We start from the raw sequence: 70244 nt of genomic DNA on the forward strand, positions 1-70244 counted from the left end.
AGATGCCTACCGGAGCAATGTAAAAACTACCAGGAGAACTCCTGCCTGGCACCTTCCCCGGTGGAGTTGTGCATGGGGTGTCTTTGGAACATTTTGTCACCGGCCGAGTCCAAAATTCAGCGATTCCCCATCTCAGCCCAGAAAGCAGGTAGAACAACTTTTGTGGTGTCTTTTAGATGCCTACCAAGGTAGTGTAAAAACTACTAAGAGAACTCCTGCCTGGCACCTTCCCCGGTGGAGTTGTGCATGGGGTGTGTTTGGAACATTTTGTCACCGGCCGACTCCAAAATTCAGCGGTTCCCCATCTCAGCCCAGAAAGCAGGTAGAACAACTTTTGTGGTGCCTTTCAGATGCCTACCAAGGTAGTGTAAAAACTACCAGGAGAACTCCTGTCTGCACCTTCCCCGGTGGAGTTGTGCAGGGGGGGTGTTTGGAACATTTTGTCACCAGCCGAGTCCAAAATTCAGCGTTTCCCCATCTCAGCCCAGAAAGCAGGTAGAACAACTTTTGTGGTGTCTTTCAGATGCCTACCAAGGTAGTGTAAAAACTACTAAGAGAACTCCTGTCTGGCACCTTCCCCGGTGGAGTTGTGCATGGGGTGTGTTTGGAACATTTTGTCCACCGGCCGAGTCCAAAATTCAGCGGTTCCCCATCTCAGCCCAGAAAGCAGGTAGAACAACTTTTGTGGTGTCTTTCAGAAGCCTATCAAGGTAGTGTAAAAACTCTCAAGAGAACTCCTGTCTCGCACCTTCCCCGGTGGAGTTGTGCATGGGGTGTGTTTGGAACATTTTGTCACCGGCCGACTCCAAAATTCAGCTGTTCCCCATCTCAGCCCAGAAAGCAGGTAGAACAACTTTTGTGGTGTCTTTCAGATGCCTACCGGAGCAATGTAAAAACTACCAGGAGAACTCCTGTCTGGCACCTTCCCTAGTGGAGTTGTGCATGGGGTCTGTTTGGAACATTTTGTCACCAGCAGAGTCCAAAATTCAGCGGTTCCCCATCTCAGCCCAGAAAGCAGGTAGAACAACTTTTGTGGTGCCTTTCAGCTGCCTACCAAGGTAGTGTAAAAACTATTAAGAGAACTCCTGTCTGGCACCTTCCCCGGTGGAGTTGTGCATGGGGTGTGTTTGGAACATTTTGTCACCGCCCGACTCCAAAATTCAGCGGTTCCCCATCTCAGCCCAGAAAGCAGGTAGAACAACTTTTGTGGTGTCTTTCAGATGCCTACCGGAGCAATGTAAAAAACTACCAGGAGAACTCCTGTCTGGCACCTTCCCCGGTGGAGTTGTGCATGGGGTGTGTTCGGAACATTTTGTCACCAGCCGAGTCCAAAAATTCAGCGGTTTCCCCATCTCAGCCCAGAAAGCAGGTAGAACAACTTTTGTGGTGCCTTTCAAATGCCTACCAAGGTAGTGTAAAAACTACCAGGAGAACTCCTGCCTGGCACCTTCCCCGGTGGAGTTGTGCATGGGGGTGTCTTTGGAACATTTTGTCACTGGCCGAGTCCAAAATTCAGCGATTCCCCATCTCAGCCCAGAAAGCAGGTAGAACAACTTTTGTGGTGTCTTTCAGATGCCTACCGGAGGAATGCAAAAACTACCAGGAGAACTCCTGTCTGGCACCTTCCCCGGTGGAGTTGTGCAGGGGGTGTGTTTGGAACATTTTGTCACCAGCCGAGTCCAAAATTCAGCGGTTCCCCATCTCAGCCCAGAAAGCAGGTAGAACAACTTTTGTGGTGTCTTTCAGATGCCTACCGGAGCAATGTAAAAAACTACCAGGAGAACTCCTGTCTGGCACCTTCCCCGGTGGAGTTGTGCAGGGGGTGTGTTTGGAACATTTTGTCACCAGCCGAGTCCAAAATTCAGCGTTTCCCCCATCTCAGCCCAGAAAGCAGGTAGAACAACAATACCCTTTTGTGGTGTCCTTTTAGATGCCTACCAAGGTAGTGTAAAAAACTACTAAGAGAACTCCTGTCTGGCACCTTCCCCGGTGGAGTTGTGCATGGGGTCTGTTTGGAACATTTTGTCACCGGCCGAGTCCAAAATTCAGCGGTTCCCCATCTCAGCCCAGAAAGCAGATAGAACAACTTTTGTGGTGTCTTTCAGATGCCTACCGGAGCAATGTAAAAACTACCAGGAGAACTCCTGTCTGGCACCTTCCCCGGTGGAGTTGTGCATGGGGTGTGTTTGGAACATTTTGTCACCGGCCGAGTCCAAAATTCAGCGGTTCCCCATCTCAGCCCAGAAAGCAGGTAGAACAACTTTTGTGGTGCCTTTCAGGTGCCTACCAAGGTAGTGTAAAAACTACCAGGAGAACTCCTGTCTGGCACCTTCCCCGGTGGAGTTGTGCAGGGGGTGTGTTTGGAACATTTTGTCACCGGCCGACTCCAAAATTCAGCGGTTCCCCATCTCAGCCCAGAAAGCAGGTAGAACAACTTTTGTGGTGCCTTTCAGCTGCCTACCAAGGTAGTGTAAAAACTACTAAGAAGAACTCCTGTCTGGCACCTTCCCGGTGGAGTTGTGCAGGGGGTGTGTTTGGAACATTTTGTCACCGGCCGACTCCAAAATTCAGCGGTTCCCCATCTCAGCCCAGAAAGCAGATAGAACAACTTTTGTGGTGTCTTTCAGATGCCTACCGGAGCAATGTAAAAACTACCAGGAGAACTCCTGCCTGGCACCTTCCCCGGTGGAGTTGTGCATGGGGTGTCTTTGGAACATTTTGTCACCGGCCGACTCCAAAATTCAGCGGTTCCCCATCTCAGCCCAGAAAGCAGGTAGAACAACTTTTGTGGTGTCTTTCAGATGCCTACCGGAGCAATGTAAAAACTACCAGGAGAACTCCTGTCTGGCACCTTCCCCGGTGGAGTTGTGCAGGGGGTGTGTTTGGAACATTTTGTCACCGGCCGACTCCAAAATTCAGCGGTTCCCCATCTCAGCCCAGAAAGCAGGTAGAACAACTTTTGTGGTGTCTTTCAGGTGCCTACCAAGGTAGTGTAAAAACTACTAAAAGAACTCCTGTCTGGCACCTTCCCCGGTGGAGTTGTGCATGGGGTGTGTTTGGAACATTTTGTCACCGGCCGAGTCCAAAATTCAGCGGTTCCCCATCTCAGCCCAGAAAGCAGGTAGAACAACTTTTGTGGTGTCTTTCAGAAGCCTACCAAGGTAGTGTAAAAACTCTCAAGAGAACTCTTGTCTGGCACCTTCCCCGGTGGAGTTGTGCATGGGGTGTGTTTGGAACATTTTGTCACCGGCCGACTCCAAAATTCAGCTGTTCCCCATCTCAGCCCAGAAAGCAGGTAGAACAACTTTTGTGGTGTCTTTCAGATGCCTACCGGAGCAATGTAAAAACTACCAGGAGAACTCCTGTCTGGCACCTTCCCTAGTGGAGTTGTGCATGGGGTCTGTTTGGAACATTTTGTCACCAGCCGAGTCCAAAATTCAGCGGTTCCCCATCTCAGCCCAGAAAGCAGGTAGAACAACTTTTGTGGTGCCTTTCAGCTGCCTACCAAGGTAGTGTAAAAACTATTAAGAGAACTCCTGTCTGGCACCTTCCCCGGTGGAGTTGTGCATGGGGTGTGTTTGGAACATTTTTTCACCGGCCGAGTCCAAAATTCAGCGGTTCCCCATCTCAGCCCAGAAAGCAGGTAGAACAACTTTTGTGGTGTCTTTCAGATGCCTACCGGAGCAATGTAAAAACTACCAGGAGAACTCCTGTCTGGCACCTTCCCCGGTGGAGTTGTGCATGGGGTGTGTTTGGAACATTTTGTCACCGCCCGACTCCAAAATTCAGCGGTTCCCCATCTCAGCCCAGAAAGCAGGTAGAACAACTTTTGTGGTGTCTTTCAGATGCCTACCGGAGCAATGTAAAAACTACCAGGAGAACTCCTGTCTGGCACCTTCCCCGGTGGAGTTGTGCATGGGGTGTGTTCGGAACATTTTGTCACCAGCCGAGTCCAAAAATTCAGCGGTTCCCCATCTCAGCCCAGAAAGCAGGTAGAACAACTTTTGTGGTGCCTTTCAAATGCCTACCAAGGTAGTGTAAAAACTACCAGGAGAACTCCTGCCTGGCACCTTCCCCGGTGGAGTTGTGCATGGGGTGTGTTTGGAACATTTTGTCACTGGCCGAGTCCAAAATTCAGCGGTTCCCCATCTCAGCCCAGAAAGCAGGTAGAACAACTTTTGTGCTGCCTTTCAGGTGCCTACCAAGGTAGTGTAAAAACTACCAGGAGAACTCCTGTCTGGCACCTTCCCCGGTGGAGTTGTGCATGGGGTGTGTTTGGAACATTTTGTCACCGGCCGAGTCCAAAATTCAGCGGTTCCCCATCTCAGCCCAGAAAGCAGGTAGAACAACTTTTGTGGTGCCTTTCAGCTGCCTACCAAGGTAGTGTAAAAACTACTAAGAGAACTCCTGTCTGGCACCTTCCCCGGTGGAGTTGTGCAGGGGGTGTGTTTGGAACATTTTGTCACCGGCCGACTCCAAAATTCAGCGGTTCCCCATCTCAGCCCAGAAAGCAGGTAGAACAACTTTTGTGGTGTCTTTCAGATGCCTACCGGAGCAATGTAAAAACTACCAGGAGAACTCCTGTCTGGCACCTTCCCCGGTGGAGTTGTGCAGGGGGTGTGTTTGGAACATTTTGTCACCGGCCGACTCCAAAATTCAGCGGTTCCCCATCTCAGCCCAGAAAGCAGGTAGAACAACTTTTGTGGTGCCTTTCAGATGCCTACCGGAGCAATGTAAAAACTACCAGGAGAACTCCTGTCTGGCACCTTCCCCGGTGGAGTTGTGCAGGGGGTGTGTTTGGAACATTTTGTCACCGCCCGACTCCAAAATTCAGCGGTTCCCCATCTCAGCCCAGAAAGCAGATAGAACAACTTTTGTGGTGTCTTTCAGATGCCTACCGGAGCAATGTAAAAACTACCAGGAGAACTCCTGTCTGGCACCTTCCCCGGTGGAGTTGTGCAGGGGGTGTGTTTGGAACATTTTGTCACCAGCCGACTCCAAAATTCAGCGGTTCCCCATCTCAGCCCAGAAAGCAGGTAGAACAACTTTTGTGGTGCCTTTCAAATGCCTACCAAGGTAGTGTAAAAACTACCAAGAGAACTCCTGTCTGGCACCTTCCCCGGTGGAGTTGTGCATGGGGTGTGTTTGGAACATTTTGTCACCGGCCGACTCCAAAATTCAGCGGTTCCCCATCTCAGCCCAGAAAGCAGGTAGAACAACTTTTGTGGTGTCTTTCAGATGCCTACCGGAGCAATGTAAAATCTACCAGGAGAACTCCTGTCTGGCACCTTCCCCGGTGGAGTTGTGCATGGGGTGTGTTTGGAACATTTTGTCACCGGCCGACTCCAAAATTCAGCTGTTCCCCATCTCAGCCCAGAAAGCAGGTAGAACAACTTTTGTGGTGCCTTTCAGCTGCCTACCAAGGTAGTGTAAAAACTATTAAGAGAACTCCTGTCTGGCACCTTCCCCGGTGGAGTTGTGCATGGGGTGTCTTTGGAACATTTTGTCACCAGCCGAGTCCAAAATTCAGCGGTTTCCCATCTCAGCCCAGAAAGCAGGTAGAACAACTTTTGTGGTGTCTTTTAGATGCCTACCAAGGTAGTGTAAAAACTATTAAGAGAACTCCTGTCTGGCACCTTCCCCGGTGGAGTTGTGCATGGGGTGTGTTTGGAACATTTTGTCACCGGCCGAGTCCAAAATTCAGCGATTCCCCATCTCAGCCCAGAAAGCAGGTAGAACAACTTTTGTGGTGTCTTTCAGATGCCTACCAAGGTAGTGTAAAAACTCTCAAGAGAACTCTTGTCTGGCACCTTCCCCGGTGGAGTTGTGCATGGGGTGTGTTTGGAACATTTTGTCACCAGCCGACTCCAAAATTCAGCGGTTCCCCATCTCAGCCCAGAAAGCAGGTAGAACAACTTTTGTGGTGCCTTTCAAATGGCTACCAAGGTAGTGTAAAAACTACCAAGAGAACTCCTGTCTGGCACCTTCCCCGGTGGAGTTGTGCATGGGGTGTCTTTGGAACATTTCGTCAGGAGCCGACTCCAAAATTCAGCGGTTCCCCATCTCAGCCCAGAAAGCAGGTAGAACAACTTTTGTGGTGTCCTTTTGATGCCTACCGGAGCAATGTAAAAACTACCAACAGAGCTCGTCCCTGGCACCTTCGCTAGTGGAGTTGTGCATGGGGTGTGTTTGGAACATTTTGTCACCGCCCGACTCCAAAATTCAGCGGTTCCCCATCTCAGCCCAGAAAGCAGGTAGAACAACTTTTGTGGTGCCTTTCAGCTGCCTACCAAGGTAGTGTAAAAACTACTAAGAGAACTCCTGTCTGGCACCTTCCCCGGTGGAGTTGTGCATGGGGTGTGTTTGGAACATTTTGTCACCGGCCGACTCCAAAATTCAGCGGTTCCCCATCTCAGCCCAGAAAGCAGGTAGAACAACTTTTGTGGTGTCTTTCAGATGCCTACCGGAGCAATGTAAAAACTACCAGGAGAACTCCTGTCTGGCACCTTCCCCGGTGGAGTTGTGCATGGGGTGTGTTTGGAACATTTTGTCACCGGCCGACTCCAAAATTCAGCTGTTCCCCATCTCAGCCCAGAAAGCAGGTAGAACAACTTTTGTGGTGTCTTTCAGATGCCTACCGGAGCAATGTAAAAACTACCAGGAGAACTCCTGTCTGGCACCTTCCCCGGTGGAGTTGTGCATGGGGTGTGTTTGGAACATTTTGTCACCGCCCGACTCCAAAATTCAGCGGTTCCCCATCTCAGCCCAGAAAGCAGGTAGAACAACTTTTGTGGTGTCTTTCAGATGCCTACCGGAGCAATGTAAAAACTACCAGGAGAACTCCTGTCTGGCACCTTCCCCGGTGGAGTTGTGCATGGGGTGTGTTCGGAACATTTTGTCACCAGCCGAGTCCAAAAATTCAGCGGTTCCCCATCTCAGCCCAGAAAGCAGGTAGAACAACTTTTGTGGTGCCTTTCAAATGCCTACCAAGGTAGTGTAAAAACTTCCAGGAGAACTCCTGCCTGGCACCTTCCCCGGTGGAGTTGTGCATGGGGTGTGTTTGGAACATTTTGTCACCGGCCGAGTCCAAAATTCAGCGGTTCCCCATCTCAGCCCAGAAAGCAGGTAGAACAACTTTTGTGGTGCCTTTCAGGTGCCTACCAAGGTAGTGTAAAAACTACCAGGAGAACTCCTGTCTGGCACCTTCCCCGGTGGAGTTGTGCAGGGGGTGTGTTTGGAACATTTTGTCACCGGCCGACTCCAAAATTCAGCGTTTCCCCATCTCAGCCCAGAAAGCAGGTAGAACAACTTTTGTGGTGTCTTTCAGATGCCTACCGGAGCAATGTAAAAACTACAGGAGAACTCCTGTCTGGCACCTTCCCCGGTGGAGTTGTGCATGGGGTGTGTTCGTAATATTTTGTCACCAGCCGAGTCCAAAAATTCAGCGGTTCCCCATCTCAGCCCAGAAAGCAGGTAGAACAACTTTTGTGGTGCCTTTCAAATGCCTACCAAGGTAGTGTAAAAACTACCAAGAGAACTCCTGCCTGGCACCTTCCCCGGTGGAGTTGTGCATGGGGTGTGTTTGGAACATTTTGTCACCGGCCGACTCCAAAATTCAGCGGTTCCCCATCTCAGCCCAGAAAGCAGGTAGAACAACTTTTGTGGTGTCTTTCAGATGCCTACCAGAGCAATGTAAAATCTACCAGGAGAACTCCTGTCTGGCACCTTCCCCGGTGGAGTTGTGCATGGGGTGTGTTTGGAACATTTTGTCACCGGCCGACTCCAAAATTCAGCTGTTCCCCATCTCAGCCCAGAAAGCAGGTAGAACAACTTTTGTGGTGCCTTTCAGCTGCCTACCAAGGTAGTGTAAAAACTATTAAGAGAACTCCTGTCTGGCACCTTCCCCGGTGGAGTTGTGCATGGGGTGTCTTTGGAACATTTTGTCACCAGCCGAGTCCAAAATTCAGCGGTTTCCCATCTCAGCCCAGAAAGCAGGTAGAACAACTTTTGTGCTGCCTTTCAGCTGCCTACCAAGGTAGTGTAAAAACTATTAAGACAACTCCTGTCTGGCACCTTCCCCGGTGGAGTTGTGCATGGGGTGTGTTTGGAACATTTTGTCACCGGCCGACTCCAAAATTCAGCGGTTCCCCATCTCAGCCCAGAAAGCAGGTAGAACAACTTTTGTGGTGTCTTTCAGATGCCTACCGGAGCAATGTAAAAACTACCAGGAGAACTCCTGTCTGGCACCTTCCCCGGTGGAGTTGTGCAGGGGGTGTGTTTGGAACATTTTGTCGCCGGCCGACTCCAAAATTCAGCGGTTCCCCATCTCAGCCCAGAAAGCAGGTAGAACAACTTTTGTGGTGTCCTTTTGATGCCTACCGGAGCAATGTAAAAACTACCAAAAGAGCTCGTCCCTGGCACCTTCGCTAGTGGAGTTGTGCATGGGGTGTGTTTGGAACATTTTGTCACCGGCCGACTCCAAAATTCAGCTGTTCCCCATCTCAGCCCAGAAAGCAGGTAGAACAACTTTTGTGGTGTCTTTCAGATGCCTACCGGAGCAATGTAAAAACTACCAGGAGAACTCCTGTCTGGCACCTTCCCCGGTGGAGTTGTGCATGGGGTGTGTTTGGAACATTTTGTCACCAGCCGACTCCAAAATTCAGCGGTTCCCCATCTCAGCCCAGAAAGCAGGTAGAACAACTTTTGTGGTGCCTTTCAGGTGCCTACCAAGGTAGTGTAAAAACTATTAAGAGAACTCCTGTCTGGCACCTTCCCCGGTGGAGTTGTGCATGGGGTGTCTTTGGAACATTTTGTCACCAGCCGAGTCCAAAATTCAGCGGTTTCCCATCTCAGCCCAGAAAGCAGGTAGAACAACTTTTGTGGTGCCTTTCAGCTGCCTACCAAGGTAGTGTAAAAACTATTAAGAGAACTCCTGTCTGGCACCTTCCCCGGTGGAGTTGTGCATGGGGTGTGTTTGGAACATTTTGTCACCGCCCGACTCCAAAATTCAGCGGTTCCCCATCTCAGCCCAGAAAGCAGGTAGAACAACTTTTGTGGTGTCTTTCAGATGCCTACCAAGGTAGTGTAAAAACTCTCAAGAGAACTCTTGTCTGGCACCTTCCCCGGTGGAGTTGTGCATGGGGTGTGTTTGGAACATTTTGTCACCAGCCGAGTCCAAAATTCAGCGGTTCCCCATCTCAGCCCAGAAAGCAGGTAGAACAACTTTTGTGGTGCCTTTCAAATGGCTACCAAGGTAGTGTAAAAACTACCAAGAGAACTCCTGCCTGGCACCTTCCCCGGTGGAGTTGTGCATGGGGTGTCTTTGGAACATTTCGTCAGGAGCCGACTCCAAAATTCAGCGGTTCCCCATCTCAGCCCAGAAAGCAGGTAGAACAACTTTTGTGGTGTCCTTTTGATGCCTACCGGAGCAATGTAAAAACTACCAACAGAGCTCGTCCCTGGCACCTTCGCTAGTGGAGTTGTGCATGGGGTGTGTTTGGAACATTTTGTCACCGCCCGACTCCAAAATTCAGCGGTTCCCCATCTCAGCCCAGAAAGCAGGTAGAACAACTTTTGTGGTGCCTTTCAGCTGCCTACCAAGGTAGTGTAAAAACTACTAAGAGAACTCCTGTCTGGCACCTTCCCCGGTGGAGTTGTGCATGGGGTGTGTTTGGAACATTTTGTCACCGGCCGACTCCAAAATTCAGCGGTTCCCCATCTCAGCCCAGAAAGCAGGTAGAACAACTTTTGTGGTGTCTTTCAGATGCCTACCGGAGCAATGTAAAAACTACCAGGAGAACTCCTGTCTGGCACCTTCCCCGGTGGAGTTGTGCATGGGGTGTCTTTGGAACATTTTGTCACCGGCCGACTCCAAAATTCAGCTGTTCCCCATCTCAGCCCAGAAAGCAGGTAGAACAACTTTTGTGGTGTCTTTCAGATGCCTACCGGAGCAATGTAAAAACTACCAGGAGAACTCCTGTCTGGCACCTTCCCCGGTGGAGTTGTGCATGGGGTGTGTTTGGAACATTTTGTCACCGCCCGACTCCAAAATTCAGCGGTTCCCCATCTCAGCCCAGAAAGCAGGTAGAACAACTTTTGTGGTGTCTTTCAGATGCCTACCGGAGCAATGTAAAAACTACCAGGAGAACTCCTGTCTGGCACCTTCCCCGGTGGAGTTGTGCATGGGGTGTGTTCGGAACATTTTGTCACCAGCCGAGTCCAAAAATTCAGCGGTTCCCCATCTCAGCCCAGAAAGCAGGTAGAACAACTTTTGTGGTGCCTTTCAAATGCCTACCAAGGTAGTGTAAAAAATATCAGGAGAACTCCTGCCTGGCACCTTCCCCGGTGGAGTTGTGCATGGGGTGTGTTTGGAACATTTTGTCACCGCCCGACTCCAAAATTCAGCGGTTCCCCATCTCAGCCCAGAAAGCAGGTAGAACAACTTTTGTGGTGCCTTTCAGGTGCCTACCAAGGTAGTGTAAAAACTACCAGGAGAACTCCTGTCTGGCACCTTCCCCGGTGGAGTTGTGCAGGGGGTGTGTTTGGAACATTTTGTCACCGGCCGACTCCAAAATTCAGCGGTTCCCCATCTCAGCCCAGAAAGCAGGTAGAACAACTTTTGTGGTGCCTTTCAGCTGCCTACCAAGGTAGTGTAAAAACTACTAAGAGAACTCCTGTCTGGCACCTTCCCCGGTGGAGTTGTGCAGGGGGTGTGTTTGGAACATTTTGTCACCGGCCGACTCCAAAATTCAGCTGTTCCCCATCTCAGCCCAGAAAGCAGGTAGAACAACTTTTGTGGTGTCTTTCAGATGCCTACCGGAGCAATGTAAAAACTACCAGGAGAACTCCTGTCTGGCACCTTCCCCGGTGGAGTTGTGCAGGGTGTGTGTTCGGAACATTTTGTCACCGGCCGACTCCAAAATTCAGCGGTTCCCCATCTCAGCCCAGAAAGCAGGTAGAACAACTTTTGTGGTGCCTTTCAGATGCCTACCGGAGCAATGTAAAAACTACCAGGAGAACTCCTGTCTGGCACCTTCCCCGGTGGAGTTGTGCAGGGGGTGTGTTTGGAACATTTTGTCACCGCCCGACTCCAAAATTCAGCGGTTCCCCATCTCAGCCCAGAAAGCAGATAGAACAACTTTTGTGGTGTCTTTCAGATGCCTACCGGAGCAATGTAAAAACTACCAGGAGAACTCCTGTCTGGCACCTTCCCCGGTGGAGTTGTGCAGGGGGTGTGTTTGGAACATTTTGTCACCAGCCGACTCCAAAATTCAGCGGTTCCCCATCTCAGCCCAGAAAGCAGGTAGAACAACTTTTGTGGTGCCTTTCAAATGCCTACCAAGGTAGTGTAAAAACTACCAAGAGAACTCCTGTCTGGCACCTTCCCCGGTGGAGTTGTGCATGGGGTGTGTTTGGAACATTTTGTCACCGGCCGACTCCAAAATTCAGCGGTTCCCCATCTCAGCCCAGAAAGCAGGTAGAACAACTTTTGTGGTGTCTTTCAGATGCCTACCAGAGCAATGTAAAAACTACCAGGAGAACTCCTGTCTGGCACCTTCCCCGGTGGAGTTGTGCAGGGGGTGTGTTTGGAACATTTTGTCACCGGCCGACTCCAAAATTCAGCTGTTCCCCATCTCAGCCCAGAAAGCAGGTAGAACAACTTTTGTGGTGCCTTTCAGATGCCTACCGGAGCAATGTAAAAACTACCAGGAGAACTCCTGTCTGGCACCTTCCCCGGTGGAGTTGTGCAGGGGGTGTGTTTGGAACATTTTGTCACCGCCCGACTCCAAAATTCAGCGGTTCCCCATCTCAGCCCAGAAAGCAGATAGAACAACTTTTGTGGTGTCTTTCAGATGCCTACCGGAGCAATGTAAAAACTACCAGGAGAACTCCTGTCTGGCACCTTCCCCGGTGGAGTTGTGCAGGGGGTGTGTTTGGAACATTTTGTCACCAGCCGACTCCAAAATTCAGCGGTTCCCCATCTCAGCCCAGAAAGCAGGTAGAACAACTTTTGTGGTGTCCTTTTGATGCCTACCGGAGCAATGTAAAAACTACCAAAAGAGCTCGTCCCTGGCACCTTCGCTAGTGGAGTTGTGCATGGGGTGTGTTTGGAACATTTTGTCACCGGCCGACTCCAAAATTCAGCTGTTCCCCATCTCAGCCCAGAAAGCAGGTAGAACAACTTTTGTGGTGTCTTTCAGATGCCTACCAGAGCAATGTAAAATCTACCAGGAGAACTCCTGTCTGGCACCTTCCCCGGTGGAGTTGTGCATGGGGTGTGTTTGGAACATTTTGTCACCGCCCGACTCCAAAATTCAGCGGTTCCCCATCTCAGCCCAGAAAGCAGGTAGAACAACTTTTGTGGTGCCTTTCAGCTGCCTACCAAGGTAGTGTAAAAACTACCAAGAGAACTCCTGCCTGGCACCTTCCCCGGTGGAGTTGTGCATGGGGTGTCTTTGGAACATTTTGTCACCGGGCGACTCCAAAATTCAGCGGTTCCCCATCTCAGCCCAGAAAGCAGGTAGAACAACTTTTGTGGTGTCTTTCAGATGCCTACCGGAGCAATGTAAAAACTACCAGGAGAACTCCTGCCTGGCACCTTCCCCGGTGGAGTTGTGCATGGGGTGTCTTTGGAACATTTTGTCACCGGCCGAGTCCAAAATTCAGCGGTTCCCCATCTCAGCCCAGAAAGCAGGTAGAACAACTTTTGTGGTGTCCTTTTGATGCCTACCGGAGCAATGTAAAAACTACCAACAGAGCTCGTCCCTGGCACCTTCGCTAGTAGAGTTGTGCATGGGGTGTGTTTGGAACATTTTGTCACCAGCAGAGTCCAAAATTCAGCGGTTCCCCATCTCAGCCCAGAAAGCAGGTAGAACAACTTTTGTGGTGCCTTTCAGCTGCCTACCAAGGTAGTGTAAAAACTACCAGGAGAACTCCTGTCTGGCACCTTCCCCGGTGGAGTTGTGCATGGGGTGTGTTTGGAACATTTTGTCACCGGCCGACTCCAAAATTCAGCGGTTCCCCATCTCAGCCCAGAAAGCAGGTAGAACAACTTTTGTGGTGCCTTTCAGCTGCCTGCCAAGGTAGTGTAAAAACTACTAAGAGAACTCCTGTCTGGCACCTTCGCCGGTGGAGTTGTGCAGGGGGTGTGTTTGGAACATTTTGTCACCGGCCGAGTCCAAAATTCAGCGGTTCCCCATCTCAGCCCAGAAAGCAGGTAGAACAACTTTTGTGGTGTCTTTCAGATGCCTACCAGAGCAATGTAAAAACTACCAGGAGAACTCCTGTCTGGCACCTTCCCCGGTGGAGTTGTGCATGGGGTGTGTTTGGAACATTTTGTCACCAGCCGACTCCAAAATTCAGCGTTTCCCCATCTCAGCCCAGAAAGCAGGTAGAACAACTTTTGTGGTGCCTTTCAAATGCCTACCAAGGTAGTGTAAAAACTACTAAGAGAACGCTTGTCTGGCACCTTCCCCGGTGGAGTTGTGCAGGGGGTGTGTTTGGAACATTTTGTCACCGGCCGAGTCCAAAATTCAGCGATTCCCCATCTCAGCCCAGAAAGCAGGTAGAACAACTTTTGTGGTGTCCTTTTGATGCCTACCGGAGCAATGTAAAAACTACCAACAGAGCTCGTCCCTGGCACCTTCGCTAGTGGAGTTGTGCATGGGGTGTGTTTGGAACATTTTGTCACCGGCCGACTCCAAAATTCAGCTGTTCCCCATCTCAGCCCAGAAAGCAGGTAGAACAACTTTTGTGGTGCCTTTCAGCTGCCTACCAAGGTAGTGTAAAAACTATTATTGAACTCCTGTCTGGCACCTTCCCCGGTGGAGTTGTGCATGGGGTGTGTTCGGAATATTTTGTCACCAGCCGAGTCCAAAAATTCAGCGGTTCCCCATCTCAGCCCAGAAAGCAGGTAGAACAACTTTTGTGGTGCCTTTCAAATGCCTACCAAGGTAGTGTAAAAACTACCAGGAGAACTCCTGCCTGGCACCTTCCCCGGTGGAGTTGTGCATGGGGTGTGTTTGGAACATTTTGTCACCGGCCGACTCCAAAATTCAGCGGTTCCCCATCTCAGCCCAGAAAGCAGGTAGAACAACTTTTGTGGTGTCTTTCAGGTGCCTACCAAGGTAGTGTAAAATCTACCAGGAGAACTCCTGTCTGGCACCTTCCCCGGTGGAGTTGTGCAGGGGGTGTGTTTGGAACATTTTGTCACCAGCCGAGTCCAAAATTCAGCGGTTCCCCATCTCAGCCCAGAAAGCAGGTAGAACAACTTTTGTGGTGTCTTTCAGATGCCTACCGGAGCAATGTAAAAACTACCAGGAGAACTCCTGTCTGGCACCTTCCCCGGTGGAGTTGTGCATGGGGTGTGTTTGGAACATTTTGTCACCAGCCGAGTCCAAAATTCAGCGTTTCCCCATCTCAGCCCAGAAAGCAGGTAGAACAACTTTTGTGGTGCCTTTCAAATGCCTACCAAGGTAGTGTAAAAACTACCAGGAGAACTCCTGCCTGGCACCTTCCCCGGTGGAGTTGTGCATGGGGTGTCTTTGGAACATTTTGTCACCGGCCGAGTCCAAAATTCAGCGGTTCCCCATCTCAGCCCAGAAAGCAGGTAGAACATCTTTTGTGGTGTCTTTTAGATGCCTACCAGAGCAATGTAAAAACTACCAGGAGAACTCCTGTCTGGCACCTTCCCCGGTATAGTTGTGCAGGGGGTGTCTTTGGAACATTTTGTCACCAGCCGAGTCCAAAATTCAGCTGTTCCCCATCACAGCCCAGAAAGCAGGTAGAACAACTTTTGTGGTGTCTTTTAGATGCCTACCAAGGTAGTGTAAAAACTACCAGGAGAACTCCTGTCTGGCACCTTCGCTAGTGGAGTTGTGCAGGGGGTGTGTTTGGAACATTTTGTCACCGGCCGAGTCCAAAATTCAGCGGTTCCCCATCTCAGGCCAGAAAGCAGGTAGAACAACTTTTGTGGTGTCTTTCAGATGCCTACCGGAGCAATGTAAAAACTACCAGGAGAACTCCTGTCTGGCACCTTCCCCGGTGGAGTTGTGCAGGGGGTGTGTTTGGAACATTTTGTCACCGCCCGACTCCAAAATTCAGCGGTTCCCCATCTCAGCCCAGAAAGCAGGTAGAACAACTTTTGTGGTGCCTTTCAGGTGCCTACCAAGGTACTGTAAAAACTACCAGGAAAACTCCTGTCTGGCACCTTCCCCGGTGGAGTTGTGCATGGGGTGTGTTTGGAACATTTTGTCACCGGCCGAGTCCAAAATTCAGCGGTTCCCCATCTCAGCCCAGAAAGCAGGTAGAACAACTTTTGTGCTGCCTTTCAGCTCCCTACCAAGGTAGTGTAAAATCTACCAAGAGAACTCCTGCCTGGCACCTTCCCCGGTGGAGTTGTGCATGGGGTGTGTTTGGAACATTTTGTCACCGGCCGACTCCAAAATTCAGCGATTCCCCATCTCAGCCCAGAAAGCAGATAGAACAACTTTTGTGGTGTCTTTCAGATGCCTACCGGAGCAATGTAAAAACTACCAGGAGAACTCCCGTCTGGCACCTTCCCCGGTGGAGTTGTGCAGGGGGTGTGTTTGGAACATATTGTCACCAGCCGACTCCAAAATTCAGCGTTTCCCCATCTCAGCCCAGAAAGCAGGTAGAACAACTTTTGTGGTGCCTTTCAGCTGCCTACCAAGGTAGTGTAAAAACTATTAAGAGAACTCCTGTCTGGCACCTTCCCCGGTGGAGTTGTGCATGGGGTGTGTTTGGAACATTTTGTCACCGCCCGACTCCAAAATTCAGCGGTTCCCCATCTCAGCCCAGAAAGCAGGTAGAACAACTTTTGTGGTGCCTTTCAGCTGCCTGCCAAGGTAGTGTAAAAACTACTAAGAGAACTCCTGTCTGGCACCTTCGCCGGTGGAGTTGTGCAGGGGGTGTGTTTGGAACATTTTGTCACCAGCCGAGTCCAAAATTCAGCGGTTCCCCATCTCAGCCCAGAAAGCAGGTAGAACAACTTTTGTGGTGTCTTTCAGATGCCTACCAGAGCAATGTAAAAACTACCAGGAGAACTCCTGTCTGGCACCTTCCCCGGTGGAGTTGTGCATGGGGTGTGTTTGGAACATTTTGTCACCAGCCGAGTCCAAAATTCAGCGGTTCCCCATCTCAGCCCAGAAAGCAGGTAGAACAACTTTTGTGCTGCCTTTCAGCTGCCTACCAAGGTAGTGTAAAAACTACTAAGAGAACGCTTGTCTGGCACCTTCCCCGGTGGAGTTGTGCAGGGGGTGTGTTTGGAACATTTTGTCACCGGCCGAGTCCAAAATTCAGCGATTCCCCATCTCAGCCCAGAAAGCAGGTAGAACAACTTTTGTGGTGTCCTTTTGATGCCTACCGGAGCAATGTAAAAACTACCAACAGAGCTCGTCCCTGGCGCCTTCGCTAGTGGAGTTGTGCATGGGGTGTGTTTGGAACATTTTGTCACCGGCCGACTCCAAAATTCAGCTGTTCCCCATCTCAGCCCAGAAAGCAGGTAGAACAACTTTTGTGGTGTCTTTCAGATGCCTACCGGAGCAATGTAAAAACTACCAGGAGAACTCCTGTCTGGCACCTTCCCCGGTGGAGTTGTGCAGGGGGTGTGTTTGGAACATTTTGTCGCCGGCCGACTCCAAAATTCAGCGGTTCCCCATCTCAGCCCAGAAAGCAGGTAGAACAACTTTTGTGGTGTCCTTTTGATGCCTACCGGAGCAATGTAAAAACTACCAAAAGAGCTCGTCCCTGGCACCTTCGCTAGTGGAGTTGTGCATGGGGTGTGTTTGGAACATTTTGTCACCGGCCGACTCCAAAATTCAGCTGTTCCCCATCTCAGCCCAGAAAGCAGGTAGAACAACTTTTGTGGTGTCTTTCAGATGCCTACCGGAGCAATGTAAAAACTACCAGGAGAACTCCTGTCTGGCACCTTCCCCGGTGGAGTTGTGCATGGGGTGTGTTTGGAACATTTTGTCACCGCCCGACTCCAAAATTCAGCGGTTCCCCATCTCAGCCCAGAAAGCAGGTAGAACAACTTTTGTGGTGCCTTTCAGCTGCCTACCAAGGTAGTGTAAAAACTATTAAGAGAACTCCTGTCTGGCACCTTCCCCGGTGGAGTTGTGCATGGGGTGTCTTTGGAACATTTTGTCACCAGCCGAGTCCAAAATTCAGCGGTTTCCCATCTCAGCCCAGAAAGCAGGTAGAACAACTTTTGTGGTGCCTTTCAGCTGCCTACCAAGGTAGTGTAAAAACTATTAAGAGAACTCCTGTCTGGCACCTTCCCCGGTGGAGTTGTGCATGGGGTGTGTTTGGAACATTTTGTCACCGCCCGACTCCAAAATTCAGCGGTTCCCCATCTCAGCCCAGAAAGCAGGTAGAACAACTTTTGTGGTGTCTTTCAGATGCCTACCAAGGTAGTGTAAAAACTCTCAAGAGAACTCTTGTCTGGCACCTTCCCCGGTGGAGTTGTGCATGGGGTGTGTTTGGAACATTTTGTCACCAGCCGAGTCCAAAATTCAGCGGTTCCCCATCTCAGCCCAGAAAGCAGGTAGAACAACTTTTGTGGTGCCTTTCAAATGGCTACCAAGGTAGTGTAAAAACTACCATGAGAACTCCTGCCTGGCACCTTCCCCGGTGGAGTTGTGCATGGGGTGTCTTTGGAACATTTCGTCAGGAGCCGACTCCAAAATTCAGCGGTTCCCCATCTCAGCCCAGAAAGCAGGTAGAACAACTTTTGTGGTGTCCTTTTGATGCCTACCGGAGCAATGTAAAAACTACCAACAGAGCTCGTCCCTGGCACCTTCGCTAGTGGAGTTGTGCATGGGGTGTGTTTGGAACATTTTGTCACCGCCCGACTCCAAAATTCAGCGGTTCCCCATCTCAGCCCAGAAAGCAGGTAGAACAACTTTTGTGGTGCCTTTCAGCTGCCTACCAAGGTAGTGTAAAAACTACTAAGAGAACTCCTGTCTGGCACCTTCCCCGGTGGAGTTGTGCATGGGGTGTGTTTGGAACATTTTGTCACCGGCCGACTCCAAAATTCAGCGGTTCCCCATCTCAGCCCAGAAAGCAGGTAGAACAACTTTTGTGGTGTCTTTCAGATGCCTACCGGAGCAATGTAAAAACTACCAGGAGAACTCCTGTCTGGCACCTTCCCCGGTGGAGTTGTGCATGGGGTGTCTTTGGAACATTTTGTCACCGGCCGACTCCAAAATTCAGCTGTTCCCCATCTCAGCCCAGAAAGCAGGTAGAACAACTTTTGTGGTGTCTTTCAGATGCCTACCGGAGCAATGTAAAAACTACCAGGAGAACTCCTGTCTGGCACCTTCCCCGGTGGAGTTGTGCATGGGGTGTGTTTGGAACATTTTGTCACCGCCCGACTCCAAAATTCAGCGGTTCCCCATCTCAGCCCAGAAAGCAGGTAGAACAACTTTTGTGGTGTCTTTCAGATGCCTACCGGAGCAATGTAAAAACTACCAGGAGAACTCCTGTCTGGCACCTTCCCCGGTGGAGTTGTGCATGGGGTGTGTTCGGAACATTTTGTCACCAGCCGAGTCCAAAAATTCAGCGGTTCCCCATCTCAGCCCAGAAAGCAGGTAGAACAACTTTTGTGGTGCCTTTCAAATGCCTACCAAGGTAGTGTAAAAACTATCAGGAGAACTCCTGCCTGGCACCTTCCCCGGTGGAGTTGTGCATGGGGTGTGTTTGGAACATTTTGTCACCGGCCGAGTCCAAAATTCAGCGGTTCCCCATCTCAGCCCAGAAAGCAGGTAGAACAACTTTTGTGGTGCCTTTCAGGTGCCTACCAAGGTAGTGTAAAAACTACCAGGAGAACTCCTGTCTGGCACCTTCCCCGGTGGAGTTGTGCAGGGGGTGTGTTTGGAACATTTTGTCACCGGCCGACTCCAAAATTCAGCGGTTCCCCATCTCAGCCCAGAAAGCAGGTAGAACAACTTTTGTGGTGCCTTTCAGCTGCCTACCAAGGTAGTGTAAAAACTACTAAGAGAACTCCTGTCTGGCACCTTCCCCGGTGGAGTTGTGCAGGGGGTGTGTTTGGAACATTTTGTCACCGGCCGACTCCAAAATTCAGCTGTTCCCCATCTCAGCCCAGAAAGCAGGTAGAACAACTTTTGTGGTGTCTTTCAGATGCCTACCAGAGCAATGTAAAATCTACCAGGAGAACTCCTGTCTGGCACCTTCCCCGGTGGAGTTGTGCATGGGGTGTGTTTGGAACATTTTGTCACCGCCCGACTCCAAAATTCAGCGGTTCCCCATCTCAGCCCAGAAAGCAGGTAGAACAACTTTTGTGGTGCCTTTCAGCTGCCTACCAAGGTAGTGTAAAAACTACCAAGAGAACTCCTGCCTGGCACCTTCCCCGGTGGAGTTGTGCATGGGGTGTCTTTGGAACATTTTGTCACCGGGCGACTCCAAAATTCAGCGGTTCCCCATCTCAGCCCAGAAAGCAGGTAGAACAACTTTTGTGGTGTCTTTCAGATGCCTACCGGAGCAATGTAAAAACTACCAGGAGAACTCCTGCCTGGCACCTTCCCCGGTGGAGTTGTGCATGGGGTGTGTTTGGAACATTTTGTCACCGGCCGAGTCCAAAATTCAGCGGTTCCCCATCTCAGCCCAGAAAGCAGGTAGAACAACTTTTGTGGTGTCCTTTTGATGCCTACCGGAGCAATGTAAAAACTACCAACAGAGCTCGTCCCTGGCACCTTCGCTAGTAGAGTTGTGCATGGGGTGTGTTTGGAACATTTTGTCACCAGCAGAGTCCAAAATTCAGCGGTTCCCCATCTCAGCCCAGAAAGCAGGTAGAACAACTTTTGTGGTGCCTTTCAGCTGCCTACCAAGGTAGTGTAAAAACTACCAGGAGAACTCCTGTCTGGCACCTTCCCCGGTGGAGTTGTGCATGGGGTGTGTTTGGAACATTTTGTCACCGGCCGACTCCAAAATTCAGCGGTTCCCCATCTCAGCCCAGAAAGCAGGTAGAACAACTTTTGTGGTGCCTTTCAGCTGCCTGCCAAGGTAGTGTAAAAACTACTAAGAGAACTCCTGTCTGGCACCTTCGCCGGTGGAGTTGTGCAGGGGGTGTGTTTGGAACATTTTGTCACCGCCCGACTCCAAAATTCAGCGGTTCCCCATCTCAGCCCAGAAAGCAGGTAGAACAACTTTTGTGGTGTCTTTCAGATGCCTACCAGAGCAATGTAAAAACTACCAGGAGAACTCCTGTCTGGCACCTTCCCCGGTGGAGTTGTGCATGGGGTGTGTTTGGAACATTTTGTCACCAGCCGAGTCCAAAATTCAGCGTTTCCCCATCTCAGCCCAGAAAGCAGGTAGAACAACTTTTGTGGTGCCTTTCAAATGCCTACCAAGGTAGTGTAAAAACTACTAAGAGAACGCTTGTCTGGCACCTTCCCCGGTGGAGTTGTGCAGGGGGTGTGTTTGGAACATTTTGTCACCGGCCGAGTCCAAAATTCAGCGATTCCCCATCTCAGCCCAGAAAGCAGGTAGAACAACTTTTGTGGTGTCCTTTTGATGCCTACCGGAGCAATGTAAAAACTACCAACAGAGCTCGTCCCTGGCACCTTCGCTAGTGGAGTTGTGCATGGGGTGTGTTTGGAACATTTTGTCACCGGCCGACTCCAAAATTCAGCTGTTCCCCATCTCAGCCCAGAAAGCAGGTAGAACAACTTTTGTGGTGCCTTTCAGCTGCCTACCAAGGTAGTGTAAAAACTATTATTGAACTCCTGTCTGGCACCTTCCCCGGTGGAGTTGTGCATGGGGTGTGTTCGGAATATTTTGTCACCAGCCGAGTCCAAAAATTCAGCGGTTCCCCATCTCAGCCCAGAAAGCAGGTAGAACAACTTTTGTGGTGCCTTTCAAATGCCTACCAAGGTAGTGTAAAAACTACCAGGAGAACTCCTGCCTGGCACCTTCCCCGGTGGAGTTGTGCATGGGGTGTGTTTGGAACATTTTGTCACCGGCCGACTCCAAAATTCAGCGGTTCCCCATCTCAGCCCAGAAAGCAGGTAGAACAACTTTTGTGGTGTCTTTCAGGTGCCTACCAAGGTAGTGTAAAATCTACCAGGAGAACTCCTGTCTGGCACCTTCCCCGGTGGAGTTGTGCAGGGGGTGTGTTTGGAACATTTTGTCACCAGCCGAGTCCAAAATTCAGCGGTTCCCCATCTCAGCCCAGAAAGCAGGTAGAACAACTTTTGTGGTGTCTTTCAGATGCCTACCGGAGCAATGTAAAAACTACCAGGAGAACTCCTGTCTGGCACCTTCCCCGGTGGAGTTGTGCATGGGGTGTGTTTGGAACATTTTGTCACCAGCCGAGTCCAAAATTCAGCGTTTCCCCATCTCAGCCCAGAAAGCAGGTAGAACAACTTTTGTGGTGCCTTTCAAATGCCTACCAAGGTAGTGTAAAAACTACCAGGAGAACTCCTGCCTGGCACCTTCCCCGGTGGAGTTGTGCATGGGGTGTCTTTGGAACATTTTGTCACCGGCCGAGTCCAAAATTCAGCGGTTCCCCATCTCAGCCCAGAAAGCAGGTAGAACATCTTTTGTGGTGTCTTTTAGATGCCTACCAGAGCAATGTAAAAACTACCAGGAGAACTCCTGTCTGGCACCTTCCCCGGTATAGTTGTGCAGGGGGTGTCTTTGGAACATTTTGTCACCGGCCGAGTCCAAAATTCAGCGGTTCCCCATCTCAGCCCAGAAAGCAGGTAGAACAACTTTTGTGCTGCCTTTCAGCTCCCTACCAAGGTAGTGTAAAATCTACCAAGAGAACTCCTGCCTGGCACCTTCCCCGGTGGAGTTGTGCATGGGGTGTGTTTGGAACATTTTGTCACCGGCCGACTCCAAAATTCAGCGATTCCCCATCTCAGCCCAGAAAGCAGATAGAACAACTTTTGTGGTGTCTTTCAGATGCCTACCGGAGCAATGTAAAAACTACCAGGAGAACTCCCGTCTGGCACCTTCCCCGGTGGAGTTGTGCAGGGGGTGTGTTTGGAACATATTGTCACCAGCCGACTCCAAAATTCAGCGTTTCCCCATCTCAGCCCAGAAAGCAGGTAGAACAACTTTTGTGGTGCCTTTCAGCTGCCTACCAAGGTAGTGTAAAAACTACCAGGAGAACTCCTGTCTGGCACCTTCCCCGGTGGAGTTGTGCATGGGGTGTGTTTGGAACATTTTGTCACCAGCCGAGTCCAAAATTCAGCGGTTCCCCATCTCAGCCCAGAAAGCAGGTAGAACAACTTTTGTGGTGTCTTTCAGATGCCTACCAAGGTAGTGTAAAAACTCTCAAGAGAACTCTTGTCTGGCACCTTCCCCGGTGGAGTTGTGCATGGGGTGTGTTTGGAACATTTTGTCACCAGCCGAGTCCAAAATTCAGCGGTTCCCCATCTCAGCCCAGAAAGCAGGTAGAACAACTTTTGTGGTGCCTTTCAAATGCCTACCAAGGTAGTGTAAAAACTACCAGGAGAACTCCTGCCTGGCACCTTCCCCGGTGGAGTTGTGCATGGGGTGTCTTTGGAACATTTTGTCACCGGCCGAGTCCAAAATTCAGCGGTTCCCCATCTCAGCCCAGAAAGCAGGTAGAACATCTTTTGTGGTGTCTTTTAGATGCCTACCGGAGCAATGTAAAAACTACCAGGAGAACTCCTGTCTGGCACCTTCCCCGGTATAGTTGTGCAGGGGGTGTCTTTGGAACATTTTGTCACCAGCCGAGTCCAAAATTCAGCTGTTCCCCATCACAGCCCAGAAAGCAGGTAGAACAACTTTTGTGGTGTCTTTTAGATGCCTACCAAGGTAGTGTAAAAACTATTAAGAGAACTCCTGTCTGGCACCTTCCCCGGTGGAGTTTTGCAGGGGGTGTGTTTGGAACATTTTGTCACCGGCCGAGTCCAAAATTCAGCGGTTCCCCATCTCAGCCCAGAAAGCAGGTAGAACAACTTTTGTGGTGCCTTTCAGCTGCCTACCAAGGTAGTGTAAAAACTACCAGGAGAACTCCTGTCTGGCACCTTCGCTAGTGGAGTTGTGCAGGGGGTGTGTTTGGAACATTTTGTCACCGGCCGAGTCCAAAATTCAGCGGTTCCCCATCTCAGCCCAGAAAGCAGGTAGAACAACTTTTGTGGTGTCTTTCAGATGCCTACCGGAGCAATGTAAAAACTACCAGGAGAACTCCTGTCTGGCACCTTCCCCGGTGGAGTTGTGCAGGGGGTGTGTTTGGAACATTTTGTCACCGCCCGACTCCAAAATTCAGCGGTTCCCCATCTCAGCCCAGAAAGCAGGTAGAACAACTTTTGTGGTGCCTTTCAGGTGCCTACCAAGGTAGTGTAAAAACTACCAGGAAAACTCCTGTCTGGCACCTTCCCCGGTGGAGTTGTGCATGGGGTGTGTTTGGAACATTTTGTCACCGGCCGAGTCCAAAATTCAGCGGTTCCCCATCTCAGCCCAGAAAGCAGGTAGAACAACTTTTGTGCTGCCTTTCAGCTCCCTACCAAGGTAGTGTAAAATCTACCAAGAGAACTCCTGCCTGGCACCTTCCCCGGTGGAGTTGTGCATGGGGTGTGTTTGGAACATTTTGTCACCGGCCGAGTCCAAAATTCAGCGATTCCCCATCTCAGCCCAGAAAGCAGGTAGAACAACTTTTGTGGTGTCTTTCAGATGCCTACCGGAGCAATGTAAAAACTACCAGGAGAACTCCCGTCTGGCACCTTCCCCGGTGGAGTTGTGCAGGGGGTGTGTTTGGAACATATTGTCACCAGCCGACTCCAAAATTCAGCGTTTCCCCATCTCAGCCCAGAAAGCAGGTAGAACAACTTTTGTGGTGCCTTTCAGCTGCCTGCCAAGGTAGTGTAAAAACTACTAAGAGAACTCCTGTCTGGCACCTTCGCCGGTGGAGTTGTGCAGGGGGTGTGTTTGGAACATTTTGTCACCGGCCGAGTCCAAAATTCAGCGGTTCCCCATCTCAGCCCAGAAAGCAGGTAGAACAACTTTTGTGGTGCCTTTCAGCTGCCTACCAGAGCAATGTAAAAACTACCAGGAGAACTCCTGTCTGGCACCTTCGCTAGTGGAGTTGTGCATGGGGTGTGTTTGGAACATTTTGTCACCAGCCGAGTCCAAAATTCAGCGGTTCCCCATCTCAGCCCAGAAAGCAGGTAGAACAACTTTTGTGGTGCCTTTCAAATGCCTACCAAGGTAGTGTAAAAACTACTAAGAGAACGCTTGTCTGGCACCTTCCCCGGTGGAGTTGTGCAGGGGGTGTGTTTGGAACATTTTGTCACCGGCCGAGTCCAAAATTCAGCGATTCCCCATCTCAGCCCAGAAAGCAGGTAGAACAACTTTTGTGGTGTCCTTTTGATGCCTACCGGAGCAATGTAAAAACTACCAACAGAGCTCGTCCCTGGCGCCTTCGCTAGTGGAGTTGTGCATGGGGTGTGTTTGGAACATTTTGTCACCGGCCGACTCCAAAATTCAGCTGTTCCCCATCTCAGCCCAGAAAGCAGGTAGAACAACTTTTGTGGTGCCTTTCAGCTGCCTACCAAGGTAGTGTAAAAACTATTATTGAACTCCTGTCTGGCACCTTCCCCGGTGGAGTTGTGCATGGGGTGTGTTCGGAATATTTTGTCACCAGCCGAGTCCAAAAATTCAGCGGTTCCCCATCTCAGCCCAGAAAGCAGGTAGAACAACTTTTGTGGTGCCTTTCAAATGCCTACCAAGGTAGTGTAAAAACTACCAGGAGAACTCCTGCCTGGCACCTTCCCCGGTGGAGTTGTGCATGGGGTGTGTTTGGAACATTTTGTCACCGGCCGACTCCAAAATTCAGCGGTTCCCCATCTCAGCCCAGAAAGCAGGTAGAACAACTTTTGTGGTGTCTTTCAGGTGCCTACCAAGGTAGTGTAAAATCTACCAGGAGAACTCCTGTCTGGCACCTTCCCCGGTGGAGTTGTGCAGGGGGTGTGTTTGGAACATTTTGTCACCAGCCGAGTCCAAAATTCAGCGGTTCCCCATCTCAGCCCAGAAAGCAGGTAGAACAACTTTTGTGGTGTCTTTCAGATGCCTACCGGAGCAATGTAAAAACTACCAGGAGAACTCCTGTCTGGCACCTTCCCCGGTGGAGTTGTGCATGGGGTGTGTTTGGAACATTTTGTCACCAGCCGAGTCCAAAATTCAGCGTTTCCCCATCTCAGCCCAGAAAGCAGGTAGAACAACTTTTGTGGTGCCTTTCAAATGCCTACCAAGGTAGTGTAAAAACTACCAGGAGAACTCCTGGCTGGCACCTTCCCCGGTGGAGTTGTGCATGGGGTGTCTTTGGAACATTTTGTCACCGGCCGAGTCCAAAATTCAGCGGTTCCCCATCTCAGCCCAGAAAGCAGGTAGAACATCTTTTGTGGTGTCTTTTAGATGCCTACCGGAGCAATGTAAAAACTACCAGGAGAACTCCTGTCTGGCACCTTCACCGGTATAGTTGTGCAGGGGGTGTCTTTGGAACATTTTGTCACCAGCCGAGTCCAAAATTCAGCTGTTCCCCATCACAGCCCAGAAAGCAGGTAGAACAACTTTTGTGGTGTCTTTTAGATGCCTACCAAGGTAGTGTAAAAACTATCAAGAGAACGCTTGTCTGGCACCTTCCCCGGTGGAGTTGTGCATGGGGTGTCTTTGGAACATTTTGTCACCAGCCGACTCCAAAATTCAGCGGTTCCCCATCTCAGCCCAGAAAGCAGGTAGAACAACTTTTGTGGTGTCCTTTTGATGCCTACCGGAGCAATGTAAAAACTACCAACAGAGCTCGTCCCTGGCACCTTCGCTAGTAGAGTTGTGCATGGGGTGTGTTTGGAACATTTTGTCACCAGCAGAGTCCAAAATTCAGCGGTTCCCCATCTCAGCCCAGAAAGCAGGTAGAACAACTTTTGTGGTGCCTTTCAGCTGCCTACCAAGGTAGTGTAAAAACTACCAGGAGAACTCCTGTCTGGCACCTTCCCCGGTGGAGTTGTGCATGGGGTGTCTTTGGAACATTTTGTCACCGGCCGACTCCAAAATTCAGCGGTTCCCCATCTCAGCCCAGAAAGCAGGTAGAACAACTTTTGTGGTGCCTTTCAGCTGCCTGCCAAGGTAGTGTAAAAACTACTAAGAGAACTCCTGTCTGGCACCTTCGCCGGTGGAGTTGTGCAGGGGGTGTGTTTGGAACATTTTGTCACCGGCCGAGTCCAAAATTCAGCGGTTCCCCATCTCAGCCCAGAAAGCAGGTAGAACAACTTTTGTGGTGTCTTTCAGATGCCTACCAGAGCAATGTAAAAACTACCAGGAGAACTCCTGTCTGGCACCTTCCCCGGTGGAGTTGTGCATGGGGTGTGTTTGGAACATTTTGTCACCAGCCGAGTCCAAAATTCAGCGGTTCCCCATCTCAGCCCAGAAAGCAGGTAGAACAACTTTTGTGGTGCCTTTCAAATGCCTACCAAGGTAGTGTAAAAACTACCAGGAGAACTCCTGTCTGGCACCTTCCCCGGTGGAGTTGTGCAGGGGGTGTGTTTGGAACATTTTGTCACCGGCCGAGTCCAAAATTCAGCGATTCCCCATCTCAGCCCAGAAAGCAGGTAGAACAACTTTTGTGGTGTCCTTTTGATGCCTACCGGAGCAATGTAAAAACTACCAACAGAGCTCGTCCCTGGCACCTTCGCTAGTGGAGTTGTGCATGGGGTGTGTTTGGAACATTTTGTCACCGGCCGACTCCAAAATTCAGCTGTTCCCCATCTCAGCCCAGAAAGCAGGTAGAACAACCTTTGTGGTGTCTTTCAGCTGCCTACCAAGGTAGTGTAAAAACTATTATTGAACTCCTGTCTGGCACCTTCCCCGGTGGAGTTGTGCATGGGGTGTGTTCGGAATATTTTGTCACCAGCCGAGTCCAAAAATTCAGCGGTTCCCCATCTCAGCCCAGAAAGCAGGTAGAACAACTTTTGTGGTGCCTTTCAAATGCCTACCAAGGTAGTGTAAAAACTACCAAGAGAACTCCTGCCTGGCACCTTCCCCGGTGGAGTTGTGCATGGGGTGTGTTTGGAACATTTTGTCACCGGCCGACTCCAAAATTCAGCGGTTCCCCATCTCAGCCCAGAAAGCAGGTAGAACAACTTTTGTGGTGCCTTTCAGCTCCCTACCAAGGTAGTGTAAAATCTACCAAGAGAACTCCTGTCTGGCACCTTCCCCGGTGGAGTTGTGCAGGGGGTGTCTTTGGAACATTTTGTCACCGGCCGAGTCCAAAATTCAGCGGTTCCCCATCTCAGCCCAGAAAGCAGGTAGAACATCTTTTGTGGTGTCTTTTAGATGCCTACCGGAGCAATGTAAAAACTACCAGGAGAACTCCTGTGTGGCACCTTCCCCGGTATAGTTGTGCAGGGGGTGTCTTTGGAACATTTTGTCACCAGCCGAGTCCAAAATTCAGCTGTTCCCCATCACAGCCCAGAAAGCAGGTAGAACAACTTTTGTGGTGTCTTTTAGATGCCTACCAAGGTAGTGTAAAAACTATCAAGAGAACGCTTGTCTGGCACCTTCCCCGGTGGAGTTTTGCAGGGGGTGTGTTTGGAACATTTTGTCACCGGCCGAGTCCAAAATTCAGCGGTTCCCCATCTCAGCCCAGAAAGCAGGTAGAACAACTTTTGTGGTGCCTTTCAGCTGCCTACCAAGGTAGTGTAAAAACTACCAGGAGAACTCCTGTCTGGCACCTTCGCTAGTGGAGTTGTGCAGGGGGTGTGTTTGGAACATTTTGTCACCGGCCGAGTCCAAAATTCAGCGGTTCCCCATCTCAGCCCAGAAAGCAGGTAGAACAACTTTTGTGGTGTCTTTCAGATGCCTACCGGAGCAATGTAAAAACTACCAGGAGAACTCCTGTCTGGCACCTTCCCCGGTGGAGTTGTGCAGGGGGTGTGTTTGGAACATTTTGTCACCGCCCGACTCCAAAATTCAGCGGTTCCCCATCTCAGCCCAGAAAGCAGGTAGAACAACTTTTGTGGTGCCTTTCAGGTGCCTACCAAGGTAGTGTAAAAACTACCAGGAAAACTCCTGTCTGGCACCTTCCCCGGTGGAGTTGTGCATGGGGTGTGTTTGGAACATTTTGTCACCGGCCGAGTCCAAAATTCAGCGGTTCCCCATCTCAGCCCGGAAAGCAGGTAGAACAACTTTTGTGCTGCCTTTCAGCTCCCTACCAAGGTAGTGTAAAATCTACCAAGAGAACTCCTGCCTGGCACCTTCCTCGGTGGAGTTGTGCATGGGGTGTGTTTGGAACATTTTGTCACCGGCCGAGTCCAAAATTCAGCGATTCCCCATCTCAGCCCAGAAAGCAGATAGAACAACTTTTGTGGTGTCTTTCAGATGCCTACCGGAGCAATGTAAAAACTACCAGGAGAACTCCCGTCTGGCACCTTCCCCGGTGGAGTTGTGCAGGGGGTGTGTTTGGAACATATTGTCACCAGCCGACTCCAAAATTCAGCGTTTCCCCATCTCAGCCCAGAAAGCAGGTAGAACAACTTTTGTGGTGTCTTTCAGATGCCTACCAAGGTAGTGTAAAAACTATCAAGAGAACTCCTGTCTGGCACCTTCCCCGGTGGAGTTGTGCAGGGGGTGTGTTTGGAACATTTTGTCACCGGCCGACTCCAAAATTCAGCGGTTCCCCATCTCAGCCCCGAAAGCAGGTAGAACAACTTTTGTGGTGTCTTTCAGATGCCTACCGGAGCAATGTAAAAACTACTAAGAGAACTCCTGTCTGTCACCTTCCCCGGTGGAGTTGTGCATGGGGTGTGTTTGGAACATTTTGTCACCGGCCGAGTCCAAAATTCAGCGATTCCCCATCTCAGCCCAGAAAGCAGGTAGAACAACTTTTGTGCTGCCTTTCAGCTCCCTACCAAGGTAGTGTAAAATCTACCAAGAGAACTCCTGCCTGGCACCTTCCCCGGTGGAGTTGTGCAGGGGGTGTGTTTGGAACATTTTGTCACCGGCCGAGTCCAAAATTCAGCGGTTCCCCATCTCAGCCCAGAAAGCAGGTAGAACAACTTTTGTGGTGTCTTTCAGATGCCTACCAGAGCAATGTAAAAACTACCAGGAGAACTCCTGTCTGGCACCTTCCCCGGTGGAGTTGTGCATGGGGTGTCTTTGGAACATTTTGTCACCAGCCGACTCCAAAATTCAGCGGTTCCCCATCTCAGCCCAGAAAGCAGGTAGAACAACTTTTGTGGTGTCCTTTTGATGCCTACCGGAGCAATGTAAAAACTACCAACAGAGCTCGTCCCTGGCACCTTCGCTAGTAGAGTTGTGCATGGGGTGTGTTTGGAACATTTTGTCACCAGCCGAGTCCAAAATTCAGCGGTTCCCCATCTCAGCCCAGAAAGCAGGTAGAACAACTTTTGTGGTGCCTTTCAGCTGCCTACCAAGGTAGTGTAAAAACTACCAGGAGAACTCCTGTCTGGCACCTTCCCCGGTGGAGTTGTGCATGGGGTGTGTTTGGAACATTTTGTCACCGGCCGACTCCAAAATTCAGCGGTTCCCCATCTCAGCCCAGAAAGCAGGTAGAACAACTTTTGTGGTGCCTTTCAGCTGCCTGCCAAGGTAGTGTAAAAACTACTAAGAGAACTCCTGTCTGGCACCTTCGCCGGTGGAGTTGTGCAGGGGGTGTGTTTGGAACATTTTGTCACCGGCCGAGTCCAAAATTCAGCGTTTCCCCATCTCAGCCCAGAAAGCAGGTAGAACAACTTTTGTGGTGTCTTTCAGATGCCTACCAGAGCAATGTAAAAACTACCAGGAGAACTCCTGTCTGGCACCTTCCCCGGTGGAGTTGTGCATGGGGTGTGTTTGGAACATTTTGTCACCAGCCGAGTCCAAAATTCAGCGTTTCCCCATCTCAGCCCAGAAAGCAGGTAGAACAACTTTTGTGGTGCCTTTCAAATGCCTACCAAGGTAGTGTAAAAACTACCAGGAGAACTCCTGTCTGGCACCTTCCCCGGTGGAGTTGTGCAGGGGGTGTGTTTGGAACATTTTGTCACCGGCCGAGTCCAAAATTCAGCGATTCCCCATCTCAGCCCAGAAAGCAGGTAGAACAACTTTTGTGGTGTCCTTTTGATGCCTACCGGAGCAATGTAAAAACTACCAACAGAGCTCGTCCCTGGCACCTTCGCTAGTGGAGTTGTGCATGGGGTGTGTTTGGAACATTTTGTCACCGGCCGACTCCAAAATTCAGCTGTTCCCCATCTCAGCCCAGAAAGCAGGTAGAACAACCTTTGTGGTGTCTTTCAGCTGCCTACCAAGGTAGTGTAAAAACTATTATTGAACTCCTGTCTGGCACCTTCCCCGGTGGAGTTGTGCATGGGGTGTGTTCGGAATATTTTGTCACCAGCCGAGTCCAAAAATTCAGCGGTTCCCCATCTCAGCCCAGAAAGCAGGTAGAACAACTTTTGTGGTGCCTTTCAAATGCCTACCAAGGTAGTGTAAAAACTACCAAGAGAACTCCTGTCTGGCACCTTCCCCGGTGGAGTTGTGCAGGGGGTGTGTTTGGAACATTTTGTCACCGGCCGACTCCAAAATTCAGCGGTTCCCCATCTCAGCCCAGAAAGCAGGTAGAACATCTTTTGTGGTGTCTTTCAGATGCCTACCGGAGCAATGTAAAAACTACCAGGAGAACTCCCGTCTGGCACCTTCCCCGGTGGAGTTGTGCATGGGGTGTGTTTGGAACATTTTGTCACCAGCCGACTCCAAAATTCAGCGTTTCCCCATCTCAGCCCAGAAAGCAGGTAGAACAACTTTTGTGGTGCCTTTCAAATGCCTACCAAGGTAGTGTAAAAACTACCAGGAGAACTCCTGCCTGGCACCTTCCCCGGTGGAGTTGTGCATGGGGTGTCTTTGGAACATTTTGTCACCGGCCGAGTCCAAAATTCAGCGGTTCCCCATCTCAGCCCAGAAAGCAGGTAGAACATCTTTTGTGGTGTCTTTTAGATGCCTACCGGAGCAATGTAAAAACTACCAGGAGAACTCCTGTCTGGCACCTTCCCCGGTATAGTTGTGCAGGGGGTGTCTTTGGAACATTTTGTCACCAGCCGAGTCCAAAATTCAGCTGTTCCCCATCACAGCCCAGAAAGCAGGTAGAACAACTTTTGTGGTGTCTTTTAGATGCCTACCAAGGTAGTGTAAAAACTATCAAGAGAACGCTTGTCTGGCACATACCCCGGTGGAGTTGTGCAGGGGGTGTGTTTGGAACATTTTGTCACCGGCCGAGTCCAAAATTCAGCGGTTCCCCATCTCAGCCCAGAAAGCAGGTAGAACAACTTTTGTGGTGCCTTTCAGCTGCCTACCAAGGTAGTGTAAAAACTACCAGGAGAACTCCTGTCTGGCACCTTCGCTAGTGGAGTTGTGCAGGGGGTGTGTTTGGAACATTTTGTCACCGGCCGAGTCCAAAATTCAGCGGTTCCCCATCTCAGCCCAGAAAGCAGGTAGAACAACTTTTGTGGTGTCTTTCAGATGCCTACCGGAGCAATGTAAAAACTACCAGGAGAACTCCTGTCTGGCACCTTCCCCGGTGGAGTTGTGCAGGGGGTGTCTTTGGAACATTTTGTCACCGCCCGACTCCAAAATTCAGCGATTCCCCATCTCAGCCCAGAAGGCAGGTAGAACAACTTTTGTGGTGCCTTTCAGGTGCCTACCAAGGTAGTGTAAAAACTACCAGGAGAACTCCTGTCTGGCACCTTCCCCGGTGGAGTTGTGCATGGGGTGTGTTTGGAACATTTTGTCACCGGCCGAGTCCAAAATTCAGCGGTTCCCCATCTCAGCCCAGAAAGCAGGTAGAACAACTTTTGTGGTGCCTTTCAGCTGCCTACCAAGGTAGTGTAAAAACTACTAAGAGAACTCCTGTCTGGCACCTTCCCCGGTGGAGTTGTGCATGGGGTGTGTTTGGAACATTTTGTCACCGGCCGAGTCCAAAATTCAGCGATTCCCCATCTCAGCCCAGAAAGCAGATAGAACAACTTTTGTGGTGTCTTTCAGATGCCTACCGGAGCAATGTAAAAACTACCAGGAGAACTCCTGTCTGGCACCTTCCCCGGTATAGTTGTGCAGGGGGTGTCTTTGGAACATTTTGTCACCAGCCGAGTCCAAAATTCAGCTGTTCCCCATCACAGCCCAGAAAGCAGGTAGAACAACTTTTGTGGTGTCTTTTAGATGCCTACCAAGGTAGTGTAAAAACTATCAAGAGAACGCTTGTCTGGCACCTTCCCCGGTGGAGTTTTGCAGGGGGTGTGTTTGGAACATTTTGTCACCGGCCGAGTCCAAAATTCAGCGGTTCCCCATCTCAGCCCAGAAAGCAGGTAGAACAACTTTTGTGGTGCCTTTCAGCTGCCTACCAAGGTAGTGTAAAAACTACCAGGAGAACTCCTGTCTGGCACCTTCGCTAGTGGAGTTGTGCAGGGGGTGTGTTTGGAACATTTTGTCACCGGCCGAGTCCAAAATTCAGCGGTTCCCCATCTCAGCCCAGAAAGCAGGTAGAACAACTTTTGTGGTGTCTTTCAGATGCCTACCGGAGCAATGTAAAAACTACCAGGAGAACTCCTGTCTGGCACCTTCCCCGGTGGAGTTGTGCAGGGGGTGTCTTTGGAACATTTTGTCACCGCCCGACTCCAAAATTCAGCGGTTCCCCATCTCAGCCCAGAAAGCAGGTAGAACAACTTTTGTGGTGCCTTTCAGGTGCCTACCAAGGTAGTGTAAAAACTACCAGGAAAACTCCTGTCTGGCACCTTCCCCGGTGGAGTTGTGCATGGGGTGTGTTTGGAACATTTTGTCACCGGCCGAGTCCAAAATTCAGCGGTTCCCCATCTCAGCCCAGAAAGCAGGTAGAACAACTTTTGTGCTGCCTTTCAGCTCCCTACCAAGGTAGTGTAAAATCTACCAAGAGAACTCCTGCCTGGCACCTTCCCCGGTGGAGTTGTGCATGGGGTGTGTTTGGAACATTTTGTCACCGGCCGAGTCCAAAATTCAGCGATTCCCCATCTCAGCCCAGAAAGCAGATAGAACAACTTTTGTGGTGTCTTTCAGATGCCTACCGGAGCAATGTAAAAACTACCAGGAGAACTCCCGTCTGGCACCTTCCCCGGTGGAGTTGTGCAGGGGGTGTGTTTGGAACATATTGTCACCAGCCGACTCCAAAATTCAGCGTTTCCCCATCTCAGCCCAGAAAGCAGGTAGAACAACTTTTGTGGTGTCTTTCAGATGCCTACCAAGGTAGTGTAAAAACTATCAAGAGAACTCCTGTCTGGCACCTTCCCCGGTGGAGTTGTGCAGGGGGTGTGTTTGGAACATTTTGTCACCGGCCGACTCCAAAATTCAGCGGTTCCCCATCTCAGCCCCGAAAGCAGGTAGAACAACTTTTGTGGTGTCTTTCAGATGCCTACCGGAGCAATGTAAAAACTACTAAGAGAACTCCTGTCTGTCACCTTCCCCGGTGGAGTTGTGCATGGGGTGTGTTTGGAACATTTTGTCACCGGCCGAGTCCAAAATTCAGCGATTCCCCATCTCAGCCCAGAAAGCAGGTAGAACAACTTTTGTGCTGCCTTTCAGCTCCCTACCAAGGTAGTGTAAAATCTACCAAGAGAACTCCTGCCTGGCACCTTCCCCGGTGGAGTTGTGCAGGGGGTGTGTTTGGAACATTTTGTCACTGGGCGACTCCAAAATTCAGCGGTTCCCCATCTCAGCCCAGAAAGCAGGTAGAACAACTTTTGTGGTGTCTTTCAGGTGCCTACCAAGGTAGTGTAAAAACTACCAGGAGAACTCCTGTCTGGCACCTTCCCCGGTGGAGTTGTGCATGGGGTGTGTTTGGAACATTTTGTCACCAGCCGACTCCAAAATTCAGCGGTTCCCCATCTCAGCCCAGAAAGCAGGTAGAACAACTTTTGTGGTGTCCTTTTGATGCCTACCGGAGCAATGTAAAAACTACCAACAGAGCTCGTCCCTGGCACCTTCGCTAGTAGAGTTGTGCATGGGGTGTGTTTGGAACATTTTGTCACCAGCAGAGTCCAAAATTCAGCGGTTCCCCATCTCAGCCCAGAAAGCAGGTAGAACAACTTTTGTGGTGCCTTTCAGCTGCCTACCAAGGTAGTGTAAAAACTACCAGGAGAACTCCTGTCTGGCACCTTCCCCGGTGGAGTTGTGCATGGGGTGTGTTTGGAACATTTTGTCACCGGCCGACTCCAAAATTCAGCGGTTCCCCATCTCAGCCCAGAAAGCAGGTAGAACAACTTTTGTGGTGCCTTTCAGCTGCCTGCCAAGGTAGTGTAAAAACTACTAAGAGAACTCCTGTCTGGCACCTTCGCCGGTGGAGTTGTGCAGGGGGTGTGTTTGGAACATTTTGTCACCGGCCGAGTCCAAAATTCAGCGGTTCCCCATCTCAGCCCAGAAAGCAGGTAGAACAACTTTTGTGGTGTCTTTCAGATGCCTACCAGAGCAATGTAAAAACTACCAGGAGAACTCCTGTCTGGCACCTTCCCCGGTGGAGTTGTGCATGGGGTGTGTTTGGAACATTTTGTCACCAGCCGAGTCCAAAATTCAGCTGTTCCCCATCTCAGCCCAGAAAGCAGGTAGAACAACTTTTGTGGTGCCTTTCAAATGCCTACCAAGGTAGTGTAAAAACTACCAGGAGAACTCCTGTCTGGCACCTTCCCCGGTGGAGTTGTGCAGGGGGTGTGTTTGGAACATTTTGTCACCGGCCGAGTCCAAAATTCAGCGATTCCCCATCTCAGCCCAGAAAGCAGGTAGAACAACTTTTGTGGTGTCCTTTTGATGCCTACCGGAGCAATGTAAAAACTACCAACAGAGCTCGTCCCTGGCACCTTCGCTAGTGGAGTTGTGCATGGGGTGTGTTTGGAACATTTTGTCACCGGCCGACTCCAAAATTCAGCTGTTCCCCATCTCAGCCCAGAAAGCAGGTAGAACAACCTTTGTGGTGTCTTTCAGCTGCCTACCAAGGTAGTGTAAAAACTATTATTGAACTCCTGTCTGGCACCTTCCCCGGTGGAGTTGTGCATGGGGTGTGTTCGGAATATTTTGTCACCAGCCGAGTCCAAAAATTCAGCGGTTCCCCATCTCAGCCCAGAAAGCAGGTAGAACAACTTTTGTGGTGCCTTTCAAATGCCTACCAAGGTAGTGTAAAAACTACCAAGAGAACTCCTGCCTGGCACCTTCCCCGGTGGAGTTGTGCATGGGGTGTGTTTGGAACATTTTGTCACCGGCCGACTCCAAAATTCAGCGGTTCCCCATCTCAGCCCAGAAAGCAGGTAGAACAACTTTTGTGGTGCCTTTCAGCTCCCTACCAAGGTAGTGTAAAATCTACCAAGAGAACTCCTGTCTGGCACCTTCCCCGGTGGAGTTGTGCAGGGGGTGTGTTTGGAACATTTTGTCACCGGCCGACTCCAAAATTCAGCGGTTCCCCATCTCAGCCCAGAAAGCAGGTAGAACATCTTTTGTGGTGTCTTTCAGATGCCTACCGGAGCAATGTAAAAACTACCAGGAGAACTCCCGTCTGGCACCTTCCCCGGTGGAGTTGTGCATGGGGTGTGTTTGGAACATTTTGTCACCAGCCGACTCCAAAATTCAGCGTTTCCCCATCTCAGCCCAGAAAGCAGGTAGAACAACTTTTGTGGTGCCTTTCAAATGCCTACCAAGGTAGTGTAAAAACTACCAGGAGAACTCCTGCCTGGCACCTTCCCCGGTGGAGTTGTGCATGGGGTGTCTTTGGAACATTTTGTCACCGGCCGAGTCCAAAATTCAGCGGTTCCCCATCTCAGCCCAGAAAGCAGGTAGAACATCTTTTGTGGTGTCTTTTAGATGCCTACCGGAGCAATGTAAAAACTACCAGGAGAACTCCTGTCTGGCACCTTCCCCGGTATAGTTGTGCAGGGGGTGTCTTTGGAACATTTTGTCACCAGCCGAGTCCAAAATTCAGCTGTTCCCCATCACAGCCCAGAAAGCAGGTAGAACAACTTTTGTGGTGTCTTTTAGATGCCTAACAAGGTAGTGTAAAAACTACCAGGAAAACTCCTGTCTGGCACCTTCCCCGGTGGAGTTGTGCAGGGGGTGTGTTTGGAACATTTTGTCACCGGCCGAGTCCAAAATTCAGCGGTTCCCCATCTCAGCCCAGAAAGCAGGTAGAACAACTTTTGTGGTGCCTTTCAGCTGCCTACCAAGGTAGTGTAAAAACTACCAGGAGAACTCCTGTCTGGCACCTTCGCTAGTGGAGTTGTGCAGGGGGTGTGTTTGGAACATTTTGTCACCGGCCGAGTCCAAAATTCAGCGGTTCCCCATCTCAGCCCAGAAAGCAGGTAGAACAACTTTTGTGGTGTCTTTCAGATGCCTACCGGAGCAATGTAAAAACTACCAGGAGAACTCCTGTCTGGCACCTTCCCCGGTGGAGTTGTGCAGGGGGTGTGTTTGGAACATTTTGTCACCGCCCGACTCCAAAATTCAGCGATTCCCCATCTCAGCCCAGAAGGCAGGTAGAACAACTTTTGTGGTGCCTTTCAGGTGCCTACCAAGGTAGTGTAAAAACTACCAGGAGAACTCCTGTCTGGCACCTTCCCCGGTGGAGTTGTGCATGGGGTGTGTTCGGAACATTTTGTCACCGGCCGAGTCCAAAATTCAGCGGTTCCCCATCTCAGCCCAGAAAGCAGGTAGAACAACTTTTGTGGTGCCTTTCAGCTGCCTACCAAGGTAGTGTAAAAACTACTAAGAGAACTCCTGTCTGGCACCTTCCCCGGTGGAGTTGTGCATGGGGTGTGTTTGGAACATTTTGTCACCGGCCGAGTCCAAAATTCAGCGATTCCCCATCTCAGCCCAGAAAGCAGATAGAACAACTTTTGTGGTGTCTTTCAGATGCCTACCGGAGCAATGTAAAAACTACCAGGAGAACTCCCGTCTGGCACCTTCCCCGGTGGAGTTGTGCAGGGGGTGTGTTTGGAACATATTGTCACCAGCCGACTCCAAAATTCAGCGTTTCCCCATCTCAGCCCAGAAAGCAGGTAGAACAACTTTTGTGGTGTCTTTCAGATGCCTACCGGAGCAATGTAAAAACTACTAAGAGAACTCCTGTCTGGCACCTTCCCCGGTGGAGTTGTGCATGGGGTGTGTTTGGAACATTTTGTCACCGGCCGAGTCCAAAATTCAGCGATTCCCCATCTCAGCCCAGAAAGCAGGTAGAACAACTTTTGTGCTGCCTTTCAGCTCCCTACCAAGGTAGTGTAAAATCTACCAAGAGAACTCCTGCCTGGCACCTTCCCCGGTGGAGTTGTGCAGGGGGTGTGTTTGGAACATTTTGTCACCGGCCGAGTCCAAAATTCAGCGTTTCCCCATCTCAGCCCAGAAAGCAGGTAGAACAACTTTTGTGGTGTCTTTCAGATGCCTACCGGAGCAATGTAAAAACTACCAGGAGAACTCCTGTCTGGCACCTTCCCCGGTGGAGTTGTGCATGGGGTGTGTTTGGAACATTTTGTCACCAGCCGACTCCAAAATTCAGCGTTTCCCCATCTCAGCCCAGAAAGCAGGTAGAACAACTTTTGTGGTGCCTTTCAAATGCCTACCAAGGTAGTGTAAAAACTATCAAGAGAACTCCTGTCTGGCACCTTCCCCGGTGGAGTTGTGCATGGGGTGTCTTTGGAACATTTTGTCACCAGCCGAGTCCAAAATTCAGCGATTCCCCATCTCAGCCCAGAAAGCAGGTAGAACAACTTTTGTGCTGCCTTTCAGCTCCCTACCAAGGTAGTGTAAAATCTACCAAGAGAACTCCTGTCTGGCACCTTCCCCGGTGGAGTTGTGCAGGGGGTGTGTTTGGAACATTTTGTCACCGGCCGACTCCAAAATTCAGCGGTTCCCCATCTCAGCCCAGAAAGCAGGTACAACAAGTTTTGTGGTGCCTTTCAGCTGCCTACCGGAGCAATGTAAAAACTACCAGGAGAACTCCTGTCTGGCACCTTCCCCGGTATAGTTGTGCAGGGGGTGTCTTTGGAACATTTTGTCACCAGCCGAGTCCAAAATTCAGCTGTTCCCCATCACAGCCCAGAAAGCAGGTAGAACAACTTTTGTGGTGTCTTTTAGATGCCTACCAAGGTAGTGTAAAAACTATCAAGAGAACGCTTGTCTGGCACCTTCCCCGGTGGAGTTTTGCAGGGGGTGTGTTTGGAACATTTTGTCACCGGCCGAGTCCAAAATTCAGCGATTCCCCATCTCAGCCCAGAAAGCAGGTAGAAAAACTTTTGTGGTGCCTTTCAGGTGCCTACCAAGGTAGTGTAAAAACTACCAGGAGAACTCCTGTCTGGCACCTTCCCCGGTGGAGTTGTGCAGGGGGTGTCTTTGGAACATTTTGTCACCAGCCGAGTCCAAAATTCAGCTGTTCCCCATCACAGCCCAGAAAGCAGGTAGAACAACTTTTGTGGTGTCTTTTAGATGCCTACCAAGGTAGTGTAAAAACTATCAAGAGAACGCTTGTCTGGCACCTTCCCCGGTGGAGTTGTGCAGGGGGTGTGTTTGGAACATTTTGTCACCGGCCGACTCCAAAATTCAGCGGTTCCCCATCTCAGCCCAGAAAGCAGGTAGAACAACTTTTGTGGTGCCTTTCAGCTGCCTACCAAGGTAGTGTAAAAACTACCAGGAGAACTCCTGTCTGGCACCTTCGCTAGTGGAGTTGTGCAGGGGGTGTGTTTGGAACATTTTGTCACCGGCCGAGTCCAAAATTCAGCGGTTCCCCATCTCAGCCCAGAAAGCAGGTAGAACAACTTTTGTGGTGTCTTTCAGATGCCTACCGGAGCAATGTAAAAACTACCAGGAGAACTCCTGTCTGGCACCTTCCCCGGTGGAGTTGTGCAGGGGGTGTGTTTGGAACATTTTGTCACCGCCCGACTCCAAAATTCAGCGATTCCCCATCTCAGCCCAGAAGGCAGGTAGAACAACTTTTGTGGTGCCTTTCAGGTGCCTACCAAGGTAGTGTAAAAACTACCAGGAGAACTCCTGTCTGGCACCTTCCCCGGTGGAGTTGTGCATGGGGTGTGTTTGGAACATTTTGTCACCGGCCGAGTCCAAAATTCAGCGGTTCCCCATCTCAGCCCAGAAAGCAGGTAGAACAACTTTTGTGGTGCCTTTCAGCTGCCTACCAAGGTAGTGTAAAAACTACTAAGAGAACTCCTGTCTGGCACCTTCCCCGGTGGAGTTGTGCATGGGGTGTGTTTGGAACATTTTGTCACCGGCCGAGTCCAAAATTCAGCGATTCCCCATCTCAGCCCAGAAAGCAGATAGAACAACTTTTGTGGTGTCTTTCAGATGCCTACCGGAGCAATGTAAAAACTACCAGGAGAACTCCCGTCTGGCACCTTCCCCGGTGGAGTTGTGCAGGGGGTGTGTTTGGAACATATTGTCACCAGCCGACTCCAAAATTCAGCGTTTCCCCATCTCAGCCCAGAAAGCAGGTAGAACAACTTTTGTGGTGTCTTTCAGATGCCTACCGGAGCAATGTAAAAACTACTAAGAGAACTCCTGTCTGGCACCTTCCCCGGTGGAGTTGTGCATGGGGTGTGTTTGGAACATTTTGTCACCGGCCGAGTCCAAAATTCAGCGATTCCCCATCTCAGCCCAGAAAGCAGGTAGAACAACTTTTGTGGTGTCTTTCAGCTCCCTACCAAGGTAGTGTAAAATCTACCAAGAGAACTCCTGCCTGGCACCTTCCCCGGTGGAGTTGTGCAGGGGGTGTGTTTGGAACATTTTGTCACCGGCCGACTCCAAAATTCAGCGGTTCCCCATCTCAGCCCAGAAAGCAGGTAGAACAACTTTTGTGGTGTCTTTCAGATGCCTACCGGAGCAATGTAAAAACTACCAGGAGAACTCCTGTCTGGCACCTTCCCCGGTGGAGTTGTGCATGGGGTGTCTTTGGAACATTTTGTCACCAGCCGAGTCCAAAATTCAGCGTTTCCCCATCTCAGCCCAGAAAGCAGGTAGAACAACTTTTGTGGTGCCTTTCAAATGCCTACCAAGGTAGTGTAAAAACTATCAAGAGAACTCCTGTCTGGCACCTTCCCCGGTGGAGTTGTGCATGGGGTGTCTTTGGAACATTTTGTCACCAGCCGAGTCCAAAATTCAGCGATTCCCCATCTCAGCCCAGAAAGCAGGTAGAACAACTTTTGTGCTGCCTTTCAGCTCCCTACCAAGGTAGTGTAAAATCTACCAAGAGAACTCCTGTCTGGCACCTTCCCCGGTGGAGTTGTGCAGGGGGTGTGTTTGGAACATTTTGTCACCGGCCGACTCCAAAATTCAGCGGTTCCCCATCTCAGCCCAGAAAGCAGGTACAACAAGTTTTGTGGTGCCTTTCAGCTGCCTACCGGAGCAATGTAAAAACTACCAGGAGAACTCCTGTCTGGCACCTTCCCCGGTATAGTTGTGCAGGGGGTGTCTTTGGAACATTTTGTCACCAGCCGAGTCCAAAATTCAGCTGTTCCCCATCACAGCCCAGAAAGCAGGTAGAACAACTTTTGTGGTGTCTTTTAGATGCCTACCAAGGTAGTGTAAAAACTATCAAGAGAACGCTTGTCTGGCACCTTCCCCGGTGGAGTTTTGCAGGGGGTGTGTTTGGAACATTTTGTCACCGGCCGAGTCCAAAATTCAGCGATTCCCCATCTCAGCCCAGAAAGCAGGTAGAAAAACTTTTGTGGTGCCTTTCAGGTGCCTACCAAGGTAGTGTAAAAACTACCAGGAGAACTCCTGTCTGGCACCTTCCCCGGTGGAGTTGTGCAGGGGGTGTGTTTGGAACATTTTGTCACCAGCCGAGTCCAAAATTCAGCTGTTCCCCATCACAGCCCAGAAAGCAGGTAGAACAACTTTTGTGGTGTCTTTTAGATGCCTACCAAGGTAGTGTAAAAACTATCAAGAGAACGCTTGTCTGGCACCTTCCCCGGTGGAGTTGTGCAGGGGGTGTGTTTGGAACATTTTGTCACCGGCCGACTCCAAAATTCAGCGGTTCCCCATCTCAGCCCAGAAAGCAGGTAGAACAACTTTTGTGGTGCCTTTCAGCTGCCTACCAAGGTAGTGTAAAAACTACCAGGAGAACTCCTGTCTGGCACCTTCGCTAGTGGAGTTGTGCAGGGGGTGTGTTTGGAACATTTTGTCACCGGCCGAGTCCAAAATTCAGCGGTTCCCCATCTCAGCCCAGAAAGCAGGTAGAACAACTTTTGTGGTGTCTTTCAGATGCCTACCGGAGCAATGTAAAAACTACCAGGAGAACTCCTGTCTGGCACCTTCCCCGGTGGAGTTGTGCAGGGGGTGTGTTTGGAACATTTTGTCACCGCCCGACTCCAAAATTCAGCGATTCCCCATCTCAGCCCAGAAGGCAGGTAGAACAACTTTTGTGGTGCCTTTCAGGTGCCTACCAAGGTAGTGTAAAAACTACCAGGAGAACTCCTGTCTGGCACCTTCCCCGGTGGAGTTGTGCATGGGGTGTGTTTGGAACATTTTGTCACCGGCCGAGTCCAAAATTCAGCGGTTCCCCATCTCAGCCCAGAAAGCAGGTAGAACAACTTTTGTGGTGCCTTTCAGCTGCCTACCAAGGTAGTGTAAAAACTACTAAGAGAACTCCTGTCTGGCACCTTCCCCGGTGGAGTTGTGCATGGGGTGTGTTTGGAACATTTTGTCACCGGCCGAGTCCAAAATTCAGCGATTCCCCATCTCAGCCCAGAAAGCAGATAGAACAACTTTTGTGGTGTCTTTCAGATGCCTACCGGAGCAATGTAAAAACTACCAGGAGAACTCCCGTCTGGCACCTTCCCCGGTGGAGTTGTGCAGGGGGTGTGTTTGGAACATATTGTCACCAGCCGACTCCAAAATTCAGCGTTTCCCCATCTCAGCCCAGAAAGCAGGTAGAACAACTTTTGTGGTGTCTTTCAGATGCCTACCGGAGCAATGTAAAAACTACTAAGAGAACTCCTGTCTGGCACCTTCCCCGGTGGAGTTGTGCATGGGGTGTGTTTGGAACATTTTGTCACCGCCCGACTCCAAAATTCAGCGATTCCCCATCTCAGCCCAGAAAGCAGGTAGAACAACTTTTGTGGTGTCTTTCAGCTCCCTACCAAGGTAGTGTAAAATCTACCAAGAGAACTCCTGCCTGGCACCTTCCCCGGTGGAGTTGTGCAGGGGGTGTGTTTGGAACATTTTGTCACCGGCCGACTCCAAAATTCAGCGGTTCCCCATCTCAGCCCAGAAAGCAGGTAGAACAACTTTTGTGGTGTCTTTCAGATGCCTACCGGAGCAATGTAAAAACTACCAGGAGAACTCCTGTCTGGCACCTTCCCCGGTGGAGTTGTGCATGGGGTGTCTTTGGAACATTTTGTCACCAGCCGAGTCCAAAATTCAGCGTTTCCCCATCTCAGCCCAGAAAGCAGGTAGAACAACTTTTGTGGTGCCTTTCAAATGCCTACCAAGGTAGTGTAAAAATTATCAAGAGAACTCCTGTCTGGCACCTTCCCCGGTGGAGTTGTGCATGGGGTGTCTTTGGAACATTTTGTCACCAGCCGAGTCCAAAATTCAGCGATTCCCCATCTCAGCCCAGAAAGCAGGTAGAACAACTTTTGTGCTGCCTTTCAGCTCCCTACCAAGGTAGTGTAAAATCTACCAAGAGAACTCCTGTCTGGCACCTTCCCCGGTGGAGTTGTGCAGGGGGTGTGTTTGGAACATTTTGTCACCGGCCGACTCCAAAATTCAGCGGTTCCCCATCTCAGCCCAGAAAGCAGGTAGAACATCTTTTGTGGTGTCTTTTAGATGCCTACCGGAGCAATGTAAAAACTACCAGGAGAACTCCTGTCTGGCACCTTCCCCGGTATAGTTGTGCAGGGGGTGTCTTTGGAACATTTTGTCACCAGCCGAGTCCAAAATTCAGCTGTTCCCCATCACAGCCCAGAAAGCAGGTAGAACAACTTTTGTGGTGTCTTTTAGATGCCTACCAAGGTAGTGTAAAAACTATCAAGAGAACGCTTGTCTGGCACCTTCCCCGGTGGAGTTTTGCAGGGGTTGTGTTTGGAACATTTTGTCACCGGCCGAGTCCAAAATTCAGCGGTTCCCCATCTCAGCCCAGAAAGCAGGTAGAAAAACTTTTGTGGTGCCTTTCAGGTGCCTACCAAGGTAGTGTAAAAACTACCAGGAGAACTCCTGTCTGGCACCTTCCCCGGTGGAGTTGTGCATGGGGTGTGTTTGGAACATTTTGTCACCGGCCAAGTCCAAAATTCAGCGATTCCCCATCTCAGCCCAGAAAGCAGGTAGAACAACTTTTGTGCTGCCTTTCAGCTCCCTACCAAGGTAGTGTAAAATCTACCAGGAGAACTCCTGTCTGGCACCTTCCCCGGTGGAGTTGTGCAGGGGGTGTGTTTGGAACATTTTGTCACCGGCCGAGTCCAAAATTCAGCGATTCCCCATCTCAGCCCAGAAAGCAGGTAGAACAACTTTTGTAGTGTCTTTCAGATGCCTACCGGAGCAATGTAAAAACTACCAGGAGAACTCCTGACTGGCACCTTCCCCGGTGGAGTTGTGCATGGGGTGTCTTTGGAACATTTTGTCACCAGCCGACTCCAAAATTCAGCGGTTCCCCATCTCAGCCCAGAAAGCAGGTAGAACAACTTTTGTGGTGTCCTTTTGATGCCTACCGGAGCAATGTAAAAACTACCAACAGAGCTCGTCCCTGGCACCTTCGCTAGTAGAGTTGTGCATGGGGTGTGTTTGGAACATTTTGTCACCAGCAGAGTCCAAAATTCAGCGGTTCCCCATCTCAGCCCAGAAAGCAGGTAGAACAACTTTTGTGGTGCCTTTCAGCTGCCTACCAAGGTAGTGTAAAAACTACCAGGAGAACTCCTGTCTGGCACCTTCCCCGGTGGAGTTGTGCATGGGGTGTGTTTGGAACATTTTGTCACCGGCCGACTCCAAAATTCAGCGGTTCCCCATCTCAGCCCAGAAAGCAGGTAGAACAACTTTTGTGGTGCCTTTCAGCTGCCTGCCAAGGTAGTGTAAAAACTACTAAGAGAACTCCTGTCTGGCACCTTCGCCGGTGGAGTTGTGCAGGGGGTGTGTTTGGAACATTTTGTCACCGGCCGAGTCCAAAATTCAGCGGTTCCCCATCTCAGCCCAGAAAGCAGGTAGAACAACTTTTGTGGTGTCTTTCAGATGCCTACCAGAGCAATGTAAAAACTACCAGGAGAACTCCTGTCTGGCACCTTCCCCGGTGGAGTTGTGCATGGGGTGTGTTTGGAACATTTTGTCACCAGCCGAGTCCAAAATTCAGCGGTTCCCCATCTCAGCCCAGAAAGCAGGTAGAACAACTTTTGTGGTGCCTTTCAAATGCCTACCAAGGTAGTGTAAAAACTACCAGGAGAACTCCTGTCTGGCACCTTCCCCGGTGGAGTTGTGCAGGGGGTGTGTTTGGAACATTTTGTCACCGGCCGAGTCCAAAATTCAGCGATTCCCCATCTCAGCCCAGAAAGCAGGTAGAACAACTTTTGTGGTGTCCTTTTGATGCCTACCGGAGCAATGTAAAAACTACCAACAGAGCTCGTCCCTGGCACCTTCGCTAGTGGAGTTGTGCATGGGGTGTGTTTGGAACATTTTGTCACCGGCCGACTCCAAAATTCAGCTGTTCCCCATCTCAGCCCAGAAAGCAGGTAGAACAACTTTTGTGGTGTCTTTCAGCTGCCTACCAAGGTAGTGTAAAAACTATTATTGAACTCCTGTCTGGCACCTTCCCCGGTGGAGTTGTGCATGGGGTGTGTTCGGAATATTTTGTCACCAGCCGAGTCCAAAAATTCAGCGGTTCCCCATCTCAGCCCAGAAAGCAGGTAGAACAACTTTTGTGGTGCCTTTCAAATGCCTACCAAGGTAGTGTAAAAACTACCAAGAGAACTCCTGCCTGGCACCTTCCCCGGTGGAGTTGTGCATGGGGTGTGTTTGGAACATTTTGTCACCGGCCGACTCCAAAATTCAGCGGTTCCCCATCTCAGCCCAGAAAGCAGGTAGAACAACTTTTGTGGTGCCTTTCAGCTGCCTACCAAGGTAGTGTAAAAACTACTAAGAGAACTCCTGTCTGGCACCTTCCCCGGTGGAGTTGTGCATGGGGTGTGTTTGGAACATTTTGTCACCGGCCGAGTCCAAAATTCAGCGATTCCCCATCTCAGCCCAGAAAGCAGATAGAACAACTTTTGTGGTGTCTTTCAGATGCCTACCGGAGCAATGTAAAAACTACCAGGAGAACTCCCGTCTGGCACCTTCCCCGGTGGAGTTGTGCAGGGGGTGTGTTTGGAACATATTGTCACCAGCCGAGTCCAAAATTCAGCGGTTCCCCATCTCAGCCCAGAAAGCAGGTAGAACAACTTTTGTGGTGTCTTTCAGATGCCTACCGGAGCAATGTAAAAACTACTAAGAGAACTCCTGTCTGGCACCTTCCCCGGTGGAGTTGTGCATGGGGTGTGTTTGGAACATTTTGTCACCGGCCGAGTCCAAAATTCAGCGATTCCCCATCTCAGCCCAGAAAGCAGGTAGAACAACTTTTGTGGTGCCTTTCAGGTGCCTACCAAGGTAGTGTAAAATCTACCAAGAGAACTCCTGCCTGGCACCTTCCCCGGTGGAGTTGTGCAGGGGGTGTGTTTGGAACATTTTGTCACCGGCCGACTCCAAAATTCAGCGGTTCCCCATCTCAGCCCAGAAAGCAGGTAGAACAACTTTTGTGGTGTCTTTCAGATGCCTACCGGAGCAATGTAAAAACTACCAGGAGAACTCCTGTCTGGCACCTTCCCCGGTGGAGTTGTGCATGGGGTGTGTTTGGAACATTTTGTCACCAGCCGACTCCAAAATTCAGCGTTTCCCCATCTCAGCCCAGAAAGCAGGTAGAACAACTTTTGTGGTGCCTTTCAAATGCCTACCAAGGTAGTGTAAAAACTACCAGGAGAACTCCTGTCTGGCACCTTCCCCGGTGGAGTTGTGCATGGGGTGTGTTCCGAACATTTTGTCACCAGCCGAGTCCAAAAATTCAGCGGTTCCCCATCTCAGCCCAGAAAGCAGGTAGAACAACTTTTGTGGTGCCTTTCAAATGCCTACCAAGGTAGTGTAAAAACTACCAGGAGAACTCCTGCCTGGCACCTTCCCCGGTGGAGTTGTGCATGGGGTGTGTTTGGAACATTTTGTCACCGGCCGAGTCCAAAATTCAGCGGTTCCCCATCTCAGCCCAGAAAGCAGGTAGAACAACTTTTGTGGTGCCTTTCAGGTGCCTACCAAGGTAGTGTAAAAACTACCAGGAGAACTCCTGTCTGGCACCTTCCCCGGTGGAGTTGTGCATGGGGTGTGTTTGGAACATTTTGTCACCGGCCGACTCCAAAATTCAGCGGTTCCCCATCTCAGCCCAGAAAGCAGGTAGAACAACTTTTGTGGTGCCTTTCAGCTGCCTGCCAAGGTAGTGTAAAAACTACTAAGAGAACTCCTGTCTGGCACCTTCGCCGGTGGAGTTGTGCAGGGGGTGTGTTTGGAACATTTTGTCACCGGCCGAGTCCAAAATTCAGCGGTTCCCCATCTCAGCCCAGAAAGCAGGTAGAACAACTTTTGTGGTGTCTTTCAGATGCCTACCAGAGCAATGTAAAAACTACCAGGAGAACTCCTGTCTGGCACCTTCCCCGGTGGAGTTGTGCATGGGGTGTGTTTGGAACATTTTGTCACCAGCCGAGTCCAAAATTCAGCGGTTCCCCATCTCAGCCCAGAAAGCAGGTAGAACAACTTTTGTGGTGCCTTTCAAATGCCTACCAAGGTAGTGTAAAAACTACCAGGAGAACTCCTGTCTGGCACCTTCCCCAGTGGAGTTGTGCAGGGGGTGTGTTTGGAACATTTTGTCACCGGCCGAGTCCAAAATTCAGCGATTCCCCATCTCAGCCCAGAAAGCAGGTAGAACAACTTTTGTGGTGTCCTTTTGATGCCTACCGGAGCAATGTAAAAACTACCAACAGAGCTCGTCCCTGGCACCTTCGCTAGTGGAGTTGTGCATGGGGTGTGTTTGGAACATTTTGTCACCAGCCGACTCCAAAATTCAGCTGTTCCCCATCTCAGCCCAGAAAGCAGGTAGAACAACCTTTGTGGTGTCTTTCAGCTGCCTACCAAGGTAGTGTAAAAACTATTATTGAACTCCTGTCTGGCACCTTCCCCGGTGGAGTTGTGCATGGGGTGTGTTCGGAATATTTTGTCACCAGCCGAGTCCAAAAATTCAGCGGTTCCCCATCTCAGCCCAGAAAGCAGGTAGAACAACTTTTGTGGTGCCTTTCAAATGCCTACCAAGGTAGTGTAAAAACTACCAAGAGAACTCCTGCCTGGCACCTTCCCCGGTGGAGTTGTGCATGGGGTGTGTTTGGAACATTTTGTCACCGGCCGACTCCAAAATTCAGCGGTTCCCCATCTCAGCCCAGAAAGCAGGTAGAACAACTTTTGTGGTGCCTTTCAGGTGCCTACCAAGGTAGTGTAAAATCTACCAGGAGAACTCCTGCCTGGCACCTTCCCCGGTGGAGTTGTGCAGGGGGTGTGTTTGGAACATTTTGTCACCAGCCGAGTCCAAAATTCAGCGGTTCCCCATCTCAGCCCAGAAAGCAGGTAGAACAACTTTTGTGGTGTCTTTCAGATGCCTACCGGAGCAATGTAAAAACTACCAGGAGAACTCCCGTCTGGCACCTTCCCCGGTGGAGTTGTGCATGGGGTGTGTTTGGAACATTTTGTCACCAGCCGACTCCAAAATTCAGCGTTTCCCCATCTCAGCCCAGAAAGCAGGTAGAACAACTTTTGTGGTGCCTTTCAAATGCCTACCAAGGTAGTGTAAAAACTACCAGGAGAACTCCTGCCTGGCACCTTCCCCGGTGGAGTTGTGCATGGGGTGTCTTTGGAACATTTTGTCACCGGCCGAGTCCAAAATTCAGCGGTTCCCCATCTCAGCCCAGAAAGCAGGTAGAACATCTTTTGTGGTGTCTTTTAGATGCCTACCGGAGCAATGTAAAAACTACCAGGAGAACTCCTGTCTGGCACCTTCCCCGGTATAGTTGTGCAGGGGGTGTCTTTGGAACATTTTGTCACCAGCCGAGTCCAAAATTCAGCTGTTCCCCATCACAGCCCAGAAAGCAGGTAGAACAACTTTTGTGGTGTCTTTTAGATGCCTACCAAGGTAGTGTAAAAACTATCAAGAGAACGCTTGTCTGGCACCTTCGCTAGTGGAGTTGTGCAGGGGGTGTGTTTGGAACATTTTGTCACCGGCCGAGTCCAAAATTCAGCGGTTCCCCATCTCAGCCCAGAAAGCAGGTAGAACAACTTTTGTGGTGCCTTTCAGCTGCCTACCAAGGTAGTGTAAAAACTACCAGGAGAACTCCTGTCTGGCACCTTCGCTAGTGGAGTTGTGCAGGGGGTGTGTTTGGAACATTTTGTCACCGGCCGAGTCCAAAATTCAGCGGTTCCCCATCTCAGCCCAGAAAGCAGGTAGAACAACTTTTGTGGTGTCTTTCAGATGCCTACCGGAGCAATGTAAAAACTACCAGGAGAACTCCTGTCTGGCACCTTCCCCGGTGGAGTTGTGCAGGGGGTGTGTTTGGAACATTTTGTCACCGCCCGACTCCAAAATTCAGCGATTCCCCATCTCAGCCCAGAAAGCAGGTAGAACAACTTTTGTGGTGCCTTTCAGGTGCCTACCAAGGTAGTGTAAAAACTACCAGGAGAACTCCTGCCTGGCACCTTCCCCGGTGGAGTTGTGCATGGGGTGTCTTTGGAACATTTTGTCACCGGCCGAGTCCAAAATTCAGCGGTTCCCCATCTCAGCCCAGAAAGCAGGTAGAACATCTTTTGTGGTGTCTTTTAGATGCCTACCGGAGCAATGTAAAAACTACCAGGAGAACTCCTGTCTGGCACCTTCCCCGGTATAGTTGTGCAGGGGGTGTCTTTGGAACATTTTGTCACCAGCCGAGTCCAAAATTCAGCTGTTCCCCATCTCAGCCCAGAAAGCAGGTAGAACAACTTTTGTGGTGTCTTTTAGATGCCTACCAAGGTAGTGTAAAAACTATCAAGAGAACGCTTGTCTGGCACCTTCCCCGGTGGAGTTTTGCAGGGGGTGTGTTTGGAACATTTTGTCACCGGCCGAGTCCAAAATTCAGCGGTTCCCCATCTCAGCCCAGAAAGCAGGTAGAACAACTTTTGTGGTGCCTTTCAGCTGCCTACCAAGGTAGTGTAAAAACTACCAGGAGAACTCCTGTCTGGCACCTTCGCTAGTGGAGTTGTGCAGGGGGTGTGTTTGGAACATTTTGTCACCGGCCGAGTCCAAAATTCAGCGTTTCCCCATCTCAGCCCAGAAAGCAGGTAGAACAACTTTTGTGGTGTCTTTCAGATGCCTACCGGAGCAATGTAAAAACTACCAGGAGAACTCCTGTCTGGCACCTTCCCCGGTGGAGTTGTGCAGGGGGTGTGTTTGGAACATTTTGTCACCAGCCGACTCCAAAATTCAGCGGTTCCCCATCTCAGCCCAGAAAGCAGGTAGAACAACTTTTGTGGTGCCTTTCAGGTGCCTACCAAGGTAGTGTAAAAACTACCAGGAAAACTCCTGTCTGGCACCTTCCCCGGTGGAGTTGTGCATGGGGTGTGTTTGGAACATTTTGTCACCGGCCGAGTCCAAAATTCAGCGATTCCCCATCTCAGCCCAGAAAGCAGGTAGAACAACTTTTGTGCTGCCTTTCAGCTCCCTACCAAGGTAGTGTAAAATCTACCAAGAGAACTCCTGTCTGGCACCTTCCCCGGTGGAGTTGTGCAGGGGGTGTGTTTGGAACATTTTGTCACCGGCCGACTCCAAAATTCAGCGGTTCCCCATCTCAGCCCAGAAAGCAGGTAGAACATCTTTTGTGGTGTCTTTTAGATGCCTACCGGAGCAATGTAAAAACTACCAGGAGAACTCCCGTCTGGCACCTTCCCCGGTGGAGTTGTGCATGGGGTGTGTTTGGAACATTTTGTCACCAGCCGAGTCCAAAATTCAGCTGTTCCCCATCTCAGCCCAGAAAGCAGGTAGAACAACTTTTGTGGTGTCTTTTAGATGCCTACCAAGGTAGTGTAAAAACTATCAAGAGAACGCTTGTCTGGCACCTTCCCCGGTGGAGTTGTGCAGGGGGTGTGTTTGGAACATTTTGTCACCGGCCGAGTCCAAAATTCAGCGATTCCCCATCTCAGCCCAGAAAGCAGGTAGAAAAACTTTTGTGGTGCCTTTCAGGTGCCTACCAAGGTAGTGTAAAAACTACCAGGAGAACTCCTGTCTGGCACCTTCCCCGGTGGAGTTGTGCATGGGGTGTGTTTGGAACATTTTGTCACCGGCCAAGTCCAAAATTCAGCGATTCCCCATCTCAGCCCAGAAAGCAGGTAGAACAACTTTTGTGCTGCCTTTCAGCTCCCTACCAAGGTAGTGTAAAATCTACCAGGAGAACTCCTGTCTGGCACCTTCCCCGGTGGAGTTGTGCAGGGGGTGTGTTTGGAACATTTTGTCACCGGCCGAGTCCAAAATTCAGCGGTTCCCCATCTCAGCCCAGAAAGCAGGTAGAACAACTTTTGTGGTGTCTTTCAGATGCCTACCGGAGCAATGTAAAAAACTACCAGGAGAACTCCTGTCTGGCACCTTCCCCGGTGGAGTTGTGCATGGGGTGTCTTTGGAACATTTTGTCACCAGCCGACTCCAAAATTCAGCGGTTCCCCATCTCAGCCCAGAAAGCAGGTAGAACAACTTTTGTGGTGTCCTTTTGATGCCTACCGGAGCAATGTAAAAACTACCAACAGAGCTCGTCCTTGGCACCTTCGCTAGTAGAGTTGTGCATGGGGTGTGTTTGGAACATTTTGTCACCAGCAGAGTCCAAAATTCAGCGGTTCCCCATCTCAGCCCAGAAAGCAGGTAGAACAACTTTTGTGGTGCCTTTCAGCTGCCTACCAAGGTAGTGTAAAAACTACCAGGAGAACTCCTGTCTGGCACCTTCCCCGGTGGAGTTGTGCATGGGGTGTGTTTGGAACATTTTGTCACCGGCCGACTCCAAAATTCAGCGGTTCCCCATCTCAGCCCAGAAAGCAGGTAGAACAACTTTTGTGGTGCCTTTCAGCTGCCTACCAAGGTAGTGTAAAAACTACTAAGAGAACTCCTGTCTGGCACCTTCGCCGGTGGAGTTGTGCATGGGGTGTGTTTGGAACATTTTGTCACCGGCCGAGTCCAAAATTCAGCGGTTCCCCATCTCAGCCCAGAAAGCAGGTAGAACAACTTTTGTGGTGTCTTTCAGATGCCTACCAGAGCAATGTAAAAAACTACCAGGAGAACTCCTGTCTGGCACCTTCCCCGGTGGAGTTGTGCATGGGGTGTGTTTGGAACATTTTGTCACCAGCCGAGTCCAAAATTCAGCGGTTCCCCATCTCAGCCCAGAAAGCAGGTAGAACAACTTTTGTGGTGCCTTTCAAATGCCTACCAAGGTAGTGTAAAAACTACCAAGAGAACTCCTGTCTGGCACCTTCCCCGGTGGAGTTGTGCAGGGGGTGTGTTTGGAACATTTTGTCACCGGCCGAGTCCAAAATTCAGCGATTCCCCATCTCAGCCCAGAAAGCAGGTAGAACAACTTTTGTGGTGTCCTTTTGATGCCTACCGGAGCAATGTAAAAACTACCAACAGAGCTCGTCCCTGGCACCTTCGCTAGTGGAGTTGTGCATGGGGTGTGTTTGGAACATTTTGTCACCGGCCGACTCCAAAATTCAGCTGTTCCCCATCTCCAGCCCAGAAAGCAGGTAGAACAACTTTTGTGGTGTCTTTCAGCTGCCTACCAAGGGTAGTGTAAAAACTATTATTGAACTCCTGTCTGGCACCTTCCCCGGTGGAGTTGTGCATGGGGTGTGTTCGGAATATTTTGTCACCGCCCGACTCCAAAATTCAGCGGTTCCCCATCTCAGCCCAGAAAGCAGGTAGAACAACTTTTGTGGTGTCTTTCAGATGCCTACCGGAGCAATGTAAAAAACTACAGGAGAACTCCTGTCTGGCACCTTCCCCGTGGAGTTGTGCAGGGGGTGTGTTTGGGAACATTTTGTCACCGGCCGACTCCAAAATTCAGCGGTTCCCCATCTCAGCCCAGAAAGCAGGTAGAACAACTTTTGTGGTGTCTTTCAGGTGCCTACCAAGGTAGTGTAAAATCTACCAGGAGAACTCCTGTCTGGCACCTTCCCCGGTGGAGTTGTGCAGGGGGTGTGTTTGGAACATTTTGTCACCAGCCGAGTCCAAAATTCAGCGGTTCCCCATCTCAGCCCAGAAAAGCAGGTAGAACAACTTTTGTGGTGTCTTTCAGATGCCTACCGGAGCAATGTAAAAACTACCAGGAGAACTCCCGTCTGGCACCTTCCCCGGTGGAGTTGTGCATGGGGTGTGTTTGGAACATTTTGTCACCAGCCCGACTCCAAAATTCAGCGGTTCCCCCATCTCAGCCCAGAAAGCAGGTAGAAACAAACTTTTGTGGTGCCTTTCAAATGCCTACCAAGGTAGTGTAAAAACTACCAGGAGAACTCCTGCCTGGCACCTTCCCCGGTGGAGTTGTGCATGGGGTGTCTTTGGAACATTTTGTCACCGGCCGAGTCCAAAATTCAGCGGTTCCCCATCTCAGCCCCGAAAGCAGGTAGAACATCTTTTGTGGTGTCTTTTAGATGCCTACCGGAGCAATGTAAAAACTACCAGGAGAACTCCTGTCTGGCACCTTCCCCGGTATAGTTGTGCAGGGGGTGTCTTTGGAACATTTTGTCACCAGCCGAGTCCAAAATTCAGCTGTTCCCCATCACAGCCCAGAAAGCAGGTAGAACAACTTTTGTGGTGTCTTTTAGATGGCCTACCAAGGTAGTGTAAAAACTATCAAGAGAACGCTTGTCTGGCACCTTCCCCGGTGGAGTTGTGCAGGGGGTGTGTTTGGAACATTTTGTCACCGGCCGAGTCCAAAATTCAGCGGTTCCCCATCTCAGCCCAGAAAGCAGGTAGAACAACTTTTGTGGTGCCTTTCAGCTGCCTACCAAGGTAGTGTAAAAACTACCAGGGAGAACTCCTGTCTGGCACCTTCGCTAGTGGAGTTGTGCAGGGGGTGTGTTTGGAACATTTTGTCACCGGCCGAGTCCAAAATTCAGCGGTTCCCCCATCTCAGCCCAGAAAGCAGGTAGAAACAACTTTTGTGGTGTCTTTCAGATGCCTAACCGGAGCAATGTAAAAAACTACCAGGAGAACTCCTGTCTGGCACCTTCCCCGGTGGAGTTGTGCAGGGGGTGTGTTTGGAACATTTTGTCACCGCCCGACTCCAAAATTCAGCGATTCCCCCATCTCAGCCCAGAAAGCAGGTAGAACAACTTTTGTGGTGCCTTTCAGGTGCCTACCAAGGTAGTGTAAAAACTACCAGGAGAACTCCTGTTCTGGCACCTTCCCCGGTGGAGTTGTGCATGGGGTGTGTTTTGGAACATTTTGTCACCCCGGCCGACTCCAAAATTCAGCGGTTCCCCATCTCAGCCCAGAAAGCAGGTAGAACAACTTTTGTGGTGCCTTTCAGCTGCCTACCAAGGTAGTGTAAAAACTACTAAGAGAACTCCTGTCTGGCACCTTCCCCGGTGGAGTTGTGCATGGGGTGTGTTTGGAACATTTTGTCACCGGCCGAGTCCAAAATTCAGCGATTCCCCATCTCAGCCCAGAAAGCAGATAGAACAACTTTTGTGGTGTCTTTCAGATGCCTACCGGAGCAATGTAAAAACTACCAGGAGAACTCCCGTCTGGCACCTTCCCCGGTGGAGTTGTGCAGGGGGTGTGTTTGGAACATATTGTCACCAGCCGACTCCAAAATTCAGCGTTTCCCCATCTCAGCCCAGAAAGCAGGTAGAACAACTTTTGTGGTGTCTTTCAGATGCCTACCAAGGTAGTGTAAAAACTATCAAGAGAACTCCTGTCTGGCACCTTCCCCGGTGGAGTTGTGCAGGGGGTGTGTTTGGAACATTTTGTCACCAGCCGAGTCCAAAATTCAGCGTTTCCCCATCTCAGCCCAGAAAGCAGGTAGAACAACTTTTGTGGTGTCTTTCAGATGCCTACCGGAGCAATGTAAAAACTACTAAGAGAACTCCTGTCTGGCACCTTCCCCGGTGGAGTTGTGCATGGGGTGTGTTTGGAACATTTTGTCACCGGCCGAGTCCAAAATTCAGCGATTCCCCATCTCAGCCCAGAAAGCAGGTAGAACAACTTTTGTGCTGCCTTTCAGCTCCCTACCAAGGTAGTGTAAAATCTACCAAGAGAACTCCTGCCTGGCACCTTCCCCGGTGGAGTTGTGCAGGGGGTGTGTTTGGAACATTTTGTCTCTGGCCGACTCCAAAATTCAGCGGTTCCCCATCTCAGCCCAGAAAGCAGGTAGAACAACTTTTGTGGTGTCTTTCAGATGCCTACCGGAGCAATGTAAAAACTACCAGGAGAACTCCTGTCTGGCACCTTCCCCGGTGGAGTTGTGCATGGGGTGTGTTTGGAACATTTTGTCACCAGCCGACTCCAAAATTCAGCGTTTCCCCATCTCAGCCCAGAAAGCAGGTAGAACAACTTTTGTGGTGCCTTTCAAATGCCTACCAAGGTAGTGTAAAAACTACCAGGAGAACTCCTGTCTGGCACCTTCCCCGGTGGAGTTGTGCATGGGGTGTCTTTGGAACATTTTGTCACCGGCCGAGTCCAAAATTCAGCGATTCCCCATCTCAGCCCAGAAAGCAGGTAGACCAACTTTTGTGCTGCCTTTCAGCTCCCTACCAAGGTAGTGTAAAATCTACCAAGAGAACTCCTGTCTGGCACCTTCCCCGGTGGAGTTGTGCAGGGGGTGTGTTTGGAACATTTTGTCTCTGGCCGACTCCAAAATTCAGCGGTTCCCCATCTCAGCCCAGAAAGCAGGTAGAACAACTTTTGTGGTGTCTTTCAGATGCCTACCGGAGCAATGTAAAAACTACCAGGAGAACTCCTGTCTGGCACCTTCCCCGGTGGAGTTGTGCATGGGGTGTGTTTGGAACATTTTGTCACCAGCCGACTCCAAAATTCAGCGTTTCCCCATCTCAGCCCAGAAAGCAGGTAGAACAACTTTTGTGGTGCCTTTCAAATGCCTACCAAGGTAGTGTAAAAACTACCAGGAGAACTCCTGTCTGGCACCTTCCCCGGTGGAGTTGTGCATGGGGTGTCTTTGGAACATTTTGTCACCGGCCGAGTCCAAAATTCAGCGATTCCCCATCTCAGCCCAGAAAGCAGGTAGACCAACTTTTGTGCTGCCTTTCAGCTCCCTACCAAGGTAGTGTAAAATCTACCAAGAGAACTCCTGTCTGGCACCTTCCCCGGTGGAGTTGTGCAGGGGGTGTGTTTGGAACATTTTGTCACCGGCCGACTCCAAAATTCAGCGGTTCCCCATCTCAGCCCAGAAAGCAGGTAGAACATCTTTTGTGGTGTCTTTTAGATGCCTACCGGAGCAATGTAAAAACTACCAGGAGAACTCCTGTCTGGCACCTTCCCCGGTATAGTTGTGCAGGGGGTGTCTTTGGAACATTTTGTCACCAGCCGAGTCCAAAATTCAGCTGTTCCCCATCACAGCCCAGAAAGCAGGTAGAACAACTTTTGTGGTGTCTTTTAGATGCCTACCAAGGTAGTGTAAAAACTATCAAGAGAACGCTTGTCTGGCACCTTCCCCGGTGGAGTTTTGCAGGGGGTGTGTTTGGAACATTTTGTCACCGGCCGAGTCCAAAATTCAGCGGTTCCCCATCTCAGCCCAGAAAGCAGGTAGAACAACTTTTGTGGTGCCTTTCAGCTGCCTACCAAGGTAGTGTAAAAACTACCAGGAGAACTCCTGTCTGGCACCTTCGCTAGTGGAGTTGTGCAGGGGGTGTGTTTGGAACATTTTGTCACCGGCCGAGTCCAAAATTCAGCGTTTCCCCATCTCAGCCCAGAAAGCAGGTAGAACAACTTTTGTGGTGTCTTTCAGATGCCTACCGGAGCAATGTAAAAACTACCAACAGAACTCCTGTCTGGCACCTTCCCCGGTGGAGTTGTGCAGGGGGTGTGTTTGGAACATTTTGTCACCGCCCGACTCCAAAATTCAGCGGTTCCCCATCTCAGCCCAGAAAGCAGGTAGAACAACTTTTGTGGTGCCTTTCAGGTGCCTACCAAGGTAGTGTAAAAAACTACCAGGAAAACTCCTGTCTGGCACCTTCCCCGGTGGAGTTGTGCATGGGGTGTGTTTGGAACATTTTGTCACCGGCCGAGTCCAAAATTCAGCGATTCCCCATCTCAGCCCAGAAAGCAGTAGAACAACTTTTGTGCTGCCTTTCAGCTCCCTACCAAGGTAGTGTAAAATCTACCAAGAGAACTCCTGCCTGGCACCTTCCCCGGTGGAGTTGTGCAGGGGGTGTGTTTGGAACATTTTGTCACCGGCCGACTCCAAAATTCAGCGGTTCCCCATCTCAGCCCAGAAAGCAGGTAGAACATCTTTTGTGGTGTCTTTTAGATGCCTACCGGAGCAATGTAAAAACTACCAGGAGAACTCCCGTCTGGCACCTTCCCCGGTGGAGTTGTGCAGGGGGTGTGTTTGGAACATTTTGTCACCAGCCGAGTCCAAAATTCAGCTGTTCCCCATCTCAGCCAGAAAGCAGGTTAGAAACAACTTTTGTGGTGTCTTTTAGATGCCTACCAAGGTAGTGTAAAAACTATCAAGAGAACGCTTGTCTGGCACCTTCCCGGTGGAGTTGTGCAGGGGGTGTGTTTGGAACATTTTGTCACCGGCCCGAGTCCAAAATTCAGCGATTCCCCATCTCAGCCCAGAAAGCAGGTAGAAAAACTTTTGTGGTGCCTTTCAGGTGCCTACCAAGGTAGTGTAAAAACTACCAGGAGAACTCCTGTCTGGCACCTTCCCCGGTGGAGTTGTGCATGGGGTGTGTTTGGAACATTTTGTCACCGGCCAAGTCCAAAATTCAGCGATTCCCCATCTCAGCCCAGAAAGCAGGTAGAACAACTTTTGTGCTGCCTTTCAGCTCCCTACCAAGGTAGTGTAAAATCTACCAGGAGAACTCCTGTCTGGCACCTTCCCCGGTGGAGTTGTGCAGGGTGTGTGTTTGGAACATTTTGTCACCGGCCGAGTCCAAAATTCAGCGATTCCCCCATCTCAGCCCAGAAAGCAGGTAGAACAACTTTTGTGGTGTCTTTCAGATGCCTACCGGAGCAATGTAAAAACTACCAGGAGAAACTCCTGTCTGGCACCTTCCCCGGTGGAGTTGTGCATGGGGTGTCTTTGGAACATTTTGTCACCAGCCGACTCCAAAATTCAGCGGTTCCCCATCTCAGCCCAGAAAGCAGGTAGAACACCACTTTTGTGGTGTCCTTCTTGATGCCTACCGGAGCAATGTAAAAACTACCAACAGAGCTCGTCCCTGGCACCTTCGCTAGTAGAGTTGTGCATGGGGTGTGTTTGGAACATTTTGTCACCAGCAGAGTCCAAAATTCAGCGGTTCCCCATCTCAGCCCAGAAAGCAGGTAGAACAACTTTTGTGGTGCCTTTCAGCTGCCTACCAAGGTAGTGTAAAAACTACCAGGAGAACTCCTGTCTGGCACCTTCCCCGGTGGAGTTGTGCATGGGGTGTGTTTGGAACATTTTGTCACCAGGCCGACTCCAAAATTCAGCGGTTCCCCATCTCAGCCCAGAAAGCAGGTAGAACAACTTTTGTGGTGCCTTTCAGCTGCCTGCCAAGGTAGTGTAAAAACTACTAAGAGAACTCCTGTCTGGCACCTTCGCCGGTGGAGTTGTGCAGGGGGTGTGTTTGGAACATTTTGTCACCCGGCCGAGTCCAAAATTCAGCGGTTCCCCATCTCAGCCCAGAAAGCAGGTAGAACAAACTTTTGTGGTGTCTTTCAGATGCCTACCAGAGCAATGTAAAAACTACCAGGAGAACTCCTGTCTGGCACCTTCCCCGGTGGAGTTGTGCATGGGGTGTGTTTGGAACATTTTGTCACCAGCCGAGTCCAAAATTCAGCCGGTTCCCCATCTCAGCCCAGAAAGCAGGTAGAACAACTTTTGTGGTGCCTTTCAAATGCCTACCAAGGTAGTGTAAAAACTACCAAGAGAACTCCTGTCTGGCACCTTCCCCGGTGAGTTGTGCAGGGGGTTGTGTTTGGAACATTTTGTCACCGGCCGAGTCCAAAATTCAGCGATTCCCCATCTCAGCCCAGAAAGCAGGTAGAACAACTTTTGTGGTGTCCTTTTGATGCCTACCGGAGCAATGTAAAAACTACCAACAGAGCTCGTCCCTGGCACCTTCGCTAGTGGAGTTGTGCATGGGGTGTGTTTGGAACATTTTGTCACCGGCCGACTCCAAAATTCAGCTGTTCCCCATCTCAGCCCAGAAAGCAGGTAGAACAACTTTTGTGGTGTCTTTCAGCTGCCTACCAATGGTAGTGTAAAAACTATTATTGAACTCCTGTCTGGCACCTTCCCCGGTGGAGTTGTGCATGGGGTGTGTTCGGAATATTTTGTCACCAGCCGAGTCCAAAAATTCAGCGGTTCCCCATCTCAGCCCAGAAAGCAGGTAGAACAACTTTTGTGGTGTCTTTCAGATGCCTACCGGAGCAATGTAAAAACTACAGGAGAACTCCTGTCTGGCACCTTCCCCGGTGGAGTTGTGCAGGGGGTGTGTTTGGAACATTTTGTCACCGGCCGACTCCAAAATTCAGCGGTTCCCCATCTCAGCCCAGAAAGCAGGTAGAACAACTTTTGTGGTGTCTTTCAGGTGCCTACCAAGGTAGTGTAAAATCTACCAGGAGAACTCCTGTCTGGCACCTTCCCCGGTGGAGTTGTGCAGGGGGTGTGTTTGGAACATTTTGTCACCAGCCGAGTCCAAAATTCAGCGGTTCCCCATCTCAGCCCAGAAAGCAGGTAGAACAACTTTTGTGGTGTCTTTCAGATGCCTACCGGAGCAATGTAAAAACTACCAGGAGAACTCCCGTCTGGCACCTTCCCCGGTGGAGTTGTGCATGGGGTGTGTTTGGAACATTTTGTCACCAGCCGACTCCAAAATTCAGCGGTTCCCCATCTCAGCCCAGAAAGCAGGTAGAACAACTTTTGTGGTGCCTTTCAAATGCCTACCAAGGTAGTGTAAAACTACCAGGAGAACTCCTGCCTGGCACCTTCCCCGGTGGAGTTGTGCATGGGGTGTCTTTGGAACATTTTGTCACCGGCCGAGTCCAAAATTCAGCGGTTTCCCCATCTCAGCCCAGAAAGCAGGTAGAACATCTTTTGTGGTGTCTTTTAGATGCCTACCGGAGCAATGTAAAAACTACCAGGAGAACTCCTGTCTGGCACCTTCCCCGGTGGAGTTGTGCAGGGGGTGTGTTTGGAACATTTTGTCACCGCCCGACTCCAAAATTCAGCGATTCCCCATCTCAGCCCAGAAAGCAGGTAGAACAACTTTTGTGGTGCCTTTCAGGTGCCTACCAAGGTAGTGTAAAAACTACCAGGAGAACTCCTGCCTGGCACCTTCCCCGGTGGAGTTGTGCATGGGGTGTCTTTGGAACATTTTGTCACCGGCCGAGTCCAAAATTCAGCGGTTCCCCATCTCAGCCCAGAAAGCAGGTAGAACATCTTTTGTGGTGTCTTTTAGATGCCTACCGGAGCAATGTAAAAACTACCAGGAGAACTCCTGTCTGGCACCTTCCCCGGTATAGTTGTGCAGGGGGTGTCTTTGGAACATTTTGTCACCAGCCGAGTCCAAAATTCAGCTGTTCCCCATCTCAGCCCAGAAAGCAGGTAGAACAACTTTTGTGGTGTCTTTTAGATGCCTACCAAGGTAGTGTAAAAACTATCAAGAGAACGCTTGTCTGGCACCTTCCCCGGTGGAGTTTTGCAGGGGGTGTGTTTGGAACATTTTGTCACCGGCCGAGTCCAAAATTCAGCGGTTCCCCATCTCAGCCCAGAAAGCAGGTAGAACAACTTTTGTGGTGCCTTTCAGCTGCCTACCAAGGTAGTGTAAAAACTACCAGGAGAACTCCTGTCTGGCACCTTCGCTAGTGGAGTTGTGCAGGGGGTGTGTTTGGAACATTTTGTCACCGGCCGAGTCCAAAATTCAGCGTTTCCCCATCTCAGCCCAGAAAGCAGGTAGAACAACTTTTGTGGTGTCTTTCAGATGCCTACCGGAGCAATGTAAAAACTACCAACAGAACTCCTGTCTGGCACCTTCCCCGGTGGAGTTGTGCAGGGGGTGTGTTTGGAACATTTTGTCACCAGCCGACTCCAAAATTCAGCGGTTCCCCATCTCAGCCCAGAAAGCAGGTAGAACAACTTTTGTGGTGCCTTTCAGGTGCCTACCAAGGTAGTGTAAAAACTACCAGGAAAACTCCTGTCTGGCACCTTCCCCGGTGGAGTTGTGCATGGGGTGTGTTTGGAACATTTTGTCACCGGCCGAGTCCAAAATTCAGCGATTCCCCATCTCAGCCCAGAAAGCAGGTAGAACAACTTTTGTGCTGCCTTTCAGCTCCCTACCAAGGTAGTGTAAAATCTACCAAGAGAACTCCTGCCTGGCACCTTCCCCGGTGGAGTTGTGCAGGGGGTGTGTTTGGAACATTTTGTCACCGGCCGACTCCAAAATTCAGCGGTTCCCCATCTCAGCCCAGAAAGCAGGTAGAACATCTTTTGTGGTGTCTTTTAGATGCCTACCGGAGCAATGTAAAAACTACCAGGAGAACTCCCGTCTGGCACCTTCCCCGGTGGAGTTGTGCATGGGGTGTGTTTGGAACATTTTGTCACCAGCCGAGTCCAAAATTCAGCTGTTCCCCATCTCAGCCCAGAAAGCAGGTAGAACAACTTTTGTGGTGTCTTTTAGATGCCTACCAAGGTAGTGTAAAAACTATCAAGAGAACGCTTGTCTGGCACCTTCCCCGGTGGAGTTGTGCAGGGGGTGTGTTTGGAACATTTTGTCACCGGCCGAGTCCAAAATTCAGCGATTCCCCATCTCAGCCCAGAAAGCAGGTAGAAAAACTTTTGTGGTGCCTTTCAGGTGCCTACCAAGGTAGTGTAAAAACTACCAGGAGAACTCCTGTCTGGCACCTTCCCCGGTGGAGTTGTGCATGGGGTGTGTTTGGAACATTTTGTCACCGGCCAAGTCCAAAATTCAGCGATTCCCCATCTCAGCCCAGAAAGCAGGTAGAACAACTTTTGTGCTGCCTTTCAGCTCCCTACCAAGGTAGTGTAAAATCTACCAGGAGAACTCCTGTCTGGCACCTTCCCCGGTGGAGTTGTGCAGGGGGTGTGTTTGGAACATTTTGTCACCGGCCGAGTCCAAAATTCAGCGGTTCCCCATCTCAGCCCAGAAAGCAGGTAGAACAACTTTTGTGGTGTCTTTCAGATGCCTACCGGAGCAATGTAAAAACTACCAGGAGAACTCCTGTCTGGCACCTTCCCCGGTGGAGTTGTGCATGGGGTGTCTTTGGAACATTTTGTCACCAGCCGACTCCAAAATTCAGCGGTTCCCCATCTCAGCCCAGAAAGCAGGTAGAACAACTTTTGTGGTGTCCTTTTGATGCCTACCGGAGCAATGTAAAAACTACCAACAGAGCTCGTCCTTGGCACCTTCGCTAGTAGAGTTGTGCATGGGGTGTGTTTGGAACATTTTGTCACCAGCAGAGTCCAAAATTCAGCGGTTCCCCATCTCAGCCCAGAAAGCAGGTAGAACAACTTTTGTGGTGCCTTTCAGCTGCCTACCAAGGTAGTGTAAAAACTACCAGGAGAACTCCTGTCTGGCACCTTCCCCGGTGGAGTTGTGCATGGGGTGTGTTTGGAACATTTTGTCACCGGCCGACTCCAAAATTCAGCGGTTCCCCATCTCAGCCCAGAAAGCAGGTAGAACAACTTTTGTGGTGCCTTTCAGCTGCCTACCAAGGTAGTGTAAAAACTACTAAGAGAACTCCTGTCTGGCACCTTCGCCGGTGGAGTTGTGCATGGGGTGTGTTTGGAACATTTTGTCACCGGCCGAGTCCAAAATTCAGCGGTTCCCCATCTCAGCCCAGAAAGCAGGTAGAACAACTTTTGTGGTGTCTTTCAGATGCCTACCAGAGCAATGTAAAAACTACCAGGAGAACTCCTGTCTGGCACCTTCCCCGGTGGAGTTGTGCATGGGGTGTGTTTGGAACATTTTGTCACCAGCCGAGTCCAAAATTCAGCGGTTCCCCATCTCAGCCCAGAAAGCAGGTAGAACAACTTTTGTGGTGCCTTTCAAATGCCTACCAAGGTAGTGTAAAAACTACCAAGAGAACTCCTGTCTGGCACCTTCCCCGGTGGAGTTGTGCAGGGGGTGTGTTTGGAACATTTTGTCACCGGCCGAGTCCAAAATTCAGCGATTCCCCATCTCAGCCCAGAAAGCAGGTAGAACAACTTTTGTGGTGTCCTTTTGATGCCTACCGGAGCAATGTAAAAACTACCAACAGAGCTCGTCCCTGGCACCTTCGCTAGTGGAGTTGTGCATGGGGTGTGTTTGGAACATTTTGTCACCGGCCGACTCCAAAATTCAGCTGTTCCCCATCTCAGCCCAGAAAGCAGGTAGAACAACTTTTGTGGTGTCTTTCAGCTGCCTACCAAGGTAGTGTAAAAACTATTATTGAACTCCTGTCTGGCACCTTCCCCGGTGGAGTTGTGCATGGGGTGTGTTCGGAATATTTTGTCACCGCCCGACTCCAAAATTCAGCGGTTCCCCATCTCAGCCCAGAAAGCAGGTAGAACAACTTTTGTGGTGTCTTTCAGATGCCTACCGGAGCAATGTAAAAACTACAGGAGAACTCCTGTCTGGCACCTTCCCCGGTGGAGTTGTGCAGGGGGTGTGTTTGGAACATTTTGTCACCGGCCGACTCCAAAATTCAGCGGTTCCCCATCTCAGCCCAGAAAGCAGGTAGAACAACTTTTGTGGTGTCTTTCAGGTGCCTACCAAGGTAGTGTAAAATCTACCAGGAGAACTCCTGTCTGGCACCTTCCCCGGTGGAGTTGTGCAGGGGGTGTGTTTGGAACATTTTGTCACCAGCCGAGTCCAAAATTCAGCGGTTCCCCATCTCAGCCCAGAAAGCAGGTAGAACAACTTTTGTGGTGTCTTTCAGATGCCTACCGGAGCAATGTAAAAACTACCAGGAGAACTCCCGTCTGGCACCTTCCCCGGTGGAGTTGTGCATGGGGTGTGTTTGGAACATTTTGTCACCAGCCGACTCCAAAATTCAGCGGTTCCCCATCTCAGCCCAGAAAGCAGGTAGAACAACTTTTGTGGTGCCTTTCAAATGCCTACCAAGGTAGTGTAAAAACTACCAGGAGAACTCCTGCCTGGCACCTTCCCCGGTGGAGTTGTGCATGGGGTGTCTTTGGAACATTTTGTCACCGGCCGAGTCCAAAATTCAGCGGTTCCCCATCTCAGCCCAGAAAGCAGGTAGAACATCTTTTGTGGTGTCTTTTAGATGCCTACCGGAGCAATGTAAAAACTACCAGGAGAACTCCTGTCTGGCACCTTCCCCGGTATAGTTGTGCAGGGGGTGTCTTTGGAACATTTTGTCACCAGCCGAGTCCAAAATTCAGCTGTTCCCCATCACAGCCCAGAAAGCAGGTAGAACAACTTTTGTGGTGTCTTTTAGATGCCTACCAAGGTAGTGTAAAAACTATCAAGAGAACGCTTGTCTGGCACCTTCCCCGGTGGAGTTGTGCAGGGGGTGTGTTTGGAACATTTTGTCACCGGCCGAGTCCAAAATTCAGCGGTTCCCCATCTCAGCCCAGAAAGCAGGTAGAACAACTTTTGTGGTGCCTTTCAGCTGCCTACCAAGGTAGTGTAAAAACTACCAGGAGAACTCCTGTCTGGCACCTTCGCTAGTGGAGTTGTGCAGGGGGTGTGTTTGGAACATTTTGTCACCGGCCGAGTCCAAAATTCAGCGGTTCCCCATCTCAGCCCAGAAAGCAGGTAGAACAACTTTTGTGGTGTCTTTCAGATGCCTACCGGAGCAATGTAAAAACTACCAGGAGAACTCCTGTCTGGCACCTTCCCCGGTGGAGTTGTGCAGGGGGTGTGTTTGGAACATTTTGTCACCGCCCGACTCCAAAATTCAGCGATTCCCCATCTCAGCCCAGAAAGCAGGTAGAACAACTTTTGTGGTGCCTTTCAGGTGCCTACCAAGGTAGTGTAAAAACTACCAGGAGAACTCCTGTCTGGCACCTTCCCCGGTGGAGTTGTGCATGGGGTGTGTTTGGAACATTTTGTCACCGGCCGACTCCAAAATTCAGCGGTTCCCCATCTCAGCCCAGAAAGCAGGTAGAACAACTTTTGTGGTGCCTTTCAGCTGCCTACCAAGGTAGTGTAAAAACTACTAAGAGAACTCCTGTCTGGCACCTTCCCCGGTGGAGTTGTGCATGGGGTGTGTTTGGAACATTTTGTCACCGGCCGAGTCCAAAATTCAGCGATTCCCCATCTCAGCCCAGAAAGCAGATAGAACAACTTTTGTGGTGTCTTTCAGATGCCTACCGGAGCAATGTAAAAACTACCAGGAGAACTCCCGTCTGGCACCTTCCCCGGTGGAGTTGTGCAGGGGGTGTGTTTGGAACATATTGTCACCAGCCGACTCCAAAATTCAGCGTTTCCCCATCTCAGCCCAGAAAGCAGGTAGAACAACTTTTGTGGTGTCTTTCAGATGCCTACCAAGGTAGTGTAAAAACTATCAAGAGAACTCCTGTCTGGCACCTTCCCCGGTGGAGTTGTGCAGGGGGTGTGTTTGGAACATTTTGTCACCAGCCGAGTCCAAAATTCAGCGTTTCCCCATCTCAGCCCAGAAAGCAGGTAGAACAACTTTTGTGGTGTCTTTCAGATGCCTACCGGAGCAATGTAAAAACTACTAAGAGAACTCCTGTCTGGCACCTTCCCCGGTGGAGTTGTGCATGGGGTGTGTTTGGAACATTTTGTCACCGGCCGAGTCCAAAATTCAGCGATTCCCCATCTCAGCCCAGAAAGCAGGTAGAACAACTTTTGTGCTGCCTTTCAGCTCCCTACCAAGGTAGTGTAAAATCTACCAAGAGAACTCCTGCCTGGCACCTTCCCCGGTGGAGTTGTGCAGGGGGTGTGTTTGGAACATTTTGTCTCTGGCCGACTCCAAAATTCAGCGGTTCCCCATCTCAGCCCAGAAAGCAGGTAGAACAACTTTTGTGGTGTCTTTCAGATGCCTACCGGAGCAATGTAAAAACTACCAGGAGAACTCCTGTCTGGCACCTTCCCCGGTGGAGTTGTGCATGGGGTGTGTTTGGAACATTTTGTCACCAGCCGACTCCAAAATTCAGCGTTTCCCCATCTCAGCCCAGAAAGCAGGTAGAACAACTTTTGTGGTGCCTTTCAAATGCCTACCAAGGTAGTGTAAAAACTACCAGGAGAACTCCTGTCTGGCACCTTCCCCGGTGGAGTTGTGCATGGGGTGTCTTTGGAACATTTTGTCACCGGCCGAGTCCAAAATTCAGCGATTCCCCATCTCAGCCCAGAAAGCAGGTAGACCAACTTTTGTGCTGCCTTTCAGCTCCCTACCAAGGTAGTGTAAAATCTACCAAGAGAACTCCTGTCTGGCACCTTCCCCGGTGGAGTTGTGCAGGGGGTGTGTTTGGAACATTTTGTCTCTGGCCGACTCCAAAATTCAGCGGTTCCCCATCTCAGCCCAGAAAGCAGGTAGAACAACTTTTGTGGTGTCTTTCAGATGCCTACCGGAGCAATGTAAAAACTACCAGGAGAACTCCTGTCTGGCACCTTCCCCGGTGGAGTTGTGCATGGGGTGTGTTTGGAACATTTTGTCACCAGCCGACTCCAAAATTCAGCGTTTCCCCATCTCAGCCCAGAAAGCAGGTAGAACAACTTTTGTGGTGCCTTTCAAATGCCTACCAAGGTAGTGTAAAAACTACCAGGAGAACTCCTGTCTGGCACCTTCCCCGGTGGAGTTGTGCATGGGGTGTCTTTGGAACATTTTGTCACCGGCCGAGTCCAAAATTCAGCGATTCCCCATCTCAGCCCAGAAAGCAGGTAGACCAACTTTTGTGCTGCCTTTCAGCTCCCTACCAAGGTAGTGTAAAATCTACCAAGAGAACTCCTGTCTGGCACCTTCCCCGGTGGAGTTGTGCAGGGGGTGTGTTTGGAACATTTTGTCACCGGCCGACTCCAAAATTCAGCGGTTCCCCATCTCAGCCCAGAAAGCAGGTAGAACATCTTTTGTGGTGTCTTTTAGATGCCTACCGGAGCAATGTAAAAACTACCAGGAGAACTCCTGTCTGGCACCTTCCCCGGTATAGTTGTGCAGGGGGTGTCTTTGGAACATTTTGTCACCAGCCGAGTCCAAAATTCAGCTGTTCCCCATCACAGCCCAGAAAGCAGGTAGAACAACTTTTGTGGTGTCTTTTAGATGCCTACCAAGGTAGTGTAAAAACTATCAAGAGAACGCTTGTCTGGCACCTTCCCCGGTGGAGTTTTGCAGGGGGTGTGTTTGGAACATTTTGTCACCGGCCGAGTCCAAAATTCAGCGGTTCCCCATCTCAGCCCAGAAAGCAGGTAGAACAACTTTTGTGGTGCCTTTCAGCTGCCTACCAAGGTAGTGTAAAAACTACCAGGAGAACTCCTGTCTGGCACCTTCGCTAGTGGAGTTGTGCAGGGGGTGTGTTTGGAACATTTTGTCACCGGCCGAGTCCAAAATTCAGCGTTTCCCCATCTCAGCCCAGAAAGCAGGTAGAACAACTTTTGTGGTGTCTTTCAGATGCCTACCGGAGCAATGTAAAAACTACCAACAGAACTCCTGTCTGGCACCTTCCCCGGTGGAGTTGTGCAGGGGGTGTGTTTGGAACATTTTGTCACCGCCCGACTCCAAAATTCAGCGGTTCCCCATCTCAGCCCAGAAAGCAGGTAGAACAACTTTTGTGGTGCCTTTCAGGTGCCTACCAAGGTAGTGTAAAAACTACCAGGAAAACTCCTGTCTGGCACCTTCCCCGGTGGAGTTGTGCATGGGGTGTGTTTGGAACATTTTGTCACCGGCCGAGTCCAAAATTCAGCGATTCCCCATCTCAGCCCAGAAAGCAGGTAGAACAACTTTTGTGCTGCCTTTCAGCTCCCTACCAAGGTAGTGTAAAATCTACCAAGAGAACTCCTGCCTGGCACCTTCCCCGGTGGAGTTGTGCAGGGGGTGTGTTTGGAACATTTTGTCACCGGCCGACTCCAAAATTCAGCGGTTCCCCATCTCAGCCCAGAAAGCAGGTAGAACATCTTTTGTGGTGTCTTTTAGATGCCTACCGGAGCAATGTAAAAACTACCAGGAGAACTCCCGTCTGGCACCTTCCCCGGTGGAGTTGTGCAGGGGGTGTGTTTGGAACATTTTGTCACCAGCCGAGTCCAAAATTCAGCTGTTCCCCATCTCAGCCCAGAAAGCAGGTAGAACAACTTTTGTGGTGTCTTTTAGATGCCTACCAAGGTAGTGTAAAAACTATCAAGAGAACGCTTGTCTGGCACCTTCCCCGGTGGAGTTGTGCAGGGGGTGTGTTTGGAACATTTTGTCACCGGCCGAGTCCAAAATTCAGCGATTCCCCATCTCAGCCCAGAAAGCAGGTAGAAAAACTTTTGTGGTGCCTTTCAGGTGCCTACCAAGGTAGTGTAAAAACTACCAGGAGAACTCCTGTCTGGCACCTTCCCCGGTGGAGTTGTGCATGGGGTGTGTTTGGAACATTTTGTCACCGGCCAAGTCCAAAATTCAGCGATTCCCCATCTCAGCCCAGAAAGCAGGTAGAACAACTTTTGTGCTGCCTTTCAGCTCCCTACCAAGGTAGTGTAAAATCTACCAGGAGAACTCCTGTCTGGCACCTTCCCCGGTGGAGTTGTGCAGGGTGTGTGTTTGGAACATTTTGTCACCGGCCGAGTCCAAAATTCAGCGATTCCCCATCTCAGCCCAGAAAGCAGGTAGAACAACTTTTGTGGTGTCTTTCAGATGCCTACCGGAGCAATGTAAAAACTACCAGGAGAACTCCTGTCTGGCACCTTCCCCGGTGGAGTTGTGCATGGGGTGTCTTTGGAACATTTTGTCACCAGCCGACTCCAAAATTCAGCGGTTCCCCATCTCAGCCCAGAAAGCAGGTAGAACAACTTTTGTGGTGTCCTTTTGATGCCTACCGGAGCAATGTAAAAACTACCAACAGAGCTCGTCCCTGGCACCTTCGCTAGTAGAGTTGTGCATGGGGTGTGTTTGGAACATTTTGTCACCAGCAGAGTCCAAAATTCAGCGGTTCCCCATCTCAGCCCAGAAAGCAGGTAGAACAACTTTTGTGGTGCCTTTCAGCTGCCTACCAAGGTAGTGTAAAAACTACCAGGAGAACTCCTGTCTGGCACCTTCCCCGGTGGAGTTGTGCATGGGGTGTGTTTGGAACATTTTGTCACCGGCCGACTCCAAAATTCAGCGGTTCCCCATCTCAGCCCAGAAAGCAGGTAGAACAACTTTTGTGGTGCCTTTCAGCTGCCTGCCAAGGTAGTGTAAAAACTACTAAGAGAACTCCTGTCTGGCACCTTCGCCGGTGGAGTTGTGCAGGGGGTGTGTTTGGAACATTTTGTCACCGGCCGAGTCCAAAATTCAGCGGTTCCCCATCTCAGCCCAGAAAGCAGGTAGAACAACTTTTGTGGTGTCTTTCAGATGCCTACCAGAGCAATGTAAAAACTACCAGGAGAACTCCTGTCTGGCACCTTCCCCGGTGGAGTTGTGCATGGGGTGTGTTTGGAACATTTTGTCACCAGCCGAGTCCAAAATTCAGCGGTTCCCCATCTCAGCCCAGAAAGCAGGTAGAACAACTTTTGTGGTGCCTTTCAAATGCCTACCAAGGTAGTGTAAAAACTACCAAGAGAACTCCTGTCTGGCACCTTCCCCGGTGGAGTTGTGCAGGGGGTGTGTTTGGAACATTTTGTCACCGGCCGAGTCCAAAATTCAGCGATTCCCCATCTCAGCCCAGAAAGCAGGTAGAACAACTTTTGTGGTGTCCTTTTGATGCCTACCGGAGCAATGTAAAAACTACCAACAGAGCTCGTCCCTGGCACCTTCGCTAGTGGAGTTGTGCATGGGGTGTGTTTGGAACATTTTGTCACCGGCCGACTCCAAAATTCAGCTGTTCCCCATCTCAGCCCAGAAAGCAGGTAGAACAACTTTTGTGGTGTCTTTCAGCTGCCTACCAAGGTAGTGTAAAAACTATTATTGAACTCCTGTCTGGCACCTTCCCCGGTGGAGTTGTGCATGGGGTGTGTTCGGAATATTTTGTCACCAGCCGAGTCCAAAAATTCAGCGGTTCCCCATCTCAGCCCAGAAAGCAGGTAGAACAACTTTTGTGGTGTCTTTCAGATGCCTACCGGAGCAATGTAAAAACTACAGGAGAACTCCTGTCTGGCACCTTCCCCGGTGGAGTTGTGCAGGGGGTGTGTTTGGAACATTTTGTCACCGGCCGACTCCAAAATTCAGCGGTTCCCCATCTCAGCCCAGAAAGCAGGTAGAACAACTTTTGTGGTGTCTTTCAGGTGCCTACCAAGGTAGTGTAAAATCTACCAGGAGAACTCCTGTCTGGCACCTTCCCCGGTGGAGTTGTGCAGGGGGTGTGTTTGGAACATTTTGTCACCAGCCGAGTCCAAAATTCAGCGGTTCCCCATCTCAGCCCAGAAAGCAGGTAGAACAACTTTTGTGGTGTCTTTCAGATGCCTACCGGAGCAATGTAAAAACTACCAGGAGAACTCCCGTCTGGCACCTTCCCCGGTGGAGTTGTGCATGGGGTGTGTTTGGAACATTTTGTCACCAGCCGACTCCAAAATTCAGCGGTTCCCCATCTCAGCCCAGAAAGCAGGTAGAACAACTTTTGTGGTGCCTTTCAAATGCCTACCAAGGTAGTGTAAAAACTACCAGGAGAACTCCTGCCTGGCACCTTCCCCGGTGGAGTTGTGCATGGGGTGTCTTTGGAACATTTTGTCACCGGCCGAGTCCAAAATTCAGCGGTTCCCCATCTCAGCCCAGAAAGCAGGTAGAACATCTTTTGTGGTGTCTTTTAGATGCCTACCGGAGCAATGTAAAAACTACCAGGAGAACTCCTGTCTGGCACCTTCCCCGGTATAGTTGTGCAGGG

Source organism: Falco cherrug, chromosome 7, assembly GCF_023634085.1.
Source record: "Falco cherrug isolate bFalChe1 chromosome 7, bFalChe1.pri, whole genome shotgun sequence".
NCBI lineage: Eukaryota > Metazoa > Chordata > Aves > Falconiformes > Falconidae > Falco > Falco cherrug.